We start from the raw sequence: 72,089 nt of genomic DNA on the forward strand, positions 1-72,089 counted from the left end.
TTCTCAGTATAACTCAGAAATACTCACATCCCCTATGAAGATGTCCCTAAACAATTGCTCTGAAGCTGTCTTCTTCGCAGTCCTTTGGGGACACTCTCCACAGCCTTGCAATCCCCTGGGGCTCCTACCTGTGGCTCTTCTTTCTCTAGGAACCTGTTGTACAGGACTAACAGTGCGACACCTGCCAACTGAGCTCCATGTCCCACAGTGGCTGGAAGGAAGCCACGTGCTACTAGACACCTTACAGGCTATCCAGCCACCGCCAGATGCTCTTCTTACTGCCACCGAGAGATGCAGATGCCTTGTGGCTGCTGGAGATTGCCTTGAGAAAACTTCTGGTCTTTGGTGAATGATATTACCTGGCTTTAGACCTGGAAGTTGCTGTTCACTGGGCTAAAGGTCCAGAGGCTCTCAAACTGAGACAACAGAAGGAAGTAAGCAAGTTAAACAAAAATTCTGTTTTTACAAAGATTGAATAAAAATTCAAATTATGGTAGTGTATTTTCAGGAAAAAATATTTTTCACCTTAAATTGTATTTATTTAGTTAATTTGATGTTGGGTGGCAAAAATAAATGTTCTAAAAGCCAATGGAGTCAGTATCTGTGGGTTTTAAAAAATAATGTATAAGAAGGAAGCCAGTAAATGCTTTACATAAGAGTTTTGTTGGAAGTTAATGATGATTTAATTCTCAATAGTCACCTAATATGCATGAGACTCATTAATGCTTATTTCAATAAAAAAAATGAAACTTAAAAATTCTACTAAAAAACAAGAGTGGGCAAATACATACTATGTGTCATAGAAATTGAAATAGACTTGAATCTCACCACTGTTGAGAATGTGACTGTGATTAATAGTACCCGAGTTTGCTAAATCCCAAGTGTACTACTCTGTAGATATAGTCCCTCAGTCTCAAATTATCTTCAGGAATTGATCAAGCATCACCAATGCACCAAAAAGTCAAGATAAGATCAAACAATGACATAGTATAAACAAGCCCTGAACACCACCTGGTCGACCAATACCGGAGAGCAGTCTCTGAAAACATACATATAAGTAACTTTAAAAAGACTGAGATTTGTGTGTGTGTGTGTGTGTGTGTGTGTGTGTGTGTGTGTGTGTGTGTACATATATGTGTAATAGTAATTAATGACATAAGAGGATGTGAATTTGAAATAGAGCAAGAAGGGGTATATGGGAACGTTGAGAGGGAGGAAAGACAATGGATAAGTGATAGTTATAATCTCATAAATTAAAGGTAACAAAGAAAAAAGATGTGCATATTATAAAGGTTCAGGAATGATTTACTAGATATAAGAGACATAGGTGGCTTACAGACCACAAAGTTAACCTTGCAGTATACAGGAGGGCCTTGAGACAGACACGTTCCCATAGTTAGATGTGAAGAAATCTAAGAGCAGACCTGCTGCGTCCTAAGCTCCACTTAGACAGGGCTTTGGTTATGCCAGCAGGCTCATCTCCCTTCCCCAGAACTCTTCCTTATTCTTATTCCAATCATCATCTCTCTCCTCCAAAAATTCCAAAATAACAGCTTATAGGCATTGAAATGATGAGAAAGCTATAGAAAATTCTATTCAATATTCCCGAAGAGAAACTGAAATAACAGCACCAAGTACCTCCCTGTAAACTAAAATTTACTTCATCCTAACTTGCATGGCTTAAGGTTCAAGTTATCTCTCTGTGTGCTGTATAGTCTCTGCTCAAAAATTACCACAGAGATCCTGAAAATTCTGCATTAGTGTTAAGGAAGAGATACTGCCAAAACTGGAGTCATCACTGCTGGTTAAAATCACCACAGACATTAGAGTGGATCATTGGCCTCTGGAAAACCTCTAGCCAGAGAACCCAAATTCCTTTGAAGAAGCAGATGCAATAGTAATTACATAGTAACATAATAAATCCCTCACCCACCAGTGTAATTACAGTGCTGTAGACAATAAATATGTAACATCTCAATTGACATTGCTGCTAAGTACCAAACTATCATGTACAAGTTGCAATCAAATCATCATCGTATCATTCATTATACGGGATGTTCTATTTTCACACAAAGATCGCTTGAGAAACAGCTAACCTTAGCCTTGTTCCAACTATTTGATATGCATTGGGTTGTATTTTTTTATCTTACAGTTAGTGGTAGTGAGGGTGGACTCCAGGGTTTTCGTATTGTGAGAAACCTCTTCACTACTGAGATGTACCCTCTTAGTGCCCAAAGTTTAGCGCTATTTTCAGATCACTGGGATGATTTTCACAAATCATCAGCCTGGGTGCTCAGATTCAAACAGAGTCGGTCCTGCTGTGAACTGCCTAACTACACCTCTGACAAGTCCTGTATCTCCCAGACCTCCAGCATTCTCCTGCCTTCTCAACCACCAACCAAACTCACTTGTTCTGTGAATCTCAAACAAAGTGGTTAAGGTCTTAAGCTGCTGCCACCCAGGCAACAGTATTTCTTGGAAAGGCTAATCTAATCCTCTTGTTCTGGCCAACCCGTGGCAACTTCTAGGGAACAATGCATGGATTGTGATTTCCTGGAAATGGCTTGACTCATTTCTGTTGAAGGGATTTCACATTTTCATTTGTGTATTCCTGCCACATTAGAGATTGCAGATAACAGTTTCACCCACCCACCCCTCAACTTAACTCCCATATTTTCCATTAGTGATGCTTCAGTAACACATTGTCAATTTTCTTATCAGTGCCAGGCAGTATTTAAGGCAACATTCACCTGATGCTGCTGTGCAGAATGCATATGAGCAAATGCTTTATTATTTTCCACGAGGTTATGTTCAGTCACATGTCAGTCTATAATGACAAAAATTAAAACATTTTAAAATGTGCTTGCTTTCCATTTTTCTGAACATACCACTTAGCAGGATTAATAGGAATCAGGTAAATAATTATCGAATTACTAGAATATTAACCCTGTGATGAACTGTTCTCAGCATACAAAAACATTTCAGTTGGCCTTGGTGGTGCATGCTCATCATTATGACAGAGAGAGGCAGAGACAGGAAGATCATGGGTTCCAGACAATCTTGCATTTAAAGTCAGAATGGGACATGCTCTCAAAATAAACAAACAAAACAACCAACCTTATGAGATACTGTTTATCTTCAAAAACAGTAAACAAACAATAAATTCAATAAAGCTCAGAAAGTCTATCACGGATATGCAATTTTGTACTTTGCAACGGCCAGAAGAGAAGAATGGATCTGTGATTTGTAACATACACTTTCATGACTCCACATTTGTTGACCTTTATTACTAGCTCTGTCCATGAATTCTGAATGAACATTGTTCTACTGTAAGCTGACTGAATTATGATTTTCTCTAAGCATAATGTATGCTTTTCCTGCTTTCTTCATTTTCTTTGTCCTCTCATATATCCCTCTACCTTTTCTCTTTGTTAGTCAGATTTTGATGGTCAGACAGTCCCAACTTGTAAATTCATTTATCAAATAGTATTTCTTCCTCCCTGATCTGAAAAGTCTAGTCTGCAAAAATGTTGCAAGAGTCAGTTCTCTTTGTAGGTTTATCAATCTGAAAATCTTCAGTCTGTTAAATGACCATCAAAGATGCTGTTATAAGTTGATGAGAGCAAATAGAAGACAACAAAAAGTAAATCATACACAAAGCTTAAAGACTCAATAGCACACCGAATTAAAAAGAAAAGCTGATGAGAAAGAAAAACTGATTTATTTAATGAAGCTCTAGAACAAGCTGAATAGTCTGTGATGATTAAAATTAGTATAGTTGTAACTGGGGAGATGGCTCAGTGGGTAACTTGCTTGATGCCTAACTGTGAGGACCAAATTAGGTCTCCAGCATACACACACACAGAACTGGGTGTGGTTGCAGGCATCTGCAACCCACGTTCTGAAAAGAGACAGGAGGATAAACTTAGCTCCATGGCCAGTCTGCCTAGCTGAAATAGAGATCTTCAAGGTGGAGAGAGATAGAGACAAGATATCCACTAGTAGTGACCTTTGTCCTCCAGATGCACCTGCACCCTCACCTACAAACATACCACATGGACATCTCTTCAAGATGCTCCCCATGCACAAAGAAAAAGTGTGTATTAGTGTCCTGGGGGACAGGGATCTCTGGAAAAAGAACATAAGAGAATTAAGGTTTGAGGCTAGGTCCTATATCTTGTTAGAAGTCCTTTATCTTGCATACATTTTTCACAGTTGTCAGGCTTATTTATAAACCTGTCACTTATTTATAAACACATAATAATTGCATGGTAGGTTATTTGGAAAGCTATGAGAAAAGGCATCTCATACCTTGTCCTAAGCCATTGACTAGTTTCTTACTGCATTAATGAGTGAGGTCACGATGATGAATTGCACCTCTGCAGACCTACAAAGCATGCCACCAGAATACTCTAGAAGAGAACATTACCATGTTTTTCCTTCACCCTCAGTAATTCATTAGGCACCCTGCAGGTTTGTAACACACATTTCAGGATGTTGTTCTTAGAAGTTTGTTCCACAGATCAACTGCATACCCTCTGCTTATTTTTAAATCTATTCTGGTCCTTCTAGGGATTTTTTTTTTCTGAACATGAACCTTTAAAACTTAAGAGTTTCTTTTTTCGTAGTCTCTTTCAGCACCAACAACTTTATACTTCTGGATATTTCTTTTGGCTATTTGGTTCATATTTGGCTTTTCTAGTTGAGTGTCTGATTATAATAGAGAGTGCATATTTTCCTAATACTATTCTTCATTTCACAGTACTATAAATTAGTATACTTTAAAAATATACTTAACAACATTTACGTAAAGAAATATCATGATCACATATAGAGATGGAGGAAGTCCCCCTTAGTCACAGACATAGGGAAGAGAAATATGGTGAAAGCAGGAGGGAGGGAGGAATGGGAGGATACAAGGGATGGGATAACAATTGAGATGTAATCTGAATAAATTAATTAAATAAAAAAATTAGACACACCAAAAAAAAATCTCATGATGACATGAAAATGATGGTATATCTTAATTGTACCTTACTGAACATTCTTGAAATTGGACACATTATCAGAATTGGGGGAATGTACATATACAAAATATTTTGGAATATTTTGGAAGATACCCAGTTTAAACTTGAAACTCAATTATGTCCCTCCTATACGCCTGAGATGATACACAGCTTGAAAGTAATTATTTTATTTATTTATTTATTCCTTTTTCAACGCAGTCATAACCTACTCCCTTCTTTCCTCCATATCCCACCCTCCAGCCTCTTATCCCTCTTTCCCTTTCCTCCTTTTTCAGAGAAGCCCACCACCACCTTTCCAAACAACCCCAGCACATCAGAGCACGTCAGGACTATGAGCATCCTCTTCCAATGAGAACAGACAAGGCAGCTCAGCTAGGGGGAAGTGATTCGCCAGCAGATAACAGGATCCATGTTAGAGACAGCCCTTGCTACTTGCTAGGGCATCCACTTGAAGACCACAGGAAGCTGCCCACCAGCTGGATATGTGCAGAGAGCCTGGGTCCAAATCACACATGCTCTTTGGTTGGTGCTAAAAGTAATTTTTATGAAACATTTTTAGGCCATTTGTACATTGGCGAGGAGTTCAGGTACATCATGGTTACAATGAAAATTTTCTGGGATGACCTTTTTAGAGTAATGATTCTAAGCTATATATTAACGATAATAATAATAATAATAATAATAATAATAATAATAATAATAATAATAATAATAATAATAATAGCAGCTTGAAGGCATACCTTACAAATGTACAAAGTAATCTTGACTGAGGGTGGAGAAGACAAAGTAGCCCTCTTTAATCACTAGTGAGTTAAGCCTTGACAAACAGAAACAGTTGACAAGCAATGCCTGGAAATGACTCATGAGAGAATTTCTGGAAACTGGTCATATCAGTTCTTGGAAACCTGCACAGAAAACCAGTTGGTTAAAAGATGATGATTAGCCTTGGCAATTGATTATAATTGTGAGCAGCAAATGCTTCATTTGTAAGCCTCCATGCTCAAAATCTCTGGCTTTGTATGCATGTGCCCTAGTGTGCATTTGGATGATTCTGGAAGAGTAGAAACAACTAGCCATAATCCTGAAAACTGCCGGCTGGCCTCCTGTCAATTGCAGAAGGCAGAATTAACTTACAAATTAGCAGACCACAATTTGCTGTCATGTTTTTAATTGCTCGAATAGAGAAAGAGTAAGATCTGTGTGCTGTGATGTTTAACACTACAGAACTGAAAGATAATTAGTACTGCTGGTGGCACCAATTTTGGTCTAATTTGTGGTGGCAGTTATAAAAACTAAGACACTGTATGTGTGTCCTGACTAGTGCCACTGTCTTATACACTCAACGTAAACTCAAAACAAACAAACTAAAATCCCACAGGCCCATACGACATTCAACATTCCTACCCTAGCTAAGCTGTGGACCTCTGTCCTAACCAGACTAACTCAGTGTTGAAGGTCAATGCTCCAAGGTAGTATGAAAGGATTACTGTACCATACATCATTTGCCCATGAGAAGACCAAGATTTTAAATTCAGTGTGTATGTGTGAATGTCTCATAATAAAACCCTCATTGTGTACAGCGAATGTATCCTGTTAACATTTTAGTAATTTAAACAAGAATTATTACTGGATACATCCCTCTTTTCATATCTTCCTAACTGAGTAATTATAATTCAAGGGCTATACATCATGGATTCCCCTGTATGATCCTTAGAAATACAGAAAATGATACACACATCTGAAATTAAGGATGGTACAGATTAACCTCTGCCTGGTCAGGAAACTAAAGAGCATCATCTTTCCAAATCTTGCCGCAGCCTGTGCTTTGAGGGATGAAACATGACAATATCTTAGGTAATAATTATAAACATAAGGATGATAGAGATGATGAAAACTTAGAAACGTTATGCAGAGGATGGCATTCACTGCCTCCCTTAGCAACTTTTATGATATTGCTGATTATTTTTCCCACAAATCTTACTTCATTGTTACTTTTCCCCCTATAACTATATAAGCATAATGATTACTTTCTAAACGTAGTGATGAAGGAAGGGAGGGGAGAAGTCATAAAGGAAGGAGAGTGTCATCTGTGGAAGAAGGGACATCAGAGAGAATGTGGGTAAAAGCAGTGGGTACACAGAGTAACGTGACATACAGTGTGGTTCCAAGCATAGCGCTACAGTAACCCACACTGTAAGCTTTTAAAATCCTCTTAATTCTGTTTTTGTTTCTACCACTGCAGGATGAGTGGATGCAGTACAGTGAAGCCGGCCTACTAGGCTTTCATAGTTGACAGTTAGTTACCACAGGAGGAAGGAAGGTACCACCAGAAGGAAGAAGAAAGCATGCTGAAGTGAATGGCAAAGGCGTCTAAGATTAACCTTTTGACAGGTGTCCAATACTCTGCACTCCATTCCTAATTCCAGAGAACATTTGATTATCTCATAAAACAAGAATTGATAATCATGTGAATATTGCTTGATATGAACATTGATTATTTACATTATCAAGCCAGTTATTTTGCTCTATTTTATGTGCTCTTTTCGTTATTTCTTCTTGTAGTGAACAAAGACGAGGATGTGAAACACCAGATGGTTCAAGCTTCTTTCAAGAGATCATCGAGTCACTTTTGACAGGGATAAGGTGTCAAATGTCCTCCCTCAGACTTAATCCACATATATGCAAAGATCCCAGGTGCAGCTTCCACCTGCTGAACCTTGCTATCCTTAAGTCTGCTGTCTTCTTACTTATACAAAAAGAAATAATATTAACAGACTGGATATGGGGACTAAACAATTTTTTAAAAAGTGACACTCCTGCATGGTAACTGCACAAAAGTGAAAATTAACACACACACACACACACACACAGAGACACACATACACACACACACACACACACACACACACACACACACACAATCTCACTTCTCAGCTAATATCCTGCATGCATTGACCTTACCGTGTAAACCTAATTTTCTTGCATTCTGCAAGTTTCTTACACATTCTATCCTTCGAAACACACGGTGTAGTCGCAAATCTAACAAGAATAATCACTTCTCTGTTTTGTTGTTGTTGTTTTTCGAGGCAGGGTTTCCTTTCTGTACCCGTGGCTGTCCTGAACTCATTTTGTAGACCAGGCTGGCCTCAAACTCACCGAAATCGGCCTGCCTCTGCTTCCTCAAGTCCTGAAATTAAAAGTGTGCTCCACCATATCTGGCTCAGTTCTCTATGTCATTAGTTAGAGAAAGCCCATGTAAAAACTTGAAGTGCTCAGGAATCTCTCCATTAAGAAGGAAAGAAAACCTAGAGACTAAGAAAAACTAGTGCAACACTCTTTGGCTCCCAAAACTCATGGCCCAGTGTAGTCACAATTAATGCTAAATAATGCATTGCATTCTTCTTATAAAGAAACACAACGAAGGAAAACTTATTTTGGCTCCCGATTTGAGTTTCTATTTCACCATCATTGGGGAAACGTTGAGGCAGAAGCAGCTTGTCACAGGAGCAGCCATTGAGGTGCAGTGTTCTCATCTTGGTATCCAGGCAAATACATAGAACAGGCAATAACTCTTAAGGTCTTGCCCCCCTAGATCTTCAAGTTAGATCCCACAAACTTCCAAAACTACCCTCAGCTTGGGGCCATATAGTGAATAGATGAGCCCCTGGGGAATATTTTCATGTTTACACTATAATGCATTATACATAATTAATAACATTAAACACATAATTGTGAAACAGAAACAAGAATTTATTGAGGTAAAATTACATGACTTTGTAACTTTGGGAAAAGTGAAAAATTATCAATTTTATCAAAGTTGTAGTTGAAATTTTTATTAATCTTGCAGTTTGACAGAACCAATTTCAAATGTGAAGATTAGAAAAGAAAAAGCAGCAGAAAATCAAGAAAATTTCTATAGTTCTCAATGATAAGCTGAAAAGATAATTTTACTAGAGAACCTGCACTCAGTGTTGGCATTGGGGAGTCAACAGGTTATTCAGCAGACGCCAGATGTATAGAATGGCTGGTAACAAGATGAATAGAAACCTCTAGAAGGAATGAAGAGTGGGCTGCAGGCGGTGGATCTGTAATATCTGGTAGGAAAGTAATTCAGAGATCTGAAGCCACTGGATCCACAGCCACCTGAGTAGCAGCTTCTAGATCCATAGCCCAGGGAACGGCAGCTGCTAGACCCAAAGCCCAGAGACCTAGCATATGTGCCCTGGCAGGGACTGCAGTGTGTGCAGCTCCTGGGGTAGTAGCAGGACATCTGGCAGGGGCTGGACACCACACAGGACCTCTGGCAGCTGCTGGGCTCAATGCAGGTCTCCTGACAGCCACTGTTCAGAGAGGAGTCCAGCTGGCAGGTGCTGGGAGAGCAGCTGGAAGTGGTGTAGACCAGGTTGCTGGGGTAGGAAGAGCCACAGGAGGAGCCTGAGGAGGGCAGGCAGCGCCTAAAGGAGCGTGAGGAGTAGTTTCCAGAGCAGCAGCTGTAGGACATGTTGAAAGGAGATGTGAGTTCGGCTCTGTGTAACAAGGAGAGTCTGGGATTGAATGTCACTGTGTGGAGAGCTGGGTTTATATACTCTCAGCAGCAGGTGTGGTCCCCATCAGTGTCATCCTTGATGCATTTGTGTGCTTCCTGGTTTACAAATGTGTAACTCAGCAACCTTTGTAATTGTAGTTACATTCCAATAGTTTTCTGCACAGTGTATTTATGAGTGTTGTAACTACACTCTAGGCAAAGAGCTACTCCTATCTACAAAATGCTATGACTATTTTATATTAATGTCTGTCACATTCTACTTATGGAACCCTTTCCACTCCTTCACTGTGTGCTACCTGTCTGTGCTTGGTGTGTATACTCATGCCTCTGCTGGGGGACACTTCTTCCCTGAATCTGGAAACAAATATAATGTTAGTTATCTGGACCCTGGATCTGTTTCCATAGATATGGGAGCATTCACAGGAATGGTCCATCTTATCAACCTCCATTACCATTCTGACAAATTACCTTATGGAAATTTAGTACAGTGGTACCTGGTCATAATTATACCACTGTCTACACTTACACACTGTATATCAATTGAATAAAGAGACAGATTCAAAAATAGATAAAATCAAACCGGGCGTGGTGGCACACGCCTTTAATCCGAGCACTTGGGAAGCAGAGGCAGGCGGATCGCTGTGAGTTCGAGGCCAGCCTGGTCTACAAAGTGAGTCCAGGATGGCCAAGGCTACACAGAGAAACCCTGTCTCAAAACACCAAATAAAATAAAATAAAATAAAATAAAACAAAATCAGCATACTGAGAGTGATGACTAAGACTAAGGCAAGTTGTTGAAAAGGGTCTCAATTGAAAGTGTCTCACATTAGTAATAAAAGTGAAAGAACAAGGAATGTTTTTGTTGTTTATTTGTTTGTATTCTTAAAAACAAAAGTTTGAGATACTGTCCAGGCTGTCTTGTAATGAGAAATCTCTCTGCCCTACCTTCCTCAGTGCTGAGACTGAGGCTGCCACTTTGTCCTACTGCACTCTTACACTGTGGTTTGTCTTGTTTCAATTCCGGCATAATCAGATTTTGCAAATTAGCCTTTCTTACATTTTTTGTATCACCCTTTCATCATCTGCGTTTATAAGCATTGCAGTTTCCTAACCCTCTTAGTCTGTCTCTATCTTCTCATGTCATTGGGTATCTAGTGATGTTTTCTTCAGTGTTGTATCCTGGTACTTAACTACAATTCCCTGCCTAAGTAAGATTTCACTTTTCTACTATGGGGTCCACAAATGTGTAAAGCTCCTCCTTTTTCTCCCCTCCTCCTCCCTCTCCTCCTTCTCCTCTTTCTTCCTCCTCCTCTTCTTTCTCCTCCCTCTCCTCCTCCTTTCCATCTGTTCCTCCCTCCCTCCTATCTCCATTTATTGTTTTGTTTGCTCTATGTTTAAATTTTACAATTTCTTTTTTATTTTTTTAATATATTCTATTAATTTATTCATATTACATCTCAATTCTTATCCCATCCCTTATATCCTCCCATTCCTCCTTCCCTCCCTTTTCCCCTTACTCCCCTCCCCTATGACTGTGACTGAGGGGGACCTCCTCCCCTGTATATGCTCATAGGGTATCAAGTCTCTTCTTGGTAGCCTGCTATCCTTCCTCTGAGTGCCACCAGGCCTCCCCATTCAGGGAACGTGGTCAAATATGAGGCACCAGAGTTCGTGTGAAAGTCAGATCCCACTCGCCACTTAACTGTAGAGAATGTCCTGTCCATTGCGTAGATCTGTGTAGGGGTTCGAAGTTTACTGCATGTGTTGTCTTTGGCTGGTGCCATAGTTTGAGCAGGAACCCTGAGCCCAGATACGCCTGTCATAATGTTCTTGTAGGTTTCTAGGACCCTCTGGATCCTTCTATTTCCCCATTCTTCCATGCTTCTCTCACCTAGAGTCCCAATAGGATGTCCTCCCCTCTGTCTCACTTTCCTGATAAGTGATGCAAACTAGTACAGTCACTTTGGAAATCTATCTGGTGCTATATCAGAAAATTGGAAATAGGGCTTCTTTAAGACCCAGCTATTCCACTCCTTGGAATATACCCAGAAGATGCTCCAGAACACCATAAGAAGATATGTTCAACCATGTTCATAGCAGCCTTATTCATAATAGCCAGAAACTGGAAACAGCCTAAGTGTTCCTCAGTAGAAGAATGGATAAAGAAACTGTGGTACATTTACACTATGGAATACTACTCAGCTATTACAAACAAGGAATTTCTGAAAGTTGTGGACAAATGGATTGAACTAGAATGATCATAATGAGTGAGTTTACACAGAAGCAGAAAGAGTCAAATGGTATATACTCACTTATATCTGGATACTAGCCCAAGGGGCATGTTACATTGTCTTTTTATTTTCCTCTTTTATTTTTATTCTCTCTTTTTCCTAAAAAATTCTAGGTTGAAAGTTGAAAATAAGCTTGATTACTTTATCAAATTATTAGTGTATAACCAGCTTTTTCTATGTTCACTGATAAAATATTTTGTGTTAAAATACATATAAATGATAGAACAGGGATACACAACTACAGCCTATGGAAAGTTTTGCACATTTTTCTAATAAAATATAATCTATTTGCAATACTCATAATGCTCAAAAGAATAGTAATAGAAAAAGTACTACAATATAGGCATTATAAAAGTTGAAAAGGGAAGAGATGATGAGACACAATTTTAGGTAATCCATTTTTTGGTTTCTGTCCTTCAAAACAAAATTCATATTTCATTATTTTGTACCTCAGGATGAACAGTCTATCAATGAAGTAACAAGGGAAGTATTCTTTCCCATTTAGTTTTTGTTGTTGTTTCATAAATAACTCTTTAAGTTATCTTGAGAACAAATTAGTGTTAAAAATAACAAACAATACTTCTATAAGGCAACAAAGAATCCAGTGATTTTGCTTTCAGATGCCCTGTATTCTGTTATAGGAAGTTTTTATTCACTAGTTAACACAAATACTCCATTACATTTTTTGTCTCTATGCTTTTTAATTTTGTCCACACAAGTTGAGATATTAAGGGTCTTCAAAAAGTTACCTTTGAAACAAATTGTACAATTTCATCTGTATAGCTCTCTGATTATGTTCATTTAATTATCCATCAACATGGAAAAACTGGGATAATCCAGGTAAAATATCAGGCTGAGGAGGACACTCATGCAAAGCTTTTGGCGTTTGGTTGTGGATTCTCATCAGTAGGTGATGAAAAGATGTCTTTTGATATCTGAGATATTTCCCAAAGAATCTCACTCATGCAGAAAGTCAACGCTCCTTCTCTATAAAATTTCAATGGATTTGTCATTCACAGGTGCAAGTTCTTACTTCCAAAAAGAATTTAGAGTAGAATTTCCAAAAACAAAATCTATATCCCCTATGTTGAGATTCTCTTGTAACAGTAGTAAGAACTACAGGATGCATTTTCATCACACATTATTAAATTAGAATTCTCTAATTAAAAAAGTATTTGACTTTACATGACCAAAAATGTCCTCACGGCAGAGACTCCTACATGCCATTCTGAAGCATACTTCTCTCTTTAAAGAACTCAGCATTCTCACAAGAGATCATTTTAACACATTCATATGAAATCATAGATACACTTTTTGTTGTCTAATAAACATATTAATAAATCTTTGGGGCTGGATAGATAGACAGTTAGCTGAAAACATAGATGCTGGGGTTTACCACACTGGTTGCTCTCAGGGCATGCCTGGGATGGTTGCTCACAACTGTCTATGACTATACATTATCTTCACATTATCTTCTGGACCTTTGACTGCTCCAGGCATGTACCCAGTGCACAGATATTTAAGCAAAACACCTATGCACATACGATAACATGAAATTATTTTTAAAACATGGATTCCAATATACGCTGCTTATTGAAAAGATCATTGTACAGACAGAAAGAAGTACACTAGGAATAGAAGAGGTTCAGTAACTGCCAGCACCTGAACTCAGTTCCAACCAGCCTTTGCTACAGTGGTTCATAATGTGTTCATGAATGAAGAAGTATTTAAGAAGAATTCTATAGGCATTTTTAAAGTCATTTTTAGGGTGTATCCAAGACCTCTCATGGAGTATCGACAAGGTACTAGCAGATTTGAGGGGTTTAAGGAGGTCAAGTGTTACTTTTAGATTCACAGTTACAAGAAAAATGCAAAGAGCTAAGGAATTTTGGAAGGATAAAATAGAGTGACAAGAAAACAGAACAAAGTGAAAACATATAAAGTTAGAACTCTTTGAATCTCTGTGGAAAGTGGATACATATGGCACAAGGATGGCAGTCAGACTTATGGAGACAAGACGGATAGCCAGAGCTGTAGCATCTGAACCTGTCAATGCTTAGCAGGTGTTATCACATTAATGTAATGATCTATAAGATTGGCACTTTCATTAGAATCATCCCTATATGATCTGAGTATAAATATTTAAAAATACTTTAAATTCGTCAGTTGCAGATTGCTTAAAACAGTAATTAAAATTTCCAGGAAAACAGAAAAATTAGAGAAAAAACACACAATTATGGATATATATAAACATACATATACATATACATACATACATACATACATATATATATATATATATATATATATATATATATATATATATATATTTGTAGATGGGTGTACACAGACACACACTGCCAGGGACATATCACAGCACTGAAGATTTTACACGAACCAGAACCTACCAGCTTAACCCGGAGCTGGGATGCCCTTAGAATTATATCCTGATTTAGGCCGCTATAATGAAAGCAATAAGAAACTTTCACAGACATACACAATTTCAGAAGGAATGTGGAATACCAAGCCATTCAAAGCTTGGAAACACCCAGGATCTTAGAGAGCCAATCTGACAGCAGAATCGAATGTCTAATGGCCAGCCTAGTAGTAAAAAGACACAAGCACAGAAACTAAGTCTGAACTGCAGCAGTTCTTGCTTGGATTGCAATGATCTAGGCTGCAGGTGTCTTTATTCTAGCAGCTTGGCAGAAATGAGAGTAACCATTCGAGGGGAAGGCAGAATCTTTTTCCCAGGTAAAATGTCTGCTGTTCCTCAGAGCATAGGAGGAATGTTAGACGCCTGAAAAACAAGGGAGTGGAAGAATTTATAATGCGAATCATAGGACTCATGCAAGGCAGAACCAGACATTAAGAACTAGTCATGTGTCACATAGGGCTGTTTCCGTCAGCAGCACATTGCACAGACAAGGGGGACCCTATAGGATTGTGATTCCTAATGATAAAGCGGCCATCTTTGTTTGAATACATCCTGACATTAGAAATGATGAAACTTGCTAACAGCACATTTTTTCCTAACTCACGCCCGTCATTCAGTGACACAGGACTGTAGCTATGTGAAGAATATAACTATATGAGAGAGGAACTTTTTATATTTAAGAAATAAGTATAACTGGAAAAAGGAGATACAATTGAAAAACTGATAAGGAAATAATAAAAATAATGCAGTTGAATTTACTGAAAGTTTGAAAATAAAGTAAGAATTTGAAAAAGTATGGGTAGATTTCAGGATCCTAATGAGAATGTCACACACAGGGCATTAAATCATAGTAAACACAAGGAAATTTCCAAAACAAAGGTCACAAACAAATGATTGAAAAGAGGCCTGCAGAACTCAGAATGCACAACCTTAGTCATAACTGGATCTAAGAAAAACAAGGAGTGAATGAGTAGGAATAATGTTTGAGAAGACTCCACTTGAGAATGTACAAATCTTTTAAAAATATATTTTATTAATTTATTCATATTAAATCTCAATTGTTATCCCATCCCTTGTATCCTCCCATCCCTCCCTCCCTCCCATTTTCCCCTTACTCCCCTCCCCTATGACTGTGACTGAGGGGGACCTCCCCCCCCTATATGCTCATAGGGTATCAAGGTATCAGCAACAAAATTGTTAAAAAAAAAAGGGGGGGAGTGATTGTAATATGTCTAGTCAGTATAGAGAATTAAAGACGGGCTTAACAGATGTAATTTACATATATGTTGCATATGGGCTTTCTGTTTTGCTTTGTTTTAATAAATCAGCACAGATTTTAAATCATTTTCTTTGTCAACCCTACTTGGCATTCCAAGAGAAAGCGCCCTACTGAATTGTGTGCCTTCTACTAACAGTGGGTTTTCTTTATAAACAACTATACACAAAATTTCATGTATTCAGAGTCATTGGATTGTTTTTCTTTACAAAATCTCCCTCAAACTGAAGACTCAAAAAAAAAAGTGCAAAGTTTCTTTTACTTATGCAAGATACAGAGTCCTTGCTGAAGAGAGTAGGATCCTGTGCTAGATTGGCCATCACAGCCTATTAGGAATTCCTCTGGCTTCTCAGGGCTCAGTCATTGCTCCGAACAGACAATGACAAAGAAGTCCATGCAGAAATGTAGCTGAATTTTAGACGACAGCAGGAAGAGCCACAGAGAATAAATCCCCCGGTGGTTTAAGGAGTGAGAATCAAATCCTCCACCCGGTATCATGTGCAAGAATTCAGTATAATCTCAGGGCTCAAATCACATACACTGGATGTATAATTTGTTCCCCCCTCTCCCTCAATGATGTTTTCTACCTGATTCCATCCCACAAGGGTTTAGACTTGTGAGTCTTACATTTCTGCCCCTTGGGATCATGACACTTATGGTTGCCTTGCTCTGTCTCTTCCATGACTCAATCCTTCTCAGCTTTCCTGAGCTACTGTTAACATGCTGCTATTCACCTGTGAATCTCACAGGTGAAACTGTAATGCATGTACTGCATGTGTAATCCACATGCAGTAGTTTTGAAAAATGAGAATCAATAGCAATGGGTATTTTTAATCTTTATTAGGTATTATAGGATACCCAAACTACGGCTGTCAGATCATTAACAAAGGGAGATGCATTTTACTATCATTAAACACAATAAATAAAAGTAATTCCTATATAACATACTCTGACAGACACATAAAAGCTGTGTCAAGAGGACAAGGGGGGATTTCCCTACATGATGGAAGGAGCATAACTGTAAACACTCAGAGCATCTCTGACACAGCAGTAGCTCATTGCTTTAACTGTAACAAATTTACAACACCCAAAATACACTGTGCAGAAAACTATTCAAATGCAACCACAATTACAGAGATTACTGAGTCCCACATTTATAAGCCAGGAAGCACACAAATGCATCAAGGATGACACTGCATGGGACCACACCTGCTGCTGAGAGTATATAAACCCAGCTCGCCACACAGTGACATTCAAACCCAGACTCTCCTTGTTACACAGAGCTGAACTCACATCTCCTCTCAACATGGCCTACAGCTGCTGCTCTGGAAACTTCTCCTCACGCTCCTTTAGGCGCTGCCTGCCCTCCTCAGGCTCCTCCTGTGGCTCTTCCTACCCCAGCAACCTGGTCTACACCACTTCCAGCTGCTCTCCCAGCACCTGCCAGCTGGACTCCTCTCTGAACAGTGGCTGTCAGGAGACCTGCATTGAGCCCAGCAGCTGCCAGAGGTCCTGTGTGGTGTCCAGCCCCTGCCAGATGTCCTGCTACTACCCCAGGAGCTCCTCACCCTGCAGTCCCTGCCAGGGCACATATGCTGGGTCTCTGGGCTTTGGGTCCAGCAGCTGCCGTTCCCTGGGCTATGGATCTAGAAGCTGCTACTCAGGGGGCTGTGGATCCAGTGGCTTCAGATCTCTGAATTGTGGAGTTTATGGCTTCCCTTCCCTGAGTTATGCATCCAGATATTATTACCCAAGCTATTCCGTTTCTCGTTCCTGCCAACCTTGTTACAGACCAGTCTGTGGATCAGGCTTCTATGGATACAACTGTTAAGTCTGTCTGCTCTCCTATGTCAGTCTATGCTCAAGCTATGTTTTCCCTGTTTATCACCTACTGATATGCTGTCATCCTTCCTTAAGTTTCTTTATTCTCCAAATTTCAGCAGTTTCTGATATTAGTGGGTAATTGAAAATTATGCTTTACTCTCTGACCTGTTGATATATATGCTACTTGCTTTCTATCCAAGAACATTGGAAACTAAAAAAATATGTCTAATAAACTTGTGCCATCTGACATCTCCATGTATTGTTCACATTATTATCGCTTCGCTCATAAGTTTCCCACTTATGGTTTGGAAAACTGAAGATCAGTATGATTATCTGACTGGACACAGGAACATGCGGTTTGGTGTTAGTTTGATTTTCTTCATTGGCAGTTGTGAATTCTATGAAGATTGTCACTCATGTCCAAACACCAGGATCAACTAATGTGAATTGCCTGAGGTAAATGTACATAAATTTCTGGTGAGCCAGAAACCAAAGTACTTAGGATGTTAACTAAAATGCAAACACCGAGAGTAAGATGTTGCCTAATTGACAGGGTAAAGTTTGTACCTGAGCAAAACTTGAGTTTAGTGGCTGACTGTATATTCTCAGTCAGGAGAAAGTAGCTTTGGAAAACTCTCAGGGAAGACATTTACTTGTTGCTAGTTTTCCTGCCTCCTGTGGTTGGCTAATGATTGGTGCACCTCACCCACATACATATGTAAGGGCAGTGGCAAAGATGGTGGTGCAGGAAGTGCTGCAAACCTCCTGACACCTCCCAGGCTCAACTTCAATCAACAGAAGAGCATTGTTTCTATGAAGGGGTTTTCATCACTTGGCTTCCTCTGCATCTCAGAGACAGTCGAACTTAGAATTTCAGGTTCAATTTATGTGACATAGCTTCTTAAAGAAGACATAAGATTACATTAGCTATGAGCATTTAAGGGCACGAAATAGAAAAAAATCAATCACAAGTATGCATATTGGTGTTTTTATAATGAACTATGGGTTTCCAATATTCTAGATGCTGTCAAGGCATTTGTGAAGGCTCTACAGATTGTCTACTCCTGTGTCTGTACAGGAAAAAGATATTTCCTCCACCTTCTGTCTTTGGCTGAAGGTCACACTTTCCAGATCTCAAAACTGTTAAAGGGAGAAATGAGAGTAGATCTTTCTGGGTAACATTTTACATAAACTGGTAAGTGCAAAGGTATACTGAGAATATTTCATATGATTTTCTATTTATAGACATTAGGTAATCCCCCATACAACTCTGTGATATGGCCTGAGTATGATCATCTGTGAGCATGCTACATAGGTCAAGGTAATACTTCACACATAATTATCATTTAATTATTAAATAAATAAGAAACCAAGTTGCTGTTGTGTTTTTTTTTTTTTTTTTTTTTTTTTTTTTTTTACCCTTCCAGAAAGGAGAGAAATAAAATAAAAAATGGGTTTGAAGCTTGCCAATGTTTTCGATCAAATCCTGGCATAATTTGAAGTCAAGGAACAGTAGTTCCTTGTTACTCATTGAATCTAGTGAATATTGTATATATTTACTAGAAGATGTGCACAGTGCGCACACTCGCGCGTGCGTGTGTGTGTGTGTCCTGTAGTAGCTAAAGTTTGGTGCTTCTGCTGTTCTGAAAATCATTTGCCACAAAATGATTTAATTTATTACATCTATCTCATTAGCCTACTTTGTTTGATTTCCACTTATTATGTTTTGATCTTGAGAGAAATAATGATAAGTAACGTGCAGTCTGGTCGGGACAGAAGTGGGGGAAATCTGGGGGGATTTGGGAGAGGAGAAGGAACATGATCAAAATGTATTGCATATTTTTAAAAAAATGAATCAGATTTATGGATAAAGCTTAAAGGGAGGTAAACAATTCTGTTTCACATAATACTTTTAACCATTATAACCTATGATAATTGATAGAATATTATTTCATTCCATTTGAGAAAGAGATTTCTAGAAACCTTCCTTAGCCTGAAAGGTGTCATTCATTTAAATTATTTCTATTAATATTCTATCATTCAGATTTGAAAATGAATGTTATTAGTAATAGTTGTTCTTTTCAATAATATGGAACCAAATAAACTAGAATATTAAATATGCCAAACTTCTCTGACATCTCTCCAGTACTGCAAATAATATCATAGCTTTAGTTGTTTGTTTGTTTGTTTACTAGGTTCTAGGTAGTTATATTAAAGGGGAGTGGACCAATGATGAAGTCATGTAACAGCCTTTGAATACAGTAATGTGTAGGATTCTGAAAAAGTATAGGATGGGAAAAAAGTGGTCTTTTGGATATATACTGTTGTATGTCTTCTTGACATAATATTGAATTTTGTTTTCCAAGTTAGCATTTGTAAATGTTATTATGATTTTAATGAGAGTATTTTCATCTGTCAGACAGTATATTCATCAGGCAAATTGGTCTGTAATTTTACTTATTTATTCTTGTAATTTTCTGATTTTGATGTTGGTGTAATAGTGTGTTCATAAAAAGAATTTTGTTTGTAATGTTCATTCCTTTTCCATTTCATAAAACAGTTTGAGTAATAGTAGTGTTAATACTTCTTTAATTATATGTTAAAATATGCAATGAACTTATTTAGTTTTGTACCTTTTTCAGTTTGAGGACTTTTTATTAAGGCTTCAAAATCATTGTTCGTTAGAGACTTGCTTAGATCATTTATTTCTTCTTGCTTTAACTTTGATGTACCATGTATACCTATAAATTCCTCAACTTCTTTTTGATTTTCCAAAACAGTGAAATTGAAAGTAGTGTTCTGTTTTTTCTCAGTTTCTTTCCAGATCTCATTGGTATTTGTTTCAACATCTTCCTTTTATTTTAAAATTATATTTATTCAATCTTCTCTCTTTACATTTCACTTAGAATGTAAGCGATTCAATTCTTCAATCCTGTTTATTGCATCAAAGAACTATCTTACTGCTTGTTGATTTTTCTTGTTATTGCTACATAATTTTTTAGATTTTAATTATCTTTCATCTACCTCATTTAAATTTATTTTTTCTTGTTATTTCTAAAGCTGTATGTTATATTCTTATGTTATTAATTTTAAATTATTCAAAATCCTTATATAACACTTAGTGCCACATAATTGACTGTTAGCACAGCCTTTAGTACGTCACAAAGATACTGACATGTTTTGTTTTCGTGTTAATGTGACTCTAGAGATCATTCGTCATATAACTTTTTCAGTGTCACAACAATAATTAATAAGGTATTGTATACTTTCTTTGGTTTCTATGATTATTGATGACTAGCTATTTTACTCCACTGCGAGTAAATGACTGATTGAAAGTTATTTCAATATTCCTTCAGTTGTTGAACTAGTGAGGCACTAATCCACTTCTCCATGAAGAGTAAATTCTGTTTAAAAATAAAATGTATCCTGCAAGATGTAACGAATGCTCAAGTCCCAGTGCAGAAGCAACAGCAACACAATGCTATCCATGTTCTAATGAAAATGACCTGGTGAAATCCCAGACAAAGAATTCAGATCAGTGATTGTAACTATGTTCACACAACTGAAGAAAGACATAGATATCCTCCAAGAGAACAAAAGCAAATAGCTGAGTGAATTGAATAATCTAATTTAAAATACAAAAGCATAAGCCAAAATGATGTTGGAAAAACTCAATAAGACTCACAAAGATTTCTGTGGAAGGCCTCATGGAAAGTATAGATCATGTTGAAAATATAATGGTCAGAGGGTATGTAAAGCAGTAGTAAATGGAGCACCCAATACACTTCAATGACATAATTTTGAATGGAATAAATGGAGCATGGAAGAACTTTGAAACAAGATGGAGGAAAAACACTTTCAAATTATGTTCATATAAAAAGGAGAATACTAACAGAAATCGCTTTAGCTTAAATAACGTGATGCCTATATAGGTATAAGAACCCTAGAAATGATCACATTCACATGATTAGCAGATGAACACCACAAGATATAGGTAAAATACTAAAAACATAGAAAAATGAAACTATATTGAAATCTGTACAAGACAGAGGTAGGGTAATTAAAATAATGTATTACTGTTGGATAAAATCTTTTAAGGTCATGAGTTCTTAGAAGTACATGATTCAATTTATATATCTAAAAGATTAGAACGGCCTACCCATACTATTATACCCTTTAAAGCTATCTATTAAATTAAAAGAAACATATGAAATGTCTACAGTAGAGACAAAATAAGGTAATTTTTGATCACTAAGTCTGTTCTACAGAGAATACAGGAAGGAATTATTAGGACTGAGGAGAAGAATGAACACACTTGAAAGAACATGAGCAGTTAGTGAACAACAGCATATAGTAAATCATAAGTATAAATAAAGAGACCTCTAAAAACAACTAAATGAGAAAAATCTAAAACTTTGAGGTGTAACTCAATGATCTCAACATTTCAAATAGTATCTTACTAACTATTCTATTGGGATAAAAACCAAAACCAATCACTTTTCTGTCTCCAGGGAATGCATGTTGCCATTATCAATAAACACTGTCTTAAGGTAAAATTATGGAAATCAGTATAGTAAAGATATGGACCTGGGAACTAAGTAGTTTTAGCTTGCCTCATGTCTGACAAAATTAACTTTAAACAGAAATGTTTTACAAGACATGAGCATCACTACTTTCATTAAATGAATTTAATCATGGAGGCTTTACCACTCTAACGTACAGAAAAAAACCACACAGATATGCCTAGTTTCAAGAAATGAATACAACTTTAATACACTGATGTGTTAGGTGGGTGAGGTTCACAGGCAGTCACTCCCTTTTGCTGCCTTCTACTAAAGCTTTCCAGACATTAATGCCCTACTTTTGAGGCAGCTATGATCTCATGCGCAAGTCTCCCCCTCCTCCCCATTGCTATAGAACAACTGAAGTCTGAGTACCTTAACAGTATCCCTCATGCCCTAGCTTAGACTGTATGTTATAGAATTGCTGCCGAGATGCAGTCCTGACCCCTTCATGCGGCCCATGACTTATGTATTCCCAATACTGAAATCTATGTGCTCCTGCCCTTGATCAGCTCTGAGGTGTTTCATGAGACTGACTCCCCTCTGAACCAAGTTGATGTACTAATAAACTGTAGATGTTTGTTTGGGTCAGCTTTCTTTTCCTGATTTTTTTCAAGCAAATTATAGTTGAATCTTTGACTTTGACCATCAGAGTAATATGAATGAGCACAAACTGTCCAGTATTATTTCTATGTTGGTTGACATTGAGTTGCAATAGCACCAGAAAGTTGGCCCAATTCTTGAAAATTCTTGAGCCCAGTTATTGGCACCTTTGATCAATGTCATTCTCTTTTCATATGTTTTGAGGAAATGGCAAATATAGTACTTAAACTCTGGGTGTCATAGACACCAATATTTTCAATAAAAGAAGTGCATGCCTTGAGAATCTTTCAAAGTTGAATTTTCTTCTTCATTATTCTTAGGGCATGAATGAAGATTTATATATGTCTTTTTTCCCTGCTCATATGAGGAGCAGAAAACCAGCCTTATTTGCTCTGTGCATCACACACTACTTATACACTTATAATTCTATGACTGTATAATGCTTGTGATAAATTATATGCTTTCAGAACAAAAAAACCAGTCACTGATATTGGATCAGACCTGACAGGAAACATTCCTCTCAGCATGCTGGACACTGACGTCCTTTATCCTTTATGTTCTAGCAGCAAGGGTTTCAATTGCTGTTCCACATCAGAACAAGACAGCTCCCAGGACACTTTTAAAGAAAGCTTCTAATCCCAATTGGTCCAGCATTTGACACTGTCCTACACACGACTCTAAGTAAGTGGGAAATTTCTCAACATTTAGAAACTGGACCACAAATATGATTCCCGGCTTGTTTAAACATTTTCCCAATTTTATCTGGGCCCCTACTAGGTATCATTCACCCAAAATCAGCTGGAATAAACCTTATGAAAATACATATGTGTAGAGTAGACTTAAATAATTTTCTCAGAAAATAAGCACTATGCTATAAATTATATACCATCATGCTTGATCAAAAAAAAATTAGTCATGTTCTTTAACCTTAGGCAACCTTCACTTTTGTGAGCCCTATATGCAATGAAAATTACAATCTTGTAGTTATTTACTAATACAGATAATGAACATGACCAAAACAAATTAAATTATTTGATCTCAAAATCAGATTGGGTAAAGGTATTGATATTTAATAGAGTCCCCTTGAATCCATAAACACAAAGATAAGTGCAACAAAATAGTTTGGACAATGCATTGAGGCTTCAGACTGCACAAATTTATTGATTAAAATTTCACTTTTCAAGTAGGGTTGAAACAGGAAATAGGAGATGTATATTTAAATAGCATAAAATTTGCAACACACTAAGAGATTACACATTGATCTAAGATTCTAAAAGAAGTTGACGATGAAAGAAACTGTTAGTGGAAATACATATGGTGAGAACTAAATATTGCCTACAGGACATAATTTGATTTTGATGTTGCTGGAATATAGAGATTTAACAGCTGAATTCTAGAAGCCAGTACCACAGATTGATCTATAGCAAGAAGGTTGAGATGTTGTAGAATTCAAGTACATTGGGCAGTAGAATCTGGACCCATAACCCGGAGATCTGAAGCCACTGGATCCACAGCCACCTGAGTAGCAGCTTCTAGATCCATAGCCCAGGGAATGGCAGCTGCTGGACCCAAAGCCCAGAGACCCAGCATATGTGCCCTGGCAGGGACTGCAGGGTGTGGAGCTCCTGGGGTGGTAGCAGGACATCTGGCAGGGGCTGGACACCACACAGGACCTCTGGCAGCTGCTGGGCTCAATGCAGGTCTCCTGACAGCCACTGTTCAGAGAGGAGTCCAGCTGGCAGGTGCTGGGAGAGCAGCTGGAAGTGGTGTAGACCAGGTTGCTGGGGTAGGAAGAGCCACAGGAGGAGCCTGAGGAGGGCAGACAGCACCTAAAGGGTAGGGAGGAGTAGTTTCCAGAGCAGCAGCTGTAGGACATGTTGAGAGGAGATGTGGGTTTTGCTGGATATAACTGAAAGAATTCTGAGTTTGAATACAACCTAGTGTAGACAGGGTTTTTATACTCTCAGAAGCAGGTGTGGTACCTGACAGGCACATTCTGACATATTTGTGTGCATCCTAGTTTACAGATGTGAAACTGAGTAATCTCTGTAATTGCAGTTCCATTTGCATAGCTTTCTGTACACCATGCTTATGGGTGTTGTCGTTTTATTAAAGTAAAAGATGATGAGCTACTGCTATGCCAGACATGCCATGACTGTTTTACAGCAATGACTACTTTATCATGGCCTGCAAAAAAAAAAAACCCTTTCTTCAAGGTAGAAATTGTATGTGTTTTCTCACAGGATGTTATTTTTCTGCGTAGTGTATGACATTACAACAATTTGCTGTTCTTCTTGATAATTAATTAGAATCATTACTTTGTGTTTCTCTTGGAGCCTCCTGAAAATGAGCCTTACTTGTCCTCATCATACTTATTTTCCCATATTCTGCATGGATTGCATAACCTTTTTAGGGAGTTTTACTCCAGTGGAAAGAAAATAATATAAGTAAAAAAAAAGTCCAATGAGATTGAAGCCAGGAAGAGAGAGAGAGACAACAATAGTTGTGACTTTATGATCATAAGTGATAGCACTGAGGCTGAAACACAGCCACCTGACTACATGGGCCTCTGGCTTCTTCTCTTTGCCCTGTGTCCCATAAAAGGGGATGATTCTGAAGAAGAAAAACATTGTGCAATACCTTAATACATCAAATCGTGCCTATACTGTCTTAACATAAAGCCTGTTGATAGGCACTAGCGAATCAGATAAATGCTTTCTTGGCCATGTAGTGTAGGGCTGATAAATATTATTTCAATTGCCTATGTAATCTATCTATCTATATTTATATTTTGAGATATAGATGGAGACAGCAGAAAGAGAACAAAGTTGGAAGAGAGAACATCTGCTAGTAGATGTGGGAACAAGAAAGAAAATGACCAAAATACATTACATTAAACATTTTAATATAATATTTAATATAAATAAATGAATTAATGAAACAAAAGAAAGGAAAAGAATCAGCATTTCATTTTGGAGCTATATCTAAATAATGTCTGCCAACAGCACTGTTGGCCTTCCCCTCATATAACAATGTACACTTCGTGTGGGTAAAGTTTAAATGAAGATGCTTTAAAAATCGTCATTTCATTTTAGCGGATGAAATAATATGTTGATGTACCAATTTTATGCATAGCAATCCAACTGTTCTACATCATCTTCAACAAGACTAATACAATGGGATTTTTATACAGCTTTTCTTAAAGAGGAAATAAAACTAAAGTCATAGCAAAGAACACACCAGTCCTAGTCTAAAACATTATCATCTAATATAAGGTAAAATCTATTTTATGTATTTTGGATATTAGCCCTGTGCCAAATGTAGGGTTGGTGGAGATCTATTCCCAGACTGTAGGATGTCATTGTGTTCTGCTGACAGTGTCCTTTGACTTACAGAGGCTTTTCAGTTTCATGAGATCTGATTTATTAATTGTTGATCTTACAGCCTGAAATGTTGGTGTTTTGTTCAGAAGTTGTCCTCTCTGCCAATGATTTCAAGAGTCTTTCTCTCATTTTCTTCTAAAAGATTTAGTGTGTCTAGTTTTATGTTGAGACCTTTAATCTACTTGGACTTTAGATATCTTCAGGGTGATAAATATGGATCTATTTGCATTTCTTCTCTTTTTTGTATAATTTTAGTTCAATATGTTTTGTTATTTTGAGCATTGTTCTCTGAGAAGCTGACCAAGACATGATTTTCCTAATTCCACATTGCACTAAGAGCCCTTATATAAACACTAAAATACATTTATATAGACATTTATAACTATAAGTCTGTGTAGACCTCCAGTTAGACCAGCACAAATAGCATCTTTTTAAGATGCTAATTTATTCATTGTATGGTTTGGGCTTCTTTGTCAAAACTCAAGTATTTATAGGTATGTGGGTTTATAAACTCAGTTGACCACACATGCTGGAAAAGAAGTGGTGAAAGGAGAACATTCTTCCACTGCTTGTGGGAGTGCAAAGTTGTACAAGGTCTTTGAAATTCAATCTGGTGGTTTCTCAGAGAATTGGGAATAGCGCTACCTCAAGAACTTGCTTTATCACTTCTGGGCATCTACTTGAAATATCCTTCACCATAAAAAATGGATATTTGCTCAACTATGTCAAAGCAGTTTTATTCATACTAGTCAGAGTATGGAAATAACCTAGATGTCTCTCAACCTAAGAATGGATAAAGAAACTGTGGTACATTTACACAATGAAATACTACTTAGATTTTTTTTTTTTAAAGAAAATCTTGAAATTTGCAGATAAATGGATGGAACTAGAAAGATCATTTTAATTTATTCAGATTACAACTCAATTGTTATCCCATCACTTGTATCCTTTCATTCCTCCCTCTCTCCTGCCTTCACCCTATTCCCCTCCCTTAGGTCGATGACCGAGGGGGACCTCCTCCCCCACTATATGGTCACAGGCTATCAAGTCTCATCTTGGCAGCCTGCTTATTTTTTCTTTGAGTGCCACCAGGATTCCCCACCAAGGGGAGGTGGTCAAATATGGAGCACCAGATATCATGTCAAAGTCAGTCCCCGCTCTCCACATAGCTGTGGAAAATGTCCTGTCCATTGCATAGATCAAAGTAGGGGTTCAATGTTTACTACTTATATTGTCCTTGGTTAGTGAAATAGTTTGAGCAGAACCCTCTGGGCCCCAACCCACCCATCACCATGTTCTTCTAGTAGGTTTATAGGACCCTTTGTGTTCTTTTATTTCCCCATCTCCTATATTTCTCTAACATAGTCTCAGTAGAATGAACTCACATCTATTTCAATCTCCCGATAAGTAAAGACATGGTGTGACATGCCTTTTGGGCTAGGGCCCAATTATAAGTAAGTATATACCATATGTGTCTTTCTGCTTCTGGGTTAACTCTCTCATTATGATCATTTCTTGTCCCATCCATTTGTCCACAAATTTCAGGATTTCCTTGTTTTTAATAGCTGAGTAGTATTCCATAGTGCAAATGTAACACAATTTCTTTATCCATTCTTCAACTGAAGGGCATTTAGGCTGTTTCCAGGTTCTGGCTAGTGTGAATAAGGCTGCTATGAACATGGTTGAGCATGTGTCCTTGTTGTTTGGTGGAACATTAAAATAAAAAAAATTAATATAAAAATGTTTCTCTCTATATGATAATATTGGCAGTAATCTTGTCATATATAGTCCTTATTATGTTAATGTATGTTCCCTCCATTCCTAATCTTTCTAGGGTTTTGTAATGAAAGCAGATTAAAATTTGTCAAAGGAATGGTCTGGTGATCTAAGCAAATAGTGCTCCACAGAAATTAAAAAAATAACCAAGAAATTCCTCAAAACTTTTTTATCATCTTTAGCAATTAAGAAAATGCAAGTGATCAAATATGGGGCACCAGAGTTGATGTCAGAGTCAGACCCCGCTCTCCGCATAACTGTGGAGAGTGACCACCTCCTATTCGTGGTAAGGCCTGTTAGCACTCAGAGGAAGAATAAGCAGGCTACCAAGATGAGACTTGATAGCCTATGAGCATATGGTAGGGGAGGTGGTCCCCCTAGGTCTTAGACTTAGAGGAGGGAAAAAGGGTGAAAGCGGGAGGGAGGAAGGAATGGGAGGCTACAAGTGATGGGATAACAATTGAGTTGCAATCTGAATATATTAATAAAATTAAAATTAAAAAAAGAAAAAAAAAGAAAAGATCATCTTGAATTCATAACCTACACCCAGTAAGACACATGGTATATACTCACATATAAGCAGATATTTGCCACATAGTACCGAATACCCACGCTACAATACACAGACCTAAAGAACCTAATAACAAAGAGTGACCTAGGGAGAATGCTTATTTCTTATTCAGAATGGCAAATAGAAAAGACACCAGAAGCAGCTGAAGAGAAAGAAAAGGATAGGAGCCTACCTCTGACATGGACTCTGGTATGTACTCATTGATTGCTTCTCCCTGGTGGGTGGCCTTGCCAGGCCTCAAAGGAGGAAGATGCAGTGAGTCCAGATGAGACCTGATGGACTGAGGTAAGATGATAGTGGAGGAGTGCTCCCCTTTTCTGAGAACTAAGGTGGGGAGAGGATGGGAGATAGAGGCAAGGATGGAAAGGCTACCATCAGGATGTTAAATGAACAAATTTTTGAAAATGCAAAAATAAAGTAAAATCAAATCAAATGGCCTAAAATATCTATGTGAAATTAGACAGAGTAAGGTTTTCAAAATCAGAAATACAACAATTTGATAGCAGAATCTGGTCCAAGGAATCCTAACAAAGCCTTCCAAAACTTTATGACTGTTCTGGCATTGAGGACAAGGTTCATGCATCTTGATAATAGATTGAGAATAATATGAAAAAGTACATTTGTGATTGTGACAAGTATATTACTTGATATTGGCCAGTCAAATGGCACTATTCCAACAATTATCAGGGAAAATAGTAAATATACATAAAGTATGTATCCAAAGTAATCTTGGAAAGCAAAGTTTTCTCTAGCCCATCAATCACTGCTTCCACTTCCCTCTTGTCTATCTTTATTAATGAGTCTTGGGTTCATTTGGGCTTTAATTTATAATTTGAATATTTATATTCATGCTTTAGGTTACTTTTTCGGCATTGGTGTGTAAATATTGCATTGGCATGAATGGACATGGTTTAAAACAAATGAAGAGGTATGTATCATATAGATACAGAACACATCCTGACGTCTGCTAATAATAAGCAATAATTTTAAACCATATTTTTTTACCTTTTTTTTATTAATTTATTCTTGTTACATCTCAATGTTTATCCCATCCCTTGTATCCTCCCATTCCTTCCCCCCCCCCATTTTCCCATTATTCCCCTCCCCTATGACTGTTCCTGAGGGGGTATTTTTACTCCTGTATGTATGCTTTGGTGGACGAGAGCATTGCAGATGCACTTAGCAGACATTATTTAGATGTAGCATGAAGCCAGCTTCCAAAAATAAATCTCTGAGCTTTGATAGATACGCAAACAATTGGAATAGTTTTCTTCCTCAACCCTGTTTGACATGTGGAAGACCAAATGTGTATCAGAATTCTCTGATAACTACCAAAAATCACTTCCATTTTCAATGCTGTGTACGACTAGAAATATTAAGCCTCCTTGAATTTATTTTTCTTCTCCAGAATGTTCCTTGAGAAAAGGTTCAGCAAAAAGAAAAGTCCCCAAGAGCATCTCCATGTCTGTTGAGGTCCTGTGATCTGCACTCTGTACTTATTTTGACTTTTGAGTCTCCTAGGAATCCTTTTTGTTTCCCTGGACTAAGTCACTCACTGGTATCACCTCCTGTGAATCGAGCTTCTACACATCCCACAGTAGAGAGGACAATAGTCAACTGGGCCTTCTGTTCCTTAAAGAGTTAAATGTGACTAGCCTACCTTCACATGAGAAGCTGGTGTCACCTCAGGACATGTCAGATACACAGGACACAACATGAATTCCTTCCATCGTTTCTTTGTCACCATTCCTAAGACCAGCCATGCCTGACACTCCTGACTCTGATTCAATCCTGTCTTTGCAGTCACCAGAGATTTAATCATTGTGTTTTCTCCATCCCTTTAGCTTTAATCTCATTCAATTTATTTTTCTCATGCTCTGCCCTATCTGGTGGAGGTTAAGTACATGAGAAATGCTATGAATTCACAGAGAATCATGTTGGAATATAAGAAATTATGTCAACTGGTAAGGTTTCAAGGGGAACCAGAGTGATGCACCCCATTCATTAAAAAAAAAAAAAAGAGCAAATTCATAACATCTGCTCCTATGGAAGAAATATGTATTTTTCCAGAACACTTGGACAAACATAAAAATCAAGCCAACAGAAAAAGAGGGCTTTTTCCTGGAGACATGAATAAACATCAGTATAAAATAGTCATAGCATCTATGACAGTAGAAGCTCATTGTCATAGCTGTAAGAAAATTCCATCACCCTTCAATACACTATTTAGAAAACTATTCACAGACAACTGCACATTTTTAAACCAGGAAACACCCAAGTGCATCAAAGATGACACTGCTGGGGACCACACCTGCTGCTGAGAGTATATAAACCCAGCTCGCCACACAGTGACAATCAAATCTAGACTCTCCTTATTACACAGAGCTGAGCATACATCTCCTCTCAACATGTCCTACAGCTGCTGCTCTGGAAACTTCTCCTCACGCTCCTTTAGGCGCTGCCTGCCCTCCTCAGGCTCCTCCTGTGGCTCTTCCTACCCCAGCAACCTGGTCTACACCACTTCCAGCTGCTCTCCCAGCACCTGCCAGCTGGACTCCTCTCTGAACAGTGGCTGTCAGGAGACCTGCATTGAGCCCAGCAGCTGCCAGAGGTCCTGTGTGGTGTCCAGCCCGTGCCAGATGTCCTGCTACTACCCCAGGAGCTGCACACCCTGCAGTCCCTGCCAGGGAACATATGCTGGGTCTCTGGGCTTTGGGTCCAGCAGCTGCCGTTCCCTGGGCTTTGGATCTAGAAGCTGCTACTCAGGTGGCTGTGGATCCAGTGGCTTCAGATCTCTGAATTGTGGAGTTTATGGCTTCCCTTCACTGAGTTATGCATCCAGATATTATTACCCAAGCTATTTCATTTCTCGTTCCTTCCAACCTTGTTACAGACCAGTCTGTGGATCAGGCTTCTATGGATACAACTGTTAAGTCTGTCTGCTCTCCTATGTCAGTCTATGCTCAAGCTGTGTTTTCCCTGTTTAGCTCCTACTGATATGCTGTCATCCTTCCTTAAGTTTCTTTATTCTCCAAATTCCAGCAGATTCTGAGACTATTGGGTAATGCAAAAGTATGTTCTACTCTGTGTACTGTTGATATATATGCTACTTGCTTTCTATCCAAGAACATTGGAAACTAAAAATTACATCTAATAAACTTGCACAATCTGATATTTCTATGTATTGTTCACATTATTGTTGCTTCATTCATAGTTTTTGCACTTATGGTTTGGAAAACTAAAGATCACTATGATTATCTGACTGGCCTCAGGAACATACAGTTTTGCATTAGTTTGCCTTTCTTCATTGGCAGTTGTCAATTCTATGAAGATTGTCACTCATGTACAAACAGCAGGCTTTACTTTTGTGAATTGCCTGAGATTAATGTACATGAATTTCTGATGAGCTAGAAAACAAAGCATTTAGGATGTAAACAAAAAATGAAAACACCAAGAATAAGATGTTGCATAATTGACAGGATTAAAGCTTGTACATGGGAAAAAACTTGAGTTTAGTATCTGACTGTATATTCTCAGTAAGGAGAAAGTAGCTTTGGAAAACTCTCAGGGAAGACATTTACTTGGTGCTAGTTTTCCTGCCTCCTGTGGTTGATTAATGACTGGTGCACTTCGCCCACATACAATGTAAGGACAGTGGCAGTGACAGTGTTTCAGGACCTGCTGCAAACCTTCTGATAACTCCCAGGCTCAATTTCAGTCAACAGAAGAGCATTGTTTCTTTGAAGGGGTTTTATTTACTAGGCTTCCTCTGCATCTAAAATTAGTTGAACTTGAAATTTCAGGTTCAATTTATGTGTCATAGTATCTTAAAGAAGACATATGGTTATAATAGCAATGAGCATTTAAGGGCACAAAATGGAAAAATAAATCAATCACAAGTATGCATTTTAGTGTTTTAATAATGAACAGTTGGTATCTAATATTCTAGAGACTTCCAAGACATTTGTAAAGACCCTTGAGATTTTCTGCTCCTTTGTCTGTACAAGACATTTTACCTGCCTTCCATCTTTGAATGGCTGAAGTCCATACTTTCCAAGGTTCTTATAACTGATAAAGTGAGAAATTACAGTAGATGTTTCAGCGTAACATTTTGGATAAACAGGGAAATGCCTATGGTGTATTGACAACATTTCAGATGAGAAGCTATTTACAGAGGCTATGTATTCCTCATAATACTGTGTGCTATGGCCTGTGTGTGATCATCTCTGAGCATGCTACCTATGTCAATGTAATACAACACAAATAATTCCCGTTTAATCATTAGACAAGTAAGAAACTAAGTTGTTCTTTTATTTTTACCCTTATAGAAAGGAGAGAAATAAAATACAAAATGGGTTTGAAGCTTGCCAATGTTTTAGATCAAATCCCAGTATAATGTGAACCCAGGGAACACTAGATCCTGTTCTTCATTGAGGTGTGTGTGTGTGTGTGCGTGTGTGTGTGTGTGTGTCCTATAGTAGCTAAAGTTTGCTTTTTCTGCTCTTGGCAAAAATCATTTCAAACAAAATGATTTTATTTATTACATCTATTTCATCAGCCTCTTTTGTTTGTTTTGATTTCCACTTACTGTGTTTTGTTTCGAGAGAAATAAAATAACTAATGTGAAATTTTATTGGGACAGAAGTGGGGAAAATCTGGGGGGTTTAGGAAAGATGAAGAAACATGATGAAAACGTATTTCATTTTTTTGTAAAAAAAAAAAAAAACAAATCTGATTTAGGGATAAAGCTTAAAGGGAGGTAAAAATCTGTTTTACATAGTACTTTTAACCATTATAACATATGACAATTGATAGAAAATTATTTCATTCCATTTGAGAAAGAGATTTCTAGAAACCTTCCTTAGCCTGAAAGGTGTCATTCATTTAAATTATTGCTATTAGTATCCTATCATTCAGATTTGAAAATGAATGTGATCAGTATTAGTTGTTCTTTTCAATAATATGGAACCAAATAAACTAGAATAGTAAATATGCCAAACTTCTGTGACATCTCTCTACAAATAATATCATAGTTTTAGTTGTTTGTTTGTTTGTTTATTAAATTCTATGTAGTTATATTAAAGGAGAGTGGACCAATGATGAAGTCATGTAACAGTCTTTGAATGCAATAATGTATAAAATTCTGAAAAAGTATAGGATGTGAAGAAAAGATAAAAGTTTTGTCAGGGAATGTGTAATTTATCAACAAAAGGAAGTTTCTTAAAAATGCTTTGCTTTATAAAACAAGTATAGTTACAATTTAAGTGAAAAAAAAAACTAAAGCATAATGATGCCACAGTCAGGGGTGAAGGCAATGATTCACTCACTTGGGAAAATCTTGATGGTCAATGTTGTGTGAAACATAATTTTTTACATTTCTATATTCTACTTTGCTGGAGTATTGCAAGTTGACTGGACATACCACAACCAAGCCTGGCATAACTATCATGATTAGATTTGACCATGTCTCCTGGATAGGGAGGCTTGGTGGCACTCAGAGGATGGATAACAGACTACCAAGAAGAGACTTGATATCCTATGAGCATGTACAGGGGGAGGAGGTCCCCCTAAGTCACAGTCATAGGGGAGGGGAGTAAGGGGAAAATGGGAGAGTGGGAGGAATGGGAGGATATAGGGGATGGGATAACCATTGAGATGTAATATGAATAAATTAATCACATAAATTTTAAAAATGAAATATTTTTCATCACAGGATGCTCACTTATTTTATTTACCATGATATCATCAGTACTTGTGGCATTTATTGTCACTGTGACAAAAGCACGACATCTTTGGGGAACTTTATTAGGGCTCTTTGGTTTGGATTGTGAAATCAAATTGCTAGAATTAAACATGTATGTGAAACACTTGGCAACCCTGACACGAAACTGAAATGTGTTTTATCATCAGGGATAACTTTCTTTTTTCCTAATGGCATGGGATTCCATAGTAGGTGCGTTTCCTTATTTGTATTTGTTGTTTGCCTTTGTTTTTTCCTAAGTATATAAGTAAAGGATATCTTATGACATGGGTGAAAATGATTAAAATATATGCAATGTGTGTCGAAGTCCTATGTCAACATATCTATGCATCTGCTAATGTTGATGTCCATCTTTTACAGTAGTTCTTCTATGTTTACTCTTTGGAAGGATACACAGGGATTCATTTGTGTTCTACAATGCCCTCAAATTAAACTCTTTTCTCATTTTGGATGATCATAGGTTTTCATACAGCATTCTCCTGCACCTTTTGTTCTAGATAAGCATTCCGAAGTCATTGCTCGCACCTCTCTCTTCTTAAATGCTGCCACCTTCAATGTTCCCCAGATCTACTGAGATTATCCATGGCAACTTAAGGAACTTCTCCCCAGTGCTCGGTTTCTAGAACCTCTGCTTCCATATGCACTCTAGGCCAAATTCATCAGAATTCATCAGAGAAACAACACATGGTGATTGTGTTTCTGTACCAGAGAGATGCCACCCACTATGATTAGTTCCCAGTTATTTCCATTTTCTTGCACATTTATGATTTCATTTTTCTTTACACATGACTAATGTGTATTAGCACCCCATTTTCATCTATCATTTTGGAAACATCTAGGATGACTCCATTTCTTTCCAACTGTGAATTGTGTCACAAGGAATATGTGTGTGTATGCATCTCTCTCACAGAATATTGCATCTTGAATATATGCTCAGGAATGGCATAAGTAGGTTTTGTGATAATTCTACTTCCAGTTTTGAGAAATCTCCAGACAAATTCCTAATGTGGTTGTGTTATGTGACACTAACAGCATCAGCACATCCATACAGGTGGTTTTAGGGCCATTCGTATTTGTGACCTTACCATATCTGAATGGGATGAGCAGGGGTCTAAAAGTGACTTAATGCTGTATTTCCATGATTGCGAAGCATAATATATAGGTTTTTAATTGTTGAGTACCAAGCGTATATCTTGTTTTGAGACTTACTGTTTTCCATGGCCTAGTTTTAATTGGTTGGTTGTTTTCTTGAAGTTCAGTTTTTTCAAGTTCTTTACATATTGTGGACATTAATCTGTCATGTGTATTGCTGGCAATTTGCTCTCCTCGCTTTGTAAGCTGCTCCTTCACTCAGTTGATGATGTTCCTTGCTGCACACATCATTTTAGTCATAAGATTTCATTTATTATTTGATGGACTAATTTCCAATATGATGGGTGTTTATTCTGAAATTCCATACCAGTGCATGTAAGTTCAAACTCACTAACTACTTTATTCTCCAGCAGTTTCAGAGTAAGAGGCTTCATGTGAGATTCTTCATCCATTGGGAGTTTAATGTTGTGAAGGGTGAGATACAGGTTGTGTCTTAATTACTCTCCATGGTGAAACACAGGGTTCCAAGCACCATTTCTTGAAGATGCTGAATTTTTTCTAATATATGATTTTGTTGCTTTCATAAAACCCAGGTAGCTGTATATGATTGCATTAATACCTTTAATTTCTCTTTTTACTGATATTTGTATGTTTTTGGTGCCAATGTCATACTGTTTTTAATATTATGGTTTCGTGGCATAATTTTAAATCAGCTATGTTGGTGCATCATTTATTGTTCAAAATTGCTTTGACTTTTCTTAGTTGGATCCTTGCATAAATTTTAATAATGATTTGTCTATGTTGATAAAGAGAGGGCTTGGAAGTTTTGCTATTATTTCATTGAATATGTAGATTACTTTTGGTAGGATGGCCATTTTCACAAGATGGTGTCTTCTATTTGATCTGTATATAATTTTTTTCATCTCCTAAATTCTTATTGAATTAATATTTTTATTGTTATTGTTTTCATTGTAGAAGTTATGAACTTCCCTGTTTCTGTTGACTATGAAGCATATATCTGTGGTTATGAATAAATTGATTCTTAGGTATTTGTAATTTGATATTGGTGTAAAAGAAAGCTATTGACTTATGCATGTTCATTATTCATGTAGACGTTTTTCTGAAATCATTTAACAGCTCTAATCGTCCTTTTTATTGAATCTTTAAAGTCTTTATGTATAGGATCATATTATCAGAGTACAGGAATAAATTAACTTCTTGTTTTTCTATTTGTATCCTAATTTTTAATCTCCTATCCCTCAAAGATTGCAAACACTTTATTGAATGAGAATGAAGAGAATGCATACCCGTCTCTCTTCCTCGCCTCAGCACAAATGCTTTTCATCGCTCTCATTAAACGTGTTGGCTATAGGCTTGCCAAACGTAGGCCTTACTGTGTTGAAATATACTCCCCCATCCATAACTTCTTCATGATGTTTATCATATTCCAAACTTGTAGGGCTTGGTCAACAAACCAAAATAAATATCAACCCCAATATACTGATGTGTTAGGTGGGTGAGGTTCACAGTCACTCCCCTTTGCTGCCTTCTACTAAAGCTTTCCAGACATTAATGCCCCACTTTTGAGGCAGCTATGATCTCACCCTCATCTCTTCTCCCTCCTCCCCACTGCTATGAAACAACTGAAGTCTGAGTACCTTAACACTATACCTCTTTCCATAGCTTACACTGAATGCTATAGAATTGCTGCCCTGCCTCAGTCCTGACCCCTTCTCTGGGTCCATGACTTATGCAGTCCCAAAATTGAAGTCTATGTGCTCCTGCCCTTGATCAGCTCTAAGTTGTCTCATGAGACTACTCCAATCTGGATCAAATTGGTGTACTAATGAACTAGACACCATTGTTTGGGTCAGCTTTCTTTTCCTGATGGCTTTTTTTTTTTTCAAGCAAATTATAATTGAATCTTTAACTTTGACCATCAGAGTAATACCAAGGCACACAAACTGTCAGTATTATTTCTAGATTGGTTGACACTGAGCTGGAAAATCATCATAAAATTTGCCCATTTTTAGAAAACCCAAGATCATTGTCATTCTCTTTTCATGTATTTTGAGTAAATGGGCAACAATAGTGCCTAACCTCTGGGTGTCGAAAAAAAACATCATTTGAAATAAAAGAAATTTGTGTCTTGAGAATCATTCAAACTTGATTTTTCTTCTTGATTGAAAATTCATATTAGTACATTAGACTTAAATAAATCTTCTCAGAAAATGGTCACAACGCTATAAAATATATACTACTATACTATGGAATTTAGTCATGAAATTAGACATGTCCTTCAATATTAGGCAACCCTCACTTTTGTGAGACTTATTTGCAACTCAAATTACAATCTTCTAGTTATTTGTTAATATAAAAAGTGAACATGCCCATAACAAATTAAATTATTTACCCTCGAAATCAAGTTGGATAAAGGTATTTATATTTAATTGATTGCCGCCTAATCAATAAATGCAACATAATATTAGTTTGGACAAAGCACTGACGCTTCAGGTTGCACAAATTTATTAGATTAAAACTTCACTTTTCAAGTAGATTTAAAACATGAAATAGCAGATCTATATTTAAATACCTTAAAATTTGAGGAATACTAAGAGATTACACATTGATCTAAGATTCTAAAAGAAGTTGACGATGAAAGAAATTGTTAGTGGAAATACAAATGATTAGAACTAAATATTGTCTACAGGACATAATTTGATTTTGAAATTGTTAGAATACTCAGATTGAAGAACTGAATTCCTAGAAGCCAGTACTACAGATTAACCTATAGCAAGTGGGTAGAGGTGTTGTGGAAGTCAAGTATGTTGGGCAGTAGAATCTGGACCCACAACCCAGAGATCTGAAGCCACTGGATCCACAGCCACCTGAGTAACAACTTCTAGACCCATAGCCCAGGGGATGACAGCTGCTAGACCCAAAGCCCAGAGATCCAGCATATGTCCCCTGGCAGGGACTGCAGGGTGTGGAGCTCCTGGGGTAGTAGCAGGGCATCTGGAAGGGGCTGGACACCACACAGGACCTCTGGCAGCTGCTGGGCTCAATGTAGGTCTCCTGACAGCCACTATGCAGTGAGGAATCAAGCTGGCAGGTGCTGGGAGAGCAGCTGGAAGTGGTGTAGACCAGGTTGCTGGGGTAGGAAGAGCCACAGGAGGAACCTGAGGTAGGCAGGCAGCACCTAAAGGATGGGGAGGAGTAGTTTCCAGAGTAGCAACTGTAGGACATGTTGAGAGGAGATGCAAGTTGTGTTGGATATAATTGAGAGGATTCTGAGTTTGAATACAACCTGTGTAGAGATGGGTTTATATGCTCTCAGAGGCAGGTGTGGTATCCAGGAGGCCCATCCTGACATATCTGTGTGCTTCCTGGTTTACAGATATCAAAACAAGTAATCTCTGTAATTGCAGTTGCATTTGCATAGCTTTGTGCACATCAGGCTTAAGGGTGTTGTCTTCTTATTATAGTAAAAGATGATGAGCTACTCATATGCCAGACATGCCAGGACTGTTTTGTAGCAATGCCTATCCTATCATGTTCTGCACAAAAGGAACGAAATCTTCTTTTCCTCTTGACACAAATTGCGTGTGTTTTCTCTTAGGATGGTTATTCTTCTTCACAGTGTGTGGCGTGACAACAATTTGCTGCTCTTTTCCATAATGAATTGGAATCATTACTTTATGTTTCTCTTGGAACTTCCTGAAAATGAATCTTGTCCTCATCATACTTATTTTCCAGTATTCCACCTGAATTTCAGAACATTTTCTATGGAGTTTTAGTCCAGTGGCAAGAAAACAATATAAGTCATGAAAAGTCAAATGATATATATCTATATGGCCTGAACTGTTGTTGTTCTGTTCAAGAAGTTGTCTCCTGTGCCAATGAGTTCAAGACTCCTCCCTGCTTTTTCTTCTAAAAGATTTAGTGTGTCTGGTTTTATGTTGAGATCTTCAATCAACTTGGACTTCAGATTTCTGTAGGGTGATACATATGGATCCATTTGCACTTTTCTATATGTAGACATCCAGTAACACCAGCACAAATAGCATCATTGTTGAATATACTACTTTTTTGCATTGTATAGTTTCAGCTTCTTTATTAAAACTCAAGTATTTATAGGTTTGTGGGGTTATAAACTCAGTTGACATCACATGCTGACAAGGATGTGGAGAAAGGGGAACACTCCTCCATTGCTGGTGGAACTGCAACCTGTACAAACACTTTGGAAATCAATCAGGTGCATTCTCAGACAATTGAGAATAGTGCAACCTCAAGTCCCAGCTATATCACTCCTGGACATATACCTGAAAGATGCTCCACCATACAACAAGGACATATGCTCAACTGTATTCATAGCACCTTCGTTCATAATTGCCAGAATATGAAATCAATGTACATGTCCCTCAACCAAAGAATGGAAAGGAAACTGTGGTACATTTACACAATAGAATACTACTCAGGTATTAAAAAAAGAAAATCTTGAAATTTGCAGACAAATGGATGGAACCTGAAAAGATCATCATGACTGAGGAACCCAGACCCAGTAAGACACACATGGTATATACTTACCTATAGCAGATATAGCCACATAATACAGAATAGCTACACTACAATACACAGTTCTACACAAGCTAAATAACAAGGAGCATCCTGCAGAGAATGCTTATTTCTTATTCAGAATGGTAAATATAATAGACACTGGAAGTAGCTGAAGAGAAGGAACAGGATAGGGACCTACCATAGACGTCCTCTGAAAGACTCCAGCCAGCAGGGGATCCAAGAAGATGTTCTGATTCACAGTCAAACTTGAGGTTGTAGTGCAGAGAATCTTGTGGAAGAGTTGGGTATAGAAGGATGAGGAGGAGAAAGGTCATGGTAAGGGGTGTTGATAGGACTGGGCTGCAGAGACTAATGCACCAACCAAGGACCAAGCATGGTAAGGACCTAGACCTCCTGCTCATATGTAGTCAATAGACAGCACAGTTTCCTTGTGGATCTTATAATATGGGGAGTAGGGACTACCTCTCTCATGGACTCTGGTACCCACTCACTGATCATTTCTCCCTGGTGGGGTGGCCTGAAAGGCCTCAGAGGAAGAGGATGCAGGCAGTCCAGATAAGACTTGATGGACTGAGGTAAGATGATAGGGGAGGAGAGCTCCCCCTTTCTGAGTACTGGGGAAGGGGAGGGGGCTAAGGAAGGGAGGATGGGACAGGGAGGCAAGGATGGAGGGCTAACATAGAAATGTGAAATGAACAAGTTTTTAAAAAATGCTATATAAAATAAAATCAGATGACCTGAAAATCTATTTCATATTAGACATAATAAGATTTTCAAAATCAGAAATCCAACAATATTATTGTATAATCTGGTCCAAGGAATCCTAATAAGGGTTTCAAAAGCTTTATGACTGTTGTGGCATTAATGTCAAGGTTCATGCATCTTGATAATAGATTGAGAATCCTATAAGAAAGTTCATTTGTGATTGTGACAAGTATATTACTTGATATTGGACAGCCAAATGGCACTGTTCCAACAATTAACAAGGAAATAATAAATATACAAAAAGTGTGTATCCAACATGATGTTGGAAACCAAGGTTCCAGCTTTCTCTTTTCTATCTTTATTAATAAGTCTTGGGTTCATTTGGGTTTTAATTTGTGATTTGAATATTTATATTCATACTTTGGGTTACTTTTTAGGCATTGGTGTGAAAAACATTGCATTGTCATGAATGGACATGAGTTAAAACAATTAAAATTGTATGCATCATATTGATACAGAACACATCCTTTCGTCTAATAATAATCAATAATTTTTAAACCAGGTTTTCATTATTTTTACTTCTTTAAGTATGCTTTGGTATATGAGAGCACTGAAGATGCACTTAGAAGATATTATTTTGCTGTAGACTGCACTCAACTTCTAGAGTAAAATTTTGAACTTTTATAAATAAGCAAACAACTGAAATCATTTTCTTTTTCAACCCTGTTTAACATTTTGAAGACAAAATGTTTATAAAAATTCTCTGATATCGACCAAATATCATTTCCATTTTCAATGCTGTATAAATTAGATATGTTGAGCCTCCTTGAATTTGTTCTCTTCTCCAGAATCTCCCTTGAGAAAGAGCTCAGAAAAAAGAAAAGTCCCCAAAGCCAAACAGAATTTACATGTTTGCTAAGGTCCTGTGATCTGCACCTTGTGTTATAGTTTGACATCTAAGACATCCTTTTGGGACACCCAACAAATCTTTTTGTTTCCCTGGACTCCGTCACTCACTGGGATCACCTCCTGTGATTTGAGCTTCTACAGATCCCACAGTAGAGAGGACATAGTCAACTGGGCCTTCTATTCCTTAAAGAGTTCAATGTGACTAGCCCATGCTGGCTCAACTTCAGATGAGAGGCTGGTGTCACCTCAGGCCATGCCAGATACACAGGGTCTGAAATGATTTCCTTCCGTTGTTTCTTTGCCTCCATTCCTAAAGGCATGGCATGCCCTGCACTCTTGACTCTATTTCAATCCTGTCTTTGCAGTCACCAGGGATTTACTCATATATTTTCTCTGTCCCTTTGCTTTAAACTCATTCAGTTTATTATTTCTCATACTCTTCCCTATCTAATGGAGGTGAAGTACATGGGAAATGCTATGAATTCACAAAGTATCATATTGGAATATAAGAAATTATGTCAACTGGTAAGGTTTCAAGGGGAACCAGAGTGATGCACCCCATTCATTAACAAAAAGAAAGAGCAAATTCCTAACATCGACCACTATGGAAGAAACCTGTATTTTTCCAGAACACTTGGACAAACATAAAAATCAAGCCAACAGAAAAAGAGGGCTTTTTCCTGGACACAATGAATAAGCATCAGTATAAAATAGTCATAGCATCTATGACAGTAGAAGCTCATTGTCATAGCTGTAAGAAAATTCCATCACCCTTCAATACACTATTTAGAAAACTATTCACAGACAACTGCACATTTGTAAACCAGGAAACACCCAAGTGCATCAAAGATGACACTGCTGGGGACCACACCTGCTGCTGAGAGTATATAAACCCAGCTCGCCACACAGAGACAATCAAACCCAGACTCTCCTTGTTACACAGAGCTGAGCTTACATCTCCTCTCAACATGTCCTACAGCTGCTGCTCTGGAAACTTCTCCTCACGCTCCTTTAGGCGCTGCCTACCCTCCTCAGGCTCCTCCTGTGGCTCTTCCTACCCCAGCAACCTGGTCTACACCACTTCCAGCTGCTCTCCCAGCACCTGCCAGCTGGACTCCTCTCTGAACAGTGGCTGTCAGGAGACCTGCATTGAGCCCAGCAGCTGCCAGAGGTCCTGTGTGGTGTCCAGCCCGTGCCAGATGTCCTGCTACTACCCCAGGAGCTGCACACCCTGCAGTCCCTGCCAGGGAACATATGCTGGGTCTCTGGGCTTTGGGTCCAGCAGCTGCCGTTCCCTGGGCTTTGGATCTAGAAGCTGCTACTCAGGTGGCTGTGGATCCAGTGGCTTCAGATCTCTGAATTGTGGAGTTTATGGCTTCCCTTCCCTGAATTATGCATCCAGATATTATTACCCAAGCTATTTTGTTTCTCGTTCCTTCCAACCTTGTTACAGACCAGTCTGTGGATCAGGCTTCTATGGATACAACTGTTAAGTCTGTCTGCTCTCCTATGTCAGTCTATGCTCAAGCTGTGTTTTCCCTGTTTAGCTCCTACTGATATGCTGTCATCCTTCCTTAAGTTTCTTTATTCTCCAAATTCCAGCAGATTCTGAGACTATTGGGTAATGCAAAAGTATGCTCTACTCTGTGTACTGTTGATATATATGCTACTTGCTTTCTATCCAAGAACATTGGAAACTAAAAATTACTTCTAATAAACTTGCAAAATCTGATATCTTGATGTATTGTTCACATTATTGTTGCTTCATTCATGGTTTTTGCACTTATTGTTTGGAAAACTGAAGATCACTATGATTATCTGACTGAACTAAGGAACATACAATTTCATGTTAGTTTCCTTTTATTCATTGAGAGTTGTCAATTCTATGAATATCGTCACTCATGTCCAAACACCCTGCTCAACTACTGTGAATTGTCTGAGATTAATATACATGAATTTCTGGTGAGTCAGAAAACAAAGCACTTAGGATGTTAAGTAAAAATGGAAACACCAAGGATAAAATGCTGCCTAATTGACAGGATTAAAGTTTGTACATGAGCAAAACTTGAGTTTAGTATCTGCCTCCTGTAATTGGATAATGACTGGTGCACTTCACCCACATACATATGTAAGGACAGTGGCTATGATGGTGGTACAGGAAGTGCTGGAAACCTCCTGACACCTCCCAGGCTCAACTTCAATCAACAGAAGAGCATTGTTTCTATGAAAGGGTTTCATTCACTAGATTTCCTCTGCATCTCAAAGACAGTCAAACTTAGAGTTCCGGTTCAATTTATGTGACATAGTATCTTAAAGAAGACATAAGATTACATTAACTATAAGTTTTAAGGGCAAAAAATGGAAAAAATCAATCACAAGTATGCATTTTGGTGTTTTTATAATGAACTGTTGGTATCTATTATTCTAGAGACTTCCAAAGCATTTGTAAAGACCCTTGAGATTTTCTGCTCCCTTGTCTGTACAAGGAAAGGCATTTTACCAACCTTCCATCTTTGAATGAATAAAGTTCATGCTTTCCCAGGCTCTCATAACCACTAAATGTAGAAGCAAGTGCCCAAGGGGTATTAAGAATATTTCAGATGAGATGTTATTAATAGGGGTTATGTAATCCCCCAAAATACTGTGTGCTATGTGGTTAGTGTGTGATCAACTGTAAGCATGCCACCTAGGTCAAGGTAATGCTACAAAAACAATTCTCATTAATTATTTGACAAGTAAGAAACAAAGTAGTTGTTTTATTTTTACCCTTCCAGAAAGCAGAGAAATAGAATACAAAATGGGTTTGAAACTTGCCAATGTTTTAGATCAAATCCTGATATAATTTGAATCCAGGGTACACTAGTTCCTTGTTCTTCATTGAGTTGTATATATATCTTATATATACACTAGTAGATGTGAGGGCACATGTGTGTGTGTGTGTGTGTGTGTGTGTGTGTGTGTGTATGTGTGTGTATCCTTTAGTAGCTAAATATAGTCCCTCTGTTCTTCACAGAAAATCATTGTACACAATAATATTTAGTTTATTACATCAGTCTCATCAGCCTCTGATGTTTGTTTAGATTTCTACTTATTATGTTTTGAAACTGAGAGAAATAATGATAAGCAGTGTACAGTCTGGTTGTGAGAGAGGTGGAGAAAATCTGGGGGATTTGGGAGAGGAGAAGGAATAAGGCCAAATTTTGTTGCAGATTTTTAAAAAATAATCAGATGTAGTGATAAAGCTTAAAGGGACATAAACAAATCTGTTTCCATAATACATTAACCATTGTAACATATGATAATTGATAGACAATTATTTCATTCCATTTGAGAAAGGAATTTATAAAAACCTTTCTTGCTTTGAAAGGTGTCATTCATTTAAATTATTGCTACTAGTATTCTATCATTCTGATTTGAAAATGAATGTGATCATTAGTTGTTCTTTTCAATAAAATGGAATCAAAGAAACAGGAATAGTAAATATGCCAAACTTCTGTGACATCTCTCCAGTATTGCAAATAATATCCTAGTTTCAAGGTGGCTGTTTATTTAGGTAGTTTTAAGTAGTTATATTACTGGAGAGTGGACCAACGATGAGGTCAAGTAACAGATTTTGAATACAATAATGTGTAGGATTCTGAAAAAGTATAGGATGGGAAAAAAGATAAAAATTTTGGCATGGAAAATGTAGTTTATCAACAGTGAAAGTTCTTTAAAAATTCTTTGCTTTATAAAACAAGTATAGTTATAACTTAAATGAAAAAAGACTAAAAAACAATGAAGCAATAGTCAGGGGTGAAGGCAATGATTCACTCACATGGGAAAACCTTGATGGTCAATGTTGTGTGAGACATAACTTTTTACATTTCTATTTTTCACTTTGTGAAATGGAAATTGATTGGAAATACCACCACTGAGCCTGGCATAACTATCATGATTAGAAATTTTTTTCATCACAGGATGCTCACTTATTTTATTTACCATGATGTCATCAGTACTTGTGGCATTTATTGTCACTGTGACAATAGCACTAAAGCTTTGGAGAACTTTATTAGGACTCTTTGGTTTGGATTGTGAAATCAAATTGCTAGAATTAATCATGTATGTGAAACACTTGACAACCCTGACATGAAACTGAAATGTGTTTTATCATCAATGATAATTTTCTTTTCCCTAATGACATGGGATTCCATAATAAGTGTGTTTCATTATTTGTATTTGTTGTTTGTCTTTGTTTTTCTCTAAGTACATAAGTAAAGGATATCCTATGACATGGGTGAAAATGATTTAAAACAAATAAATGTGTCTCAAAGTCCTATGTCAATGTATCCATGCATCTGCTAATGTTGATGTCCATCTTTTACACAGTTCTTCTATGTTTACTCTTTTAAAGAATACACAGGGATTCATTTCTGTTCTACCATGGCCTCAAATTGAGTTGTTTTCTCAAGTTGGATGATCCTAGGTTTTCATACAGCTGTCTCTTGCACCTTCAATTTTGGTTAAGCATTCTGAAGCCATCCCCTGCACTTCTCTATTCTTGAACATTGCAACCTTTAATATTCGCCAGCTCTACTTAGACTAGCCATGACAATTTAAGGTACTCCTCCCCAGTGGCTAATTTCTAGAATCTCAGTTTCCGTATGCACTCTAGGAAAAATACAGAAAAGTATTCTCAAAGCTAGAATTCATCAGAAACACAAAATATTGTGATTGCGTTTCTGTGGTAGAGTGATGTCACCCACTATGATTAGTTCCCAGTTATTTCCACTTTCCTGCACATTTATGATTTCATTTAATTTCCACATGAGTAATATTGTACTGGGTATTAGCACCATATTTTCATCTATCATTTTGAAAACATCTAGGATGACTCCATTTCCTCCCAACTGTGAATTGAGCCACAAGGAATATGTATGTGTATGCATCTCTCTTGCAGAATATTGCATCTTGAATATATGCTCAGGAATGCCATAACTAAGTTCTGTGATACTTCTACTTCATGTTTTGAGAAATCTCCAGACAAATTCCAAATGTGGTTGTATTATGTGACACTAACAGCAGCAGTGTATAATGGCTTCCCTTCAACACATCCATATAACTGCATGCACGGCCATTACTTTTCATGACCTTAACAATTCCGAATGGGGTAAGCTGCGGTCCTAAAGAGATTTTATGCTGTATTTCCATGATTGTGAAGTATATATATTGAATAGATTTTTTAATTATTGACTAGCCATGCATGTTTCTTGTCTTGAGAACTATTGTTTTTCATGGCCTAGTTTTTATTGGTTGGTTGTTTTCTTGATGCTTAATTTTGCAAAGTTCTTTATATATTGTGGACATTAATCTGTCAGATGTATACCTGGCAATTATGGTCTCCCCATTTTTTAAGCTGCCTCTCACTCAATTGATGAGGTTCTTTGCTGTACACACCATTTTAATGTCATAACATTTCATTTCCTGATTGATGGACTGATTTCCAATATGATGGGAGTTTATTCTGAAATTCCATACCTGTGCATGTAAGTTAAACCACATTGACTACTTTATCCTCCAGCAGTTTTAGAGTAATGTGTCTTATGTCGAGATTCCTCCTCCATTGGGAGTTTAATTTTGTGCAAGGTGAGGTACAGGTGTCTGCTTTAATTACTCTCCATGTTGATACCCTGGATTCCAAGTACCATTTCCTAAAGATGTTGAATTTGTTCAAATATATGATTTTTTGCTTTCATAAGACCTAGGTAGCTGTATTTGTTTGCAATAATACCCCTTATCTCATTTTTATTGATCTTTGTACATTTTGGATGCCAGTGTCATACTGTTTTCAATATTATGGCTTGATGATGTAATTTTAAATCAGCTCTGTGGATGCATCATGTGTTGTTCAAAGTTGTTTTGACTGTTCTTAGTTCCATCCTTGTAAAAAATTTATATTGATTTATGTATATTGACAAAGAATGGCCCTAGAAGTTTTGTTATTATTTCATTGACTATGTACATTAATTTTGGTAGGATGGCCATCTTCACAAGATCATTGGTTGCTTCTGATTCATGAGTAAGTAAATTTTTTCATCGTCTATAGTCTTATTTAATTGGTATTTTATTGTGTTAATATTTTCATTGTAGAAGCCATGAATTTTCATGTTTGTAATAATTATGAGATATATTTCTGTGGCTGTGAATAAATTGATTCTTTGTAATTTGATATTAGTATATATGTAAGCTATTGATTTATACATGTTCATTTTTCATTTAGACATTCTTCTGAAATTTCTTATTAGTACTAAGTGTCCTTTTTATTGAATCTTTAAAGTATATGTAGAATCATATTATCAGAGTACAAGGGCAGATGTGGAGAGCCATGCTAAATTCAGCCATGTTAGAAATCCTGTGCTTAAACTGCACACTGTGACCTTCAATGTGACCTTCAAGTTGCTGACCCTGTTGAAGGAGGTCTTGTGTTCTAGGCTATCTTTGGATTATCCACCCAGAGAAATAAGGAAGTCCTTACAGGGAACCACCCCAGGATTAAGGAGGTTCTTACAAGGAGCTATTCAGGCTATTGTATTCTTGCCTGGGGGCTAGGGAGCATGGGATTAGAATAGGTCCTATTGACCTTGCTATATATCGTCTTACTTGTCCACATTAAAGTGAGTCTTGATCAGAAATTTCCACAGTTGACTCATTATTTCTTGAGTCTCTGTACCCTATGGTCAATCCCCACTCCCTCTTTCAGGTGAACCCTGGTTCGATTTGTACCACGGGCCGAGACATATCAGATAAATTAACTTCTTATATTATTGTTTGTTTCCTTATATTAATTTTTATTTTCTTATCCCTCAAAGATTGTAAACACTATTTAATGAGAATGGAGAGAATGCATACCCGTCTCTTTTCCTGGCCTCAGCACAAATGCTTTTCATCACTCTCATTTAGCATGTTGGCTATAGGCTTGCCAAATGTAGGCCTTACTGTGTTGAAATATACTCCCCTATTCCTAAATTCTTCATCATATTTTTCATATAGAAGATTGAATTATTCCAAATGCAATTTCTGTGTCTATAGATGTGAGCATATTATTTCTGTATTTGTGTCTAATTTTATAATCGATAATGTTTATTGATTTAAGTTTATCGAATGAGCCCTGCACTTGTGGAATGAAGCCAACTTGGCCATGTTCATTTTGATATATGTTGATGTATATCTTCTTGACATACTATTGAATTTGGTTTTCCAAATTAATATTTGGAAATATTATTATTATTTTATTGAGAATATTTTAATTTTCAGACAGTATATTCATCAGGAAAATTAGTCTGTAATTTTATTTATTTATTGTTGTAATTTTCTGATTTTGATGTCAGTGTAATACTGGGTTCATAAAAAGAATGTTGTTATTTTTATTCCTTTTCCATTTCATAAAACAATTTGAGTAATAGTAGTGTTAATACTTCTTTGATTTTTTGGTACAATATGTAATGAATTTATTTAATTTTTTGCCTTTTTTAGTTTGAGGACTTTTTGTTAAGGCTTCCATCTCATTGCTGGTTACAGACTTGTTTAAATCATTTCTTTTTTCTTGCTTTAATTTTGATGTGTCATGTGTACATATAAATTCTTTAACTTCTTTTAGATTTTCCAATAGAGTTAAATAGAATGTAGGGTTCTGTGTTTTTCCCTCTGTTTTTTCCCTAATCTCATTGGTATTTGTTTTAATGTCTTCCTTTTGTTTTTAAATTATATTTACTCACATCTTCTCTCTTTTTATTTTACTTAGAATAGCTAATAATTCTTCAATGTCGTTTATTTAATCAAATATTATCTTACTTTGCATTGACTTTTGTGGTTATTGCTACGTATTTTTTCTGATTTTAATTATCTTTCAATCTACTTCATTTAAATTTATTTTTTCTTGTTATTTCTAAAGCTGTAAGTTATTCTTACATTATTAATTTTAAATTCTTCAAAATTCTGATGTAACACTTAGTTCCTTAGAATTGACTCTTAATGTGACCTTTATTATGTTCCAAAGTTATTGACATGTTTTGTTTTCAGTTAATGGGACTCTAGATATCCTTTGACATATAACTTATTCAGTGTCACAATTATTATTTAATAATATATTGTATACTCTCCATGAGTTTATATACTTTCACTGGCTTTTATGGTTACTGGTAACTGGCTATTTTATTCCATTGTGATTAATTGATAAGATTGAAAGTTTTTTCAATTTTCCTTTACATGTTGAAATAATGCAGGAGCTAGTAGACTTTTTCATCAAGAATAAATTGTTTTAAAAAATAAAATGTAAGAGTTGTCTCAGAGGTTAAGAGGACTGACTGCTCTTCTAGAGGTTCTGAGTTCAGTTCCTAGGAACCACATGGTGGCTCACAACCATCTATAATATGGTATGATGCTATCTTTTGGCCTTCAGGTATACATGCAGACAGAGTACTGTATATAAATAAATAAATCTAAAATAAATGAATAAATAAATAAATAAAATGTATGCTGCAAGATGTGCTAAATGCTTAAGTCCCAGTGCAGGAGCAAAAAAGCAACACAAGGCTATCCATGTTATAATGAAAAAGACTTGCCAGAATTCCAGACAGAGTGTCAGAGTAGTGATTTTAAATTTGTTCAAACAACTGGACAAGGACATAGACATGTTTCAAAAGAACAAGAGCAAATAGCTGAGTGACATGAGTAATCTAATCCAAAATATGAAAACAGAATTCAACCCTAAGCTGAATTAATGTTGGAAATACAAAACTCAATAAGTTGCACAGAGACCTCTGTGGAAGGTCTCATGAAAGAATATATCGTGTGAAAAATATAATTGTAGGGCTGTGTGTAAATGTGGGGATTGAAGCACCCAGTAAACTTCAATGACAAAATTATAAATGAAATATTAATGGAGCATGGAAGAGCTTTGGAACAAGATGCTGGACATACATAATCAAAATATGTTCATATAAAAATAATACTAACAGAAATCCCTTTAACTTAAATACAGTGATCCTTACATAGGTGTAAGAGCCCTATAAGTGATCACATATGCGGGATGAGCAGATGAATGTCATAAGACTGGTAAAACACTAAAAAGAGAGAAAAATGAAACTATATTGAAATCCTTAAGAGACAAATGTAAGATCGTTAAAATAATACATTATTGTTAAAGAAAAACATTTAAGGTCATGAGTTCTTGGAAATATATAATTCAATTTACAGCTCTAAAAGAATAGAACTGCTAACCCATACTAACATACCAATTAAAACTATCGATTAAATTAAAAGATATATATGAAATGTCTACAGCAGAGACAAAATAAAGCAATTTTTTTATTGCTATGTATGTTCAACAGAGCACACTGGAAATAATTATGTGGACTGAGGAGAAGCATAAACACACTTGAAGGGACATGGGTAATTAGTAAACAATAGAAAATTAGTAAATCATAAGTATAAAAAGACCTCTAAAAACAAAAAAACAAAAAAGAGAGAAAAACAAAACTTTGAGGTGTAACTCAATGATCTCAATTTTTCAAATACAATCTTGCTAACTAACTAATTGTGATAAAAAACAAAACCCATCACTTTTCTGTCTCCAAGGAATGCATGTTGCCAATATCAATAAATACGGCTTTAGGGCAAAAGGATGGAAACCAGTATAGTAAAGATATGGACTTGGGAACTAAGTAGTTTTAAGTTGCCTCACATCTGACAAAATCAACTTTAAAGCAAAACGTTTTAGAAGACATGAACATTACCACTTTCATTAAATGAACTTCATCAGGAAGACTTTACCATTCTAACACACACACACACACACACACACACACACACACACACACACACAAAACCACACAGATATGCCTAGTTTCAAGAAATGAATACTACCAAATTTATAAATAAATATCAACCCCAATACACTGATGTGTTAGGTGGGTGAGGTTCACAGGCAGTCACTCCCCTTTGCTGCCTTCTACTAAAGCTCTTTAGGCATGAATGCCCTACTTTTGAGGCAGCTATGATCTCACCCGCAAGTCTCCTCCCTCCTCCCTGCAGCTATGGAACAACTGAAGTCTGAGTACCTTAACACTATCCCTCATCCCCTAGCATAGACTGTATGCTGTGGAATTGCCGCCTGGCTCAGTCCTGACCCCTTCACTGGGTCCATGATTTACACATTCCCAAAATTGAAGTCTATGTGCTCCTGCCCTTGATCAGCCTGAGGTGTCTCAAGAGACTGACTCCAATCTGGATCAAATTGATGTACGAATGAACTGGACACCATTGATTGGGTCAGCTTTCTTTTCCTGATGGCTTTTTTTTTTTCAAGCAAATTATAATTGAATCTTTGACTTTGACCATCAGGGTAATACAAATAAATACAAACTGTCAGTATTATTTGTAGGTTGATTGATGTTGAGTTGGAAAATCATGAGACAGTTGACTCGATTCTTAAAAATTATTGAACCCAGTTATTACCATCTATGACCATTGTCATTCTCTTTTCATGTGTTTTGAAAAATAGGCAGAACTAGTGCCTGAACTCTAGGTATCAGAGATACCAGCATTTAAAATAAAAAGGTACAAGTCTTGAGAATCTTTCAAAGTTGTCTTTTTCTCTAGATTGAAAATTCATATTTGTACACTAGACTTAAATAATTGTTCACAGAAAATAGGCTCAATGGTATAAATTATACACTATCATTCTCTAGATGGAAAAAATTAGTCATGTCCTTCAATCTTAGGCAACCCTCACTTTTGTGAGCCTTATTTGGAATTCAAATTACAATCTTCTAGTTTTTTTACTAGTACATAAAATGAACATGCCCCCAAAATTAAATTATTTCCTCTTAAATTTGAGTTGGATAAAGGTGCTGATATTCAATTGAGTCCCTCCAATTTGTAAATGAAGGCATACTTGCAACATAATAATAATTTGGACAATGCATTGAGGATTCAAATTGCACAAATTTATTGAAATAAAATTTCACTTTTCATTTAGGGTTGAAACACGAATTAACAGATATATATTTAACTATCATAATATTTGAAGCCTAATAAGAGATTATGCTTTAATAAAATATTCTAAAGGAAGTTGATCATTAAAGAAATTATTACTGGAAATACAAATGATGAGAAACAGATATTGTCTACAGAACATAATTTAATTTTGATACTGTTAGAATGTAGATTTAACAGTTGAATGTCTAGAAGCCAGTACCACAGACAGATCTATAACAAGAAGGTTGAGATGTTGTAGAATTCAAGTACATTGGGTAGTAGGATCTGGACCCATAACCCAGAGATCTGCAGCCACTGGATCCACAGTACCCTGAGTAACAGCTTCTAGATCCATAGCCCAGGGAATGACAGCTGCTGGACCCAAAGCCCAGAGATCCAGCATATGTGCCCTGGCAGGGACTGCAGGGTGTGGAGCTCCTCGGGTAGTAGCAGGGCATCTGGCAGGTGGTAGGTTCAACGTAGGTCTCCTGACAGCTCCTGATCAGAGAGGAGCCCATCTGGTGGGTGCTGGGAGAGCAGCTGGTAGTGGTGTAGACCATGTTGCTGGGGTAAGAAGAGCCACAGGAGGAACCTAAGGTAGGAAGGCAGCACCTAAAAGATGGGGAGGAGTAGTTTCCAGAAAAGCAACTGTAGGCCATGTAGGGAGGAGATGTGAGTTATGCTGGATATAACTAAGAGGATTCTGAGTTTGAATACAACCTTGTGTAGAGATGGGTTTATATACTCTCAGAAGCAGGTGTGGTACCTGACAAGCACATCCTGACATATTTGTGTGCATCCTAGTTTACAGATGTGAAACTGAGTAATCTCTGTAATTGCAGTTGCATTTGCATAGCTTTCTGTATACCATGCTTATGGGTGTTGTTGTTTTATTAAAGCAAAAGATGATGAGATAGTCCTATGTCAGACATGCCATGACTGTTTTACAGCAATGACTATTCTATCATGTCTCCCCCCCCCAAAAAAAAATCTCCCTTTCCTCCTGCCACAAACTGTATGTGTTTTTTCATAAGATGTAATTTTTCTTCATGGTATATTGCATGACAGCAATTTGCTGTTCTTCTTGATAATAATTAGAATCATTACTTTGTGTTTTCCTTGGAACCCCTTGAAAATCAGCCTTAGTTGTTCCCATCACACTTATTTTCCAATACTCTGCGTGGATTGCATAAAATTTTCTATGGAGTTTGACCCCAGTAGCAAGAAAACAATATAAGTCAAGAAAAGTCAAATGAGAGTGAGGCCAGGAAGTGAGAGACAACAATACTTGTGACTTTATGATCATAAGTGATAGAACTGAGGATGAAACACGGCCACCTGACTACATGGGTCTCTGGCTTCTTCTCTTTGCCCTGAGTCCCATCAAAGGGGATGATTCTGAAGAAGAAAAACAATGTGCAATACCTTAATACATCAAATCGTGCCTATACTGTTTAAACATAAAGCCTGTTGATAGGCACTAGAGAATCAGATAAATGCTTTCTTGGCCATGTAGTGTAGGGCTGATAAATTTTATTTCAGTTGCATATATATATATATATATATATATATATATATATATATATATATATATTTACAGTCTGTGATATAGATGGAGAGAGAGAGAGATGAAGTTGGATAAGTAGGGACAATCTGTTAGTAGATGTGGGAACAAGAAAGAAAATGACCAAAGTACATTACATTAAACATTTTAATATAAATAAATTAATTAATAAAACAAAAGAAAGGAAAAGAATTAGAGTTTCATTGTGGAGCTATGTCTGCTCACACCAGTTTTGTCTTCTCCTCATATAACAGTGTATACTTCAGGAGGGTAAAATTCAAATGAGGATGCTTAAAACATTGTCCTTCATCTTAGCAGATGAAGTAATGTGTTGATGTATCAGTGTTATGCATACCAATCTGATTGTTTTAAATCACATTCACCCACACTAATACTATGGGATTTATGTTTACAGTTTTGCTTAAAAGAAGAAATGAAACAACCTAAAGTCATAGCAAAGAGTACACAGTCCTAATCTAAAACATTATCACCTAAGTCAAGGTAAAATCTATTATATATATATATATGTGTGTGTGTGTGTGTGTGTGTGTGTGTGTGTGTGTGTGTGTGTGTATATAGGATATGAGGCCTCTGTCAGACGTAGGGTTTGTGAATATCTATTCCCAGTCTACACGATGTCATCTTTTCCTCAGATGCTGTTCTTTGACTTACCGAAGCTTTTCAGTTTCATGAGATCTGATTTATTAATTGTTGATCTCACAACCTGAACTGTTGTTCTGTTCAAGGAGTTGTCTCCTGTGCCAATGAGTTCAAATCTCTTACCACTTTTTCTTCTAACAGATTTAGTGTGTCTAGTTTTATGTTGAGATCTCCAATCAACTTGGACTTTAGATTTCTGCAGAGTGATGAACATGGATCTATTTGTATTTTTCTACATGTAGACGGCCAGTTAGACCAGCACAAATAGCATCTTTGTAGAATATACTATTTTTTCATTGTATGGGTTTAACTCCTATGGGTTAAAACTCAAGTATTTATAGGTGTATGGGTTTATGAACTCAATTGACATCACATGTTGGCAAGGATATGAGAAAGAAGAACACCCTTCATTGCTGGTGGGAGTACAACCTTGTAAAACTACTTTGAAAATCAATCTGGTGGTTTCTCAGAGAATTGGGAATAGTACTACCTCAAGTCCCAGCCATACCATTCCTGGACATATACCTGAAAGATGCTCCACCATACAACAAGGACATATGCTCAACTGTGTTTATAGCAGCTTTATTCCTAATAGTCAGAATATGGAATCAATGTAAATGTCCCTCAACCAAAGAATGGATAAAGAAACTATGGTACATTTACACAATGGAATACTATTGAGATATTATAAAAAGTGAATCTGAAATTTGCAGGCAAATGGATGGAACCTGAAAAGATAATCCTGAGTGAGTAACCCAGACCCAGTAAGACACACATGCTATATACTCACCTATAGCAGATATTAGCCACATAATACAGATAATTACACTACAATTCACAGGCTTAAAGAAGCTAAATACGAGGTGGATGCTAGGGAGAATGTTTCTTATTCAGAATGGCAAATAGAATAGACACTGGAAGTAATTGAAGAGAAGGAACAGGATAGCAGCCTACCATAGAGGTCCTCTCAAAGACTCCACCCAGCCGGGGATCCAAGCAGATGCTGAGATTCACAGGCAAATGTTGGGATGGCCTTCCAGGCCTCAGAGGAAGAGGATGCAGACAGTCCAGATAAGACCTGACAGACTGAGGTAAGATAGTAGGGGAGGAGGGCTCCCCCTTTCTTAGGACTAGTGGAGGTAGGGAGGGGGCTGAAGGAGGGAGAATGGTACAGGAAAGCAAGGCAGAAGCAGCTACCATTGGGATATAAGGTGAACAAGTATTTAAAAATGCAAAAATAAAATAAAATCAGATAAACTTAAAAAATTTATTTCATATTAGACATAGTAAGGTTTTCAAAATCAAAAATCCAAGAATTTGATTGCCTAATCTTGTCCAAGGAATCCTACTAAAGCTTTCCAAAGCTTTATGATTGTTGTGGCATTGATGAAATTGTTCACGCATCTTGATAATAGATTCATAATCCAATGAGAAAGTTCATTTGTGATTGTGACAAGTATATTACTTGATATCGGACAGCCAAATGGCACTTTTCCAACAATTAACATGGGAAATAGTTCATATACATAAGCGTGTATTCAAAGCAATGTTGGAAAACAAGGTTTTTTCTAGTCTGTCAATCACTGCTTTCACCTCTCTCTTCTCTACCTTTATTAATAAGTCTTGGGTTCATTTGGGTTTTACTTTATGGTTTAAATATCCATATTTGTACTTTAGATTATTTTTAGGCAATGGTGTGAAAACCTTGCTTTATTGTGAATGGAAATGATTTAAAACAAATAAAAGTGTATGTATCACATTGATACAAAACACACCCTTTCATCTGCTAATAATAATCAATATATTTTAAATGAGTTGTTAATATTATTTTTATTCCTGTAAGTATGCTTTGGCATGTGAGAGCATTGAAGATGTACTTAGTATATATAATTTTGACGTAGTCTTCACCTATCTTCCAAAATAAAACTCTGAGTTTTTATAATTAAGCAAACAATTGATATGATTTTTTTTCTCACCTCTGTTTGATATGTTGAAGACAAAATGTGTATCAGCATTCTCTGATAACTACCAAAAATCACTTTCATTTTCAATGCTGTATACATTAGATATGTTGAACCTCCTTGAATTTGATTTTCTTCCCCAGAATCTCCCTTGAGAAAAGGCTCAGCAAAAAGAAAAGTCCCCAAGAGCATCACAGCCTCTCTATGATTGTTGAGGTCCTGTGATCTGTACCCTGTGTTATAGTTTGGCATCTGAGTCTCCTAGGAATCCTTTTTGTTTCCCTAGACTCAGTCACTCACAGGTATCACCTCATGTGAACCGAGCTTCTACACATCCCACAGTAGGGAGGACAATAGTCAACTGGGTCTTCTGTTCCTTAAAGAGTTAAAGGTGACTAGCCCAACTTCAGGTGAGAATCTGGTGTCACATCAGGCCATGCCAGATACACAGGACATGAAATGGTTTCCTTCCATCATTTCTTTGTCACTATTCCTATAGGCCAGACATGCCCTACACTCCTGACTCGGCATCAGTCCTGTCTTTGCAGTCACCAGAGATTTAATCATTGTGTTTTCTCCTCCCCTTTAGCTTTAATCTCATTCAATTACTTTTTCTCATACTCTGTCCTGTCTAGTAGAGGTGAAGTATATGGGAAATGCTATGAATTCACAAAGAATCATACTGGAAAATGAGAAAAGATATCAACAGGTAAGGTTTCAAAGGGAACTGAGAGTGATGCACTCCATTCATTAAGGGGCCAAAAAAGAGCTAATACCTCCCATCTACCCCTATGGAAGAACCTGTCTTTTTCAGAATATTTGGACAAACACATAAAAATGAAGCCAAGAGAAAAGTAGATTTTTCCTGGACACAATGTATAAGCATCAGTATAAAACAGTCATAGCATCCATGACATCAGTAGCTCATTGTCATAGCTATAAGAAAATTCCAACACCCTAAATACACTGTTCAGAAAATTACTCACAAACAACTGCACATTTGTAAACCAGGAATCACCCATGTGCATCAAGGATACACTGATGGGGACCACACCTGCTGCTGAGAGTATATAAACCCAGCTCACCACACAGTGACATTCAAACCCAGACTCTCCTTGTTACACAGAGCCGAACTCACATCTCCTTTCAACATGTCCTACAGCTGCTGCTCTGGAAACTACTCCTCACGCTCCTTTAGGCGCTGCCTGCCCTCCTCAGGCTCCTCCTGTGGCTCTTCCTACCCCAGCAACCTGGTCTACACCACTTCCAGCTGCTCTCCCAGCACCTGCCAGCTGGACTCCTCTCTGAACAGTGGCTGTCAGGAGACCTGCATTGAGCCCAACAGCTGCCAGAGGTCCTGTGTGGTGTCCAGCCCCTGCCAGATGTCCTGCTACTACCCCAGGAGCTGCACACCCTGCAGTCCCTGCCAGGGCACATATGCTGGGTCTCTGGGCTTTGGGTCCAGCAGCTGCCGTTCCCTGGGCTATGGATCTAGAAGCTGCTACTCAGGTGGCTATGGATCCAGTGGCTTCAGATCTCTGAATTGTGGAGTTTATGGCTTCCCTTCCCTGAGTTATGCATCCAGATATTATTACCCAAGCTATTCCGTTTCTCGTTCCTGCCAACCTTGTTACAGACCAGTCTGTGGATCAGGCTTCTATGGATACAACTGTTAAGTCTGTATGCTCTCCTATGTCAGTCTATGCTCAAGCTGTGTTTTCCCTGTTTATCACCTACTGATATGCTGTCATCCTTCTTTAAGTTTCTTTATTATCCAAATTCCAGCAGATTCTGAGACTATTGTGTAATGCAAAAGTATGCTCTACTCTGTGTACTGTTGATATATATGCTACTTGCTTTCTACCCAAGAACATATGAAAAATGAATAACTACATCTAATAAACTTTTGCAAACTGATATGTCCATGAATTGTTTATATTATTATTGCTTCACTCATAGTTTTTGCACTTATGGTTTGGAAAACTGGAGATCACTATGATTATCTGACTGGCCTCAGGAACATGCAATTTTGCATTAGTTTAGTTTTCTTCATTGGCGATTGTCAATTCTATGAAGATTGTCACTCATGTCCAAACACCAGGATCAACTAGTAGAATTTCCTGTGATAAATGTACATGAATTTCTAGTGAGGTATAAAACAGAGCACTTAGAATGTAAACTAAAAATGCAAACACTAAAAATAAGATACTGCATAATTGACAGGATTTAAGTTTGTACATGGGCAAAAACTTGAGTCTAGTGTCTGAATGTATATTGTCAGTCAGGAAAAAGTAGCTTTGAACAATTCTAAGGAAAGACATCTACTTGTTGCTAGTTTTCCTGCCTCCTGTGGTTGGCTAATGACTGGTGCACCTCACCCACATACATATGTAAGGGCAATGGCAATGATGGTGTTACAGGAAGTGCTGCAAACCTCCTGACACCTCCCAAGCTCAACTTCAATCAACAGAAGAGCATTGTTTCTATGAAGGGGTTTTATTCACTAGGCTTCCTCTGCATCTCAAAGATAGTCGAACTTAGAGTTTCAGTCTATTGATGTGACATAGTATCTTAAAGAAGACAGAAGATTGCAAAAATGATGAGCATTTAATGGCACAAATAAAAAAAACAATCACAAGTATGCATTTTGGTGTCTTAAAAATGAACTGCTGGTATCCAATACTCTAGAGACTTCCAAGGCATTTTTAAAGAGTCTTGAGATTTTCCGCTCCTGTGTCTATACAGGGAAAGACATTTCCCCCCTTCTATCTTCGAATGGCTAAAGTTCATACTTTCTCAGATTCTCATAACTGTTAAGGGGAGAAATGACAGTAGATCCTTTCTGTGTAACATTTTAGATAAACAGGTAAGTGCCCAAGGTGTATTAAGAACATTTCAGATGAGATGCTGGTTATAGAGGTTATGTAATCTCCCATAATAATGTGTGCTATGACTTGTCTTGTCTGTGATCATCTGTGAATATGCTATCTAGATCAAAGTAATGCTATGCAAATAATTCTCATTTAATCATTAGACAAGTAAGAAACAAAGTTGTTGTTTTATTTTTACCCTTCCAGAAAGGAGATAAATAAAATACAAAGTGAGTTTGAATCTAGCCAATGTTTTAGATCAAATCCTGGTATAATGTGAATGCAGGGAACATAGTTCCTTGTTATTCATTGAGTTGTGTGTGTGTGTGTGTGTGTGTGTGTGTGTGTGTGTGTGTGTGTGTGTGTGTGTGTGTGTGTGTATTAGTAGATGTGAGTGTGTGTGTGTGTGCGTGTGTGTGTGTGTGTGTGTGTGTGTGTGTGTGTATGAGTGTATCCTATAGTAGCTAAATTTTGGTGTTTCTGCTCTCCAGAGAAATCATTTCACACAAAATGATTTAATTTATTACATCTATTTCATCAGCTTCTTTTGTTTGTTTTGATTTCCACTTACTGTGTTTTGATTTGGGGAGATAATGATAAGCAGTGTGCAGTCTGGTTGGAGCAGAGGTGGAGAAAATCTGGGGGGATTTGGGAAAGGAGATGGAACATGGTCAAAATGTATTGCAGATTAAAAATAAATAAATCAGATTTAGGAATAAAGCTTAAAGGGACATAAAAAAATCAGTTTCCATAATACATTTAAACATTATAATATATGATAATTGAGTGGGATCACTTCATGTGAACCAAGCTTTTACAGGTCCCACAGTATGGAAGGAAATAGTCAACTGGGCCTTCTGTTCCTTGAAGAGTTAAAGGTGACTAGCCCACTTCAGATGACAATCTGGTGTCACCTCAGGCCATGTCAGATACACAGGACACGAAATGGTTTCCTCCCATTTCATTGCTTCCATTACTAAAGGCCAGACATACCCTACACTCCTGACTCAGCATCAGTCCTGTCTTTGAAATCACCAGACATTTAATCATTGTGTTTTCTCCCTCCCTTTACCTTTAATCTCATTCAATTTATTTTTCTCATACTCTGCCCTATCTAGAGGTGAAGTACATGGGAAATACTATGAATTCACAAAGAATCATGTTGGAAAATGAGAAAAGATATCAACAGGTAAGGCTTCAAAGGGAAGCAAGAGTGATGCACCCCATTCATTAACAACAACAAAAACAAATAAAAAAAGAACAAATACCTAACATCTACCCCTATGGAAGAAACCTGTGTTTTTCAGAACATTTGGACAAACACATAAAAATGAAGCCAGCAGAGGATGGATTTTTTTCTGGACTCAATGAATAGGCATCAGTATAAAATAGTCATAGCATATATGACACAGTAGCTCATTGTTATAGCTGTAAGAAAATTCCAACACCCTTAAATACACTATTTAGAAAACTATTCACAGACAACTGCACATGTGTAAACCAGGAAGCACTCAATGTATCAAGGATGACACAGCTGGGTACCACACCTGCTGCTGAGAGTATATAAGCCCAGCTCACCAGAGAGTGACATTCAAACCCAGACTTTCTTTGTTACACAGAGCTGAGCTCACATCTCCTCTCAACATGGCCTATAGTTGCTGCTCTAGAAACTTCTCCTCATGCTCCCTTAGGCACTGCCTGCCCTCCTCAGGCTCCTCCTGTGGCTCTTCCTACCCCAGCAACCTGGTCTACACCACTTCCAGCTGCTCTCCCAGCACCTGCCAGCTGGACTCCTCTCTGAACAGTGGCTGTCAGGAGACCTGCATTGAGCCCAGCAGCTGCCAGAGGTCCTGTGTGGTGTCCAGCCCCTGCCAGATGTCCTGCTACTACCCCAGGAGCTGCACACCCTGCAGTCCCTGCCAGGGAACATATGCTGGGTCTCTGGGCTTTGGGTCCAGCAGCTGCCGTTCCCTGGGCTATGGATCTAGAAGCTGCTACTCGGGGGGCTGTGGATCCAGTGCCTTCAGATCTCTGAATTGTGGAGTGTGTGGCTTCCCTTCCCTGAGTTATGGGTCCCGGTTCTGGTACCCAGCATACTTAGCTTCTTCTACAGTTCATCCCTCTGGCTACACATCACCCTGTGGATCAGGCCTTTTTGGATTGAACTGTTAAATCTTTGTAGTCCTGGAATATCTAAGTCATAGTCTATGTGCCCTTCTGCTGTTATCCTCACCCTTTCTCTCTACCGTTGCCTTTTCAACCATCTCTCAGATATTTCTTTCATCCTCAATTTTTGCCAGGTTCCTGGATTAAGGGCAGCTCTAAAATAGGCCTCCATGCTTGTACTCTCGTATATGTATTTGGCTTCCATCCAAGAGTATCTGAAAAGTGAAATTTTTAATCGAATAAATTTGATTTGTCTAATCTGACACCATTTTGCTTCTGGTGTTTTCAATTAAGCATTTGGAAGTCTTAAATAGTAATCAGCCCGAGTATCTGTCTCGATGTGAGTACTCATTTTTTGTACATGGGGAAGTATTAGTGGGAATATTTAATTCTGGAAGGATGTTCATGGACATCTGCAAACAGTGTTCAAACTGCAGTGAGAATGGCTGGAGATTAAAAGACATGAATTCCCATGGATGCCTCAAGTTAAAATCATTAACATGACAACTAAAAATGTAAATGCCAAGAATATAATATTATATAGGTCATATGGTGAAGTTTGTACACAGGCAAACCTTTATCTTCCTCTAGAATTTGAATATAGATTTTCAGACAAGAAACGGAGTTTTAGACAGATCCCAGTATGGTTACAGGGCTAATGCTGGTATCCATATTTTTCAAGTTTGGGGCATCATTCCTGCATCTAGTTCCAAAGCGGGGCTTGGAAAACCCAGTGAGCTGTGCTCTTAAGGAGCGTGGATGACTTGATGGTCCTTCCAGACTCAACATCAATCAAGACAAGAGCAGTGTACCTAGGAATACTTGAAGCTACACAACCGGATGCTGTTTATATAAAGCAACATCTGAGAAGGGAGGCATTACAGGTACCATGGGAATTAAAGGTTAAAAAGGTTTGAAGAAAAAAAAAAGGCTTTTGGGAATGTGTGTATTTAAGTGATTTTATAAGGAAAAACTGGAATGCAATATTCCAAGGATTCCCAGGGGACAGTTTGAAAATGTTTATGCCTGTTAGTCCACAGAAAGAAAATAATTAGGTTTGAATGAAAAATTCCACAATCAAGAATAAGGTATATAGTGCATTGGGCTATGTCTATGGATAAATGTTTGCCTACACATATGTATGTGCTCTACCTAAGTGTCTGGAGCACAAAGATGACAGAAGAGACTCTCAGAGAGACTGATAGTTGTCAGAAGCCACGTGGGATCTGAAAATGGAACCTGGATCATCTACGAGATGAGCAAATTCTCCTTAACTACTGGACCATCACACCAGTTCACACTGGGTGCATTTTAAAGTATTTCCTAGCCAGTTGTATTTATTTCATTAGATTTTAAAAATCTATACATTTAATTTCTAATTAAAATATATTTACACCTTTTTCTGTCTTTAAGCCCTGCCATGTCCCAATCCTTAGCTCTTACTCAAAGCCATGACCTTGTATACCTTATTATTGTTACACGTGTGTCTAAATGCATAAATATATAAATACCACATGCCTTGTCTATTTAATATTGCTTGTATTTATATAATCTCAGGACTCACCACTTGGTATTGGATAGCCAGTTGGGGATCTCATCACCAGGGAATAACTATCCATCTCTCAGCATCACTTATTTGCCTGTACTTCTTTGTCTGAGATTGGGTCCCATAAAACTTTTCCTTTTCACAATAGCATGTCTATTAGATTCCATTTTTAGTTCCCATTTAGTGAACATTACTGTTGAAGTATGACAGACTTAGCTTCCCTGTGTTTTCAAGAGGACAGGATCTAAGAGAAGATTCCTATCCCTCTGTCTCTTGCAATATTTTAGTTCTTTGTCTGTGATATTTCTTGAGCCTTTGTAGCAAGAGGTGTGCTGGAGACGTGCTCATTAAGTCTGGTCACCCAGCAGTCAGTTATCCTCTGAGTTTTGACTTATTGTGTTCTTCTGCAATGGTCTCTGTCTGTTGCAGTGAGAAGCTTTGTTCAAGGGGTGTGAGAAGTACACTTAGCTGGAGGTTACTCTAAGGTTTTAGAATGAAGTCAGGAATCCTATTGGATTAACTCATGGCAGTAGAAAGTTCTTCTGTAACATTCATGTCCTCACCAATCCCAGGCTTTCCCTTCTGTGTACTGGGCCTTGCATCCAATTAGACTGCTGTGGTTCTCATAAGGACTTGGATGCCGCTATTGCCCGTCTCAGTGGCATCTTGCTGTTCTGGTAATTGTAACTTATAGGTGTCACAGCTGAGTGTGTCTATAGCATTTCTCCCTCCCTTAGCAGCTTCCATAGTTGCTGGTACTCTGAAGGCCAGTATCACAGAGTTACCTCTCGGGAAAGAGAAAATACTCCAAGTCCTGGGTTCATGTCTTCATCTTTAACTTCAACTTGGCTTTAGACTCTATTTAAGTCAAAAGAATAAAAGATACTAAAAAAGTTACATCATTTGTAACTTGATTGAAGCTGAATCTTGTTGCGGTTAATTTACCAGTATGGCCTAATAACATTTATTATTAGGCCTACAGTTATTATTACAGTAGTATTTTCTAACCTGCTAACAATCAATCAAGACACAAACATCTGTTATATTTTAAAATAGACTTAGTTTACCTGGGGCAGGGCAGATATTAATCCCCTAAACTACTTCCCATAGTGGAGCAGGTATGGTATACCTGTCCCAATTCCATGCTATCTGATTCTAATAATTTCTATCAAGCTACTTCCCATCTATAATCCAAAATACTTGCTAATTGTCATCATCTGGGCCAAATCTCTTCCACGCCAGCCACGTGATTCTCCTCCACCTAACCCATGATGGCACAGCCTTCTTCTCTCTTCTCCTCTGGTCTCTCTTCTGCCTGAGATTCTCCCTCCCTTCCCAAGCCCTGGAACCTTAGCCACACCTATCACATTTGCCCTGCCCAGGTGTGATGGCCTTTTATTGGTCAAACAGGTTAGGCTCTTAGACAGGGTACAAGTGGGTCACATAGACAGCAAGCAATAATTAGCATCAAAATACATTAGACCAACTTCCTATAGAGTCTTAAAGGAGCTCTGGGATCTCATAAGAGCTCTTGAACCAGGTTTTTCCCACCTAAGATCAGTATTCTCCCCTTACATATTTTTCAAAGAAAGGCTCAGAAATGGTGCCCACACCAGGAGCTGAGGCAATCAACATTATTAAGAACCTTCTCTTGCTGACTTTTCAGTTGGCTAAGAACCTCTTTTCACATACTAGATATAAATTTTCTTGTCTCTATCTATATATAACACAATAAATTTTATACCTTATTCTTGATGTAGAAATTTCTATTCACATATTAATGATTCCATTTTCCTGGATCAGCAAATTTCATATTTTAAAATCTCGTGCAATTATCTTTACAATAGAAATGGCAATCCTCCTATTATAAACGTCTCCTTCAAAAAGAACATACCCAATGACAAATAACTTGTTACTTTGGTACCAAAATCCAATTTAAAAAATATGTCCATCTTTATTGTCTCCTGAATGTGTAAATTCAGACATTAAAACAACATAATAGGAATCAGAGCAATATCCTGAGGTGTCAACTTGTGTCAGTTTATTGGATTAAACATTTCACTTTCAAATGCTCTTGGAAGGAAACCAAATAGTGTATGTATATTTAAAGAGTGCAGTCAGCAACGCGTAATTGGGAGTTACACATTAATCGAACTTGAGAGGGAAAGGAGTCATTAACGACAGAATGAAGAGATGAAGGTAGAACATGAAAACAAAAGCGACAGGACAAAAGACTATGATAAGCAAAGGATATAGGAAGCGAACAGTTGACTTCACAGATCCAATACCAAAGAGTGGTCTCTAGCAAGAAGAACAGTAGATACTACCTGCCAGGTGGGCAGGTGGGCAGAATTAAGAGCCACAACACATGGAAAGGAAGGTGGAAACTCCACAATTCAGAGATCTGAAGCTGCACGATATGCTGAGCAACAGCATGCAAATCCATAGCCCAGCAAGGGGCAGCTGCTCAATGCAAAGCCCAGAGATCGGCATTGGTTGGGTGACCAGTAATTGCTGAGATATGAATGCCTGGGATAGTAGCAGGACATCTGGCAGGGCCTGGACACCACACAGGACCTCTGGCAGCTGCTGGGCTCAATGCAGGTCTCCTGATAGCCACTGTTCAAAGAGGAGTCCAGCTGGCAGGTGCTGGGAGAGCAGCTAGAAGTGGTGTAGACCAGGTTGCTGGGGTAGGAAGAGCCACAGGAGGAGCCTGAGGAGGGCAGGCAGCGCCTAAAGGAGCGTGAGACGTTTCCAGAGCAGCAGCTGTAGGCCATGTTGAGATTTGAACTCAGTTGAGTTTAACTGAAAATATTCTGAATTATAAGGACATCTTGTAGATTGGGGCACTTATCCTAATTAGGTGTGGTGTCCAACCTTTTCATCCTTGCCATATTTGTGTGCTTTCTGGTTTAATGTGGGATGCAGCACTTTCTTGGTAATTGTGGTAACATTTGAACAGTTTTCTGTACAGTATATTTATGTGTGTTGTAACTTTCTTGATATAGAAAAGGCCATGGGCTACTTCTAGATTTCTACACTGACAGTTACTTCATCATGTCCAGAAAAAGTCCTCCTTTTCTTCTTGGCATGGTTACTGGCATTTTCCTCTACAGTGTTACGATAGCAATGTCATCACTTCTTCACTGAAGTGGAGACATCTTGCTTTGTGTTCCCTAGGGAATCTACTAAAAACTATACTTCTCAGAGTGATTCCTCATTTTCCAATATTTTTCTGTGTGCATTACAGAGTATTACCATGCTGTTTTACCTCCAGTAGCAAAGGTACAAAATAAGTCAAGGAAAACTACTGAACCTAAATAGAGAAAAAAAAAAAAAAAAAAAAACAGAGTTAATAGATACACTCTCTCTCTCATAATATTCTTCAGAAAAAACCTAGACGACAAAAAATGCAGGATAAATTGGTATCAAACCTTGTTCATACTGCTTTGAAAATAAATACATGGTTGGTAGATATCAGAGACTTAGGATGAGTATTTTCTCTTGAGCATGTCAGGTGGGTTTGGCAGTAAAATTATTTCAGTTGTGTATTTTTAAAATCTAGGAGATTAATTTTAGAAAGTGTGCATAACCTCTATATAAATAATGTCTGCTAAGCCCATTCTTAGTCCCTCCATACACAGCCATCTATGCTTCCTAAAAGCACAAACTCACATGAAAAGCCTGCTTTATAGACCATCAGTTACTGCTATCAAGTGACAAGACCTGCTGTTGTATAGATTTGATGAGTAACTTTTTATTTATTTTAATCATTCAACCTAATGCCGAGACACTATCTTGTACCTATTTCAATAGAAAAGAAAAACACTAAAAGCAAAAGCCTTTACTTCTTCTAGTTATAATTTAAAGTCAATAAAACAAGCCCTCAAAATTAATGTCACAGAAGTAGTGAAGACAGTGATTGACAAGCTAAGAAAAACTGTACTTGCCAACATGGTTTGCATATGTATATTTCATATTTCTTTATTCCTACCCTGAATGGTAGAATAACGCAAATCATTTGGAAATAATACTCACTTCAGCATTTTTCAAGGCCACAAATTCTTCATAGACTTCTCAATTTATATTTGTTGGGTCCAAATACTGGCAGTTAGGCAAAACCAAGCATTCCGCAGGAAGCCTGTTCCCCTCTCCCCAAGGACTCATTTCCTTATCACTGACAAAAGGGACAAACAGCTGTCTGTGGTGCCCATCAGCTTACCAAAGTGCATGCTGGCCTCCAGGCCCCCTCAACTCTCTCACAAGTTCCTGTTACACACTTCACAGTCCTTGCTGGCACCCAGTCTCTTCCCATGCACCCCATACCCTAAACTTCTCTAGCTCATGGGGTTCCCTCAACCTAGTTTTCATCCCCTTATAACCTTCCTATATCGACTATGTCCCCTTTTCATCCTCTCTCTCTTGCATCTCTCTCATGGCCATCTCTTTTTCTTCCCCTCTCACTTCCTGGCTCTCTCTTTCCTCTCATAGCCATATCCAGTCAGCTGGTCATGATCAGTCTACTGTTTTATCTCACCCAGTCCGGACTCTTCCAGATACCTCTGGCTGTACCCTCCCTCATATCTATAATAAAGACCTTCCCCTCAGCCATTCCTTGGAGTGATCATCTTAACACTTTATACCATATTATTTACCAAAATATCATACTTTCTCAAGATTTGTTATCCAGAAGAACCAGATCTTATTTTCAAGCAAGGTAAGTGTGATATGATATATTCAGACTTTGCTCAGGTTTATTTTTCTTTTCCAAAATCTTTGCTAAGGAGAAAGAGAAAAGGTTCCTGATAAGATACCTGTGCAGATGCAGGGGGCAGCTTCAAGTTACTCCGCAAAACGTTGTGTTTGTGTCAGACACACAGAGTCTAAAGTATCTTTTTTCCTGTCATCTTTTATGGATTTATCTTTTTATTCATTTATAAAGGCACGATGTTAAGACTTGTGATTTTATCTTAGTTCTGCACCTTGTGAACATGTATACATACTACCTAGCTTTGTTTCTCTACTGAGCTTCATTCCCAACTAAGTTTCCTTGGCTTTATTGTCTGCTATTGGAGATGAACCACATGCTACAACGTAATCTTCATTCTAAACTATGGAAAATTAGAAAGAATGGGGACAATATGTTAATGTTCAGTACATTTCATTCAGAACCCAATTTAAGGCTTCAAATTCTTTAAAAAGAAGAAAGATTATTCTCATTTTATACCAAGAAAGTAAGCATATCCCTCATAATCAATCTCTTATATGTATAAATATATTTCATATATGTATATATTTCATGTATATGTGTGTAAATGTATTCATTTTGTATGCATGTATACACATGTGTATGTATATGTATATGGATGCATACAAATATATACATATATGTATGTATAAATGCCTAAGTGTATGCATTGAGCCCAGCAGCTGCCAGAGGTCCTGTGTGGTGTCCAGCCCGTGCCAGATGTCCTGCTACTACCCCAGGAGCTGCACACCCTGCAGTCCCTGCCAGGGAACATATGCTGGGTCTCTGGGCTTTGGGTCCAGCAGCTGCCATTCCCTGGGCTATGGATCTAGAAGCTGCTACTCAGGGGGCTGTGGATCCAGTGGCTTCAGATCTGATTCACAGACTGTATGGCTTTTCTTCCCTGACATATAGGTCCAGAATCTTCTACCCAAACTACTTGTCTGCTAGCTCCTGTCAGGTCTCTGTGCTTGCAACTAGTGTTTTCTTGATTACCCTACTGATAATTTTAATCTTTCCTTTACAGACCCATTCATTTTCAACTTCTTCAAGATTCTGATACTTTGGCTACTGGCAAGCTCTACCTTACTATTTGTTCAATAGATATGGATATGTGCTATTTGCATTTCATCTAAGAGCAGTTTAAAATGAAAAATGTATTCTCATAAATGTGTGCACCTGGGATCTCCATATATGTGCACTTTATTATTTTATGGGGTTTTGTTTATTATTTTAAGAGGCTTAAATAAAGATCCAAATGGATTTGAGGACACATGATTCTGTTTTTGTCACATTAGTTATTGGTGGTATTCAATTCTAGGAAGATTGTCATATACATCTGCAGACTGGGCTAGTCAGTAGTAAAAGCTGCTTGACATTGAAGTACAAAGAATTAGGGTGCAACTAAAATATAAACATCATCAATGAGATATTATATAGTTTTAAGGTGAGGCCTTTACATAGACATCAAATGATCTAAGATTAGTATCAGAGTGTCGATTTTCAGCCAAGAAAGAAGTGAGCCTTGACTCACTTTAAAGCCCAGCTCTTTCTATCTCACATGCATGTGACCTTTCCTGCCTCCTTCCCAGGTTGAGGTCTTAGCCAAGTGCTTCCTCTCCAGTGTACATAAGAAGTAGAGAAGAGTGTTTTTGTCATCAGTCTTAGTCTGAATCACAAATTACAGTAAAACTCATAGACTCAGTTACCTTTATTGGGCGAACATTTATAAATCTGATATCATTTAATAGAAAAAATACATAAAAGAAGATTAAAGAGGAAAAATCTGTTTTTAAAATAAAGATGAGGAAGTACATTTTGGAGTTGCTTTTATAAAGTACAATTGAAATTCTAAATTCCAAGCACTTTCAGGGATGTTTAGAGTCACCCAGGAAAGTGTAGATCTCAGGGTTGTGCCCCCAGGGGAAAGCTTTATCTTTTTGTGGTTGATGATATGCAATACCCTGCTTTCCCATGCTCTTATGAGGGAGGAAGAATAGAAGGAGATCAACAGAAACTTATATGAGTGTATATATATATATATATATATATATATATATATATATATATATATATATATATATATATATGTGTGTGTGTGTGTGTGTGTGTGTATGTATGTATATATGTATATGTGTGTGTATGTATGTATGTATGTATGTATGTATGTATGTATGTATATGAATAAATGTAGGTTATCCAAGGTGTTGAACCTACCAAAATCAAAACATACTGTGCTGTGGCCCTGACATGGATCATCTATGGCAGAATGCTACATAGAACAAGGTAATGTGAAACATATGATATTCATTCATTGCTAGGAAATATGAGAGAAATATGGGTATTTTTAACCATTGTAGGCAGAAAGAAGCCTCACAAAATGTTCGAACCTCTTTTTTTGTAGACTAAATAATAACACAAGTTGAATTATTAAAGGCATTTCAATAACATATACTTTCCCGAGCCATGTAATCTAAAAAAAAAAAAAAAAAAAAAAAAAAAATAGCTCCTATTCTGTAAATTACTTCATTTGAATAGATTTAACCTTTTGTATCTATCTCATTAGCCTCATATGAAAGAATGAAAACAAACTCAGATTTAGGCAAAGAGCTAAAAGGGAATAATCTAATTCATTTCAAATATATGTTGTTAACTGTTACACTAAATGATAGGCTAATAGAAAAATATTTGATGACATCTTAGGAAGAAATCTTTTTCCCATTTGTATTAGTTCTTTGAAAATTTCATACAATGTGCTTTGATAGTATTCAACATCCCCCAAATTCTCCATGTCCCCATTTCTGCCCAATCTATTTAGTGTTTTATCTCTTCATTAATCCATCAAGTCCAATTTGTGCTGTCCATACATTCTTACATGTGAGGCCTTTTACTGGAGAGTACTTGACCTGCTTAAGAAAACTTACAGTCTCTTTTACAGTAGCTATCAGCTGCCAATAGGTCCTCAGATCGGGGTAGTGGGTATTCCATGTCCCCCTCTCCCATCCATGCTGCGATTTGATCTAACAGGAGCTTTCACGTGGTGCTTGTGCTATCATAACTGTTCTGCATTCCTACGTGCAAAAGCCCTGGAATCTCTGTAAAACCGCCATTTCCTTGTAGTTCTACTGCCTATGGCTCTTACCAGTCATTCAGCACCCTCTCCGACAATGCCTGCAGAACTGTGCCAAAGATGTCTGATTTAAAGTTGGACATCCTGCCACCTTTATTTTCTCTACCTGGAATGGTTGTTGGCCTTTGTGTTAGCCACCATATCTCCAAATCAAAGCTTCTTGGATGATGCTTGAGATGCATCCATCTGTGGGTACACAACAATTCATTAGTAGTCTTTTAACACAGAGTCCATTGAGAAGAGACCAAGGAGTAATCCTCTAAGGTCTTACTCAAGAGGAGAGGTGTGAATTCTCAATGTTGCCCAACACAGATGCACCCACATTGCCTCCTCAGGCCACATGGCAGATACTCTGGTAACACTGATTGTGTGTTTCATGGTCCCATATTTTGATATCCCATATTTGATACTTTGACTACATTTTATTTATTTATTGCTGCTTTTTATTTAACATATTTCATACACTTTATTTATACAGCATATTTGGTCGTGTTTTCCCCTTTCCCAACTCCTCCCAGAACCCACTCCCTAAGTGCCTGCCAAAGGAACTTCATGTTTTCTCTTTCTCTCTCTCCCTCTCTCTTGCTCTGTGTGTGTGTGTGCCTGCTTGTATTACCTGTCTGCTGTTTTCACTCAAACCAATAAACAAAAAATAAAAACAAAACTAATAAGACAAAAGAACACAAAAATAAAACAAAATGAAACCAAAAGCCCACAGAAAAGCATGGAATTGGTTGGGTGTTGGCCCATTATTCCTGATTTTGGGTTCTGCCTTGGAATGTGCTTGATATAACCAGTAGTACTCCATTAAAGAGAACTGATTTTCCCTTTCCTAGTGGGTATCCACTGCAAATAGCTTCTCAGTTAGGAATGGAAGCCTATGTTTATTTCTCCCTGTTGGTGCTGGACCCTGTCTGGCTTGGACCTATGTAGGTCTTATGACTTCTCCATTCTCTGTGAACTCATGTGCCTCAGTCCTGTTAAATCTGAAGATTATGTTTCCACAGAATCATCCATTCCCTCCAGCTCTAATAATTTTCCACCTCCTTTTCTGCAAAGATTCCTGAACCTTGCATTTTTACAATGGT

The 72,089-nt window shown here is 37.6% G+C and overlaps 10 protein-coding genes across 10 annotated transcripts; 5 read left to right on the plus strand and 5 right to left on the minus strand.

Moving 5' to 3' along the window:
* Positions 1–9,024: 9,024 nt before the first annotated feature.
* On the minus strand, positions 9,025–9,528 carry LOC127193158 (keratin-associated protein 13-1-like). The gene has a single exon (XM_051150483.1). It carries the CDS (start codon positions 9,526–9,528, stop codon positions 9,025–9,027), a length of 504 nt encoding a protein of 167 aa, XP_051006440.1.
* Positions 9,529–16,847: 7,319 nt separating this feature from the next.
* LOC127193159 (keratin-associated protein 13-1-like) lies at positions 16,848–17,408 on the plus strand. Its single transcript, XM_051150484.1, has one exon. The coding sequence runs from the start codon at positions 16,884–16,886 to the stop codon at positions 17,406–17,408; it is 525 nt and encodes a 174-aa protein (XP_051006441.1). The 5' UTR covers positions 16,848–16,883.
* A 6,299-nt stretch (positions 17,409–23,707) lies between these two features.
* On the minus strand, positions 23,708–24,442 carry LOC127193160 (keratin-associated protein 13-1-like). Its single transcript, XM_051150486.1, has one exon. It carries the CDS (start codon positions 24,440–24,442, stop codon positions 23,960–23,962), a length of 483 nt encoding a protein of 160 aa, XP_051006443.1. The 3' UTR covers positions 23,708–23,959.
* A 6,262-nt stretch (positions 24,443–30,704) lies between these two features.
* Positions 30,705–31,229, plus strand: LOC127193161 (keratin-associated protein 13-1-like). Its single transcript, XM_051150487.1, has one exon. It carries the CDS (start codon positions 30,705–30,707, stop codon positions 31,227–31,229), a length of 525 nt encoding a protein of 174 aa, XP_051006444.1.
* A 6,683-nt stretch (positions 31,230–37,912) lies between these two features.
* On the minus strand, positions 37,913–38,395 carry LOC127193162 (keratin-associated protein 13-1-like). The gene has a single exon (XM_051150488.1). It carries the CDS (start codon positions 38,393–38,395, stop codon positions 37,913–37,915), a length of 483 nt encoding a protein of 160 aa, XP_051006445.1.
* A 3,914-nt stretch (positions 38,396–42,309) lies between these two features.
* On the plus strand, positions 42,310–42,834 carry LOC127193164 (keratin-associated protein 13-1-like). The gene has a single exon (XM_051150490.1). The coding sequence runs from the start codon at positions 42,310–42,312 to the stop codon at positions 42,832–42,834; it is 525 nt and encodes a 174-aa protein (XP_051006447.1).
* Positions 42,835–52,563: 9,729 nt separating this feature from the next.
* Positions 52,564–53,016, minus strand: LOC127193165 (keratin-associated protein 13-1-like). Its single transcript, XM_051150491.1, has one exon. It carries the CDS (start codon positions 53,014–53,016, stop codon positions 52,564–52,566), a length of 453 nt encoding a protein of 150 aa, XP_051006448.1.
* Positions 53,017–57,693: 4,677 nt separating this feature from the next.
* LOC127193163 (keratin-associated protein 13-1-like) lies at positions 57,694–58,237 on the plus strand. The gene has a single exon (XM_051150489.1). It carries the CDS (start codon positions 57,694–57,696, stop codon positions 58,216–58,218), a length of 525 nt encoding a protein of 174 aa, XP_051006446.1. The 3' UTR covers positions 58,219–58,237.
* Positions 58,238–61,056: 2,819 nt separating this feature from the next.
* LOC127193024 (keratin-associated protein 13-1-like) lies at positions 61,057–61,584 on the plus strand. Its single transcript, XM_051150376.1, has one exon. The coding sequence runs from the start codon at positions 61,057–61,059 to the stop codon at positions 61,582–61,584; it is 528 nt and encodes a 175-aa protein (XP_051006333.1).
* A 3,936-nt stretch (positions 61,585–65,520) lies between these two features.
* LOC127193025 (keratin-associated protein 13-1-like) lies at positions 65,521–65,901 on the minus strand. Its single transcript, XM_051150377.1, has one exon. The coding sequence runs from the start codon at positions 65,899–65,901 to the stop codon at positions 65,521–65,523; it is 381 nt and encodes a 126-aa protein (XP_051006334.1).
* Positions 65,902–72,089: the final 6,188 nt, after the last annotated feature.

The sequence above is a fragment of the Acomys russatus genome, chromosome 8, assembly GCF_903995435.1.
Source record: "Acomys russatus chromosome 8, mAcoRus1.1, whole genome shotgun sequence".
Classification (NCBI taxonomy): domain Eukaryota; kingdom Metazoa; phylum Chordata; class Mammalia; order Rodentia; family Muridae; genus Acomys; species Acomys russatus.

What these genes read in the sequence shown, in the direction of transcription:
- LOC127193163 (XM_051150489.1), top strand. Translation starts at nt 57,694, where the DNA reads ATGTCCTACAGCTGCTGCTCTGGAAACTACTCCTCACGCTCCTTTAGG.
- LOC127193024 (XM_051150376.1), top strand. Translation starts at nt 61,057, where the DNA reads ATGGCCTATAGTTGCTGCTCTAGAAACTTCTCCTCATGCTCCCTTAGG.
- LOC127193158 (XM_051150483.1), bottom strand. Translation starts at nt 9,528, where the DNA reads ATGTCCTACAGCTGCTGCTCTGGAAACTACTCCTCACGCTCCTTTAGG.
- LOC127193025 (XM_051150377.1), bottom strand. Translation starts at nt 65,901, where the DNA reads ATGGCCTACAGCTGCTGCTCTGGAAACGTCTCACGCTCCTTTAGGCGC.
- LOC127193162 (XM_051150488.1), bottom strand. Translation starts at nt 38,395, where the DNA reads ATGTCCTACAGTTGCTACTCTGGAAACTACTCCTCCCCATCCTTTAGG.
- LOC127193165 (XM_051150491.1), bottom strand. Translation starts at nt 53,016, where the DNA reads ATGGCCTACAGTTGCTTTTCTGGAAACTACTCCTCCCCATCTTTTAGG.
- LOC127193161 (XM_051150487.1), top strand. Translation starts at nt 30,705, where the DNA reads ATGTCCTACAGCTGCTGCTCTGGAAACTTCTCCTCACGCTCCTTTAGG.
- LOC127193164 (XM_051150490.1), top strand. Translation starts at nt 42,310, where the DNA reads ATGTCCTACAGCTGCTGCTCTGGAAACTTCTCCTCACGCTCCTTTAGG.
- LOC127193159 (XM_051150484.1), top strand. Translation starts at nt 16,884, where the DNA reads ATGGCCTACAGCTGCTGCTCTGGAAACTTCTCCTCACGCTCCTTTAGG.
- LOC127193160 (XM_051150486.1), bottom strand. Translation starts at nt 24,442, where the DNA reads ATGTCCTACAGCTGCTGCTCTGGAAACTACTCCTCCCTACCCTTTAGG.